Genomic DNA, 72,089 nt, shown 5'->3' on the forward strand with positions numbered 1-72,089 from the left:
TTTCCCCCCCGACTAAATGTGGTCAGATACCACTGAGATTTTCACACCTTGAAATCAGTTTGAACATTTCAAAGCAGCCGTGTTGAATATCAATGAACTGGGAGAAAACATTTATAACAGAAAAACAAGGACAAATTTGGGGAAAAAAAAAAAGGAAAAAATGAAAAAACAACACAACCAACTTAAATCAACAATTTTATGAGCTGCAAAATGACCTCGGACTTTAAGGCTCTCAGACACCAGAGTATTCCCGGACACTGGGGCTCCCGGCTCCAAAGCTGCTGTTCCGAGCTCCTTCCTGCGAACCCCGATGGAAAGGGGACATCTGCTGGCAGCAAAAGATATTCTCCCAAAGACACAGCTAACATTGAATCGGCACAATTACAGCAGTACCTTAGTAATGTTTACAGAAGGGAGGCATTTTACTTATTCTCAACTTTATATTATCAGCAAGCACACAGAAAGCCACAAAAATTAGCTATTTAAAAAACTCCAAAAGCATGTATTTAAAACTATTTAATATAAAAACATGTATTTAAAACTATTTAATACAAAAACATGTATTTAAAACATCTTTTAAAACTATTATAATAACATTGCAATAAAAGAAATTGCAATTAGCAAGAGTAAATTAACATGCTGTCATCTTTATTTGAAGATTTGCATTTCAGCTGCATATCCAGCTAAATAACACAGTAGCCCTCATCTATTCCTTTTCAAAAGATTTATAACAAGTAGATATAAAAAGGCAAAATTTACTACGGGCAAACCTTGGCACATCAGGAATTTTCTGTTTCAGAATATTTCAAGTTTTCCTTAGATGCAATCAGCTTTTAGGAGACACTTCTAGCAATAGACTCAAAACATATTATAACAGATTTTCAAAACATATTATAACAGATTATAACAGATTTATAACAGTTCTATGTAAGACAGGACCCAGGAGGTTGAACTGCCAGCCTTCACCAGCAGTTCATTTTAACTGGCTGAAATAGAACAAATACTATTTCAGAAATGAAGGTGCTGAAAAGCCTTTATTCTTTAAAAAAATTTTAGGAATTGAATTTCACTAATAAAATATTTGTTGAAAATATCTCAGTTCAAATAAACAAACAAAACTTTTAGGCCTGTCTTGGGCAAGCCTGCTCTGCAAATGAGGAAATCCCAAGGAGAAACACCTGATCTGGATGCACAGCTGTAACTATTGAAACAGACAACATTTCAAACTCTTCAGTCTCACCTCCAACAAGTATAATAAGAATAAGCTATCTTCTCTCTGAGCTGGGCAGGAACATCCCATGGGATAGGCCAAGACAGAAATCATCTCCAGGTAAAATTGTCAGTCTCAAGAGAGTGGGAGCAGAAATGACTAATGAATCGTCTCCAAACCAGCACTGTCAGTACTGTGAAATCAGGAGAAGAAATACAACCAGTGGTAATTCTGTTGAGCAGTTACTCAACATGGCAACACACATGCAGGTGAAGGATTTTGTGATTGCAAGCACAGAAAAAGCTTCTTTTTGAGAATCCAGTTTTGTGGCTGAGTGTGAGGACCCTTTCTTTAACAACAGTAAAAGTCAAATCAGAGTTCTTTACCAAACTTCACTACTTCTTAAAGCTTAACACTTTTTTAATTTTTCTATTAAGTTACATGCACTTAAAGACAGGGATTCCTCTGATAAAGCTTTGCAGCACAGCATAGTCTAAAACTTCAATCACAAAGAGTAAATGAATTTATCAAAGAACACAAAACACTTCGGCCTTACCCCAAGCTCCCAGCGTTCACCAGTGACGGAAGCCATCATCCAAACACGTGTCATGCAAGTATTTATCTTCCATTTGGGAAGGAGAGCTCTTGGAATTGAAGCCAGCTCATCAACTCTAAAGCAAAATTCCAGGTGAGCAGCGCCCAAGGGACGCAGCAGCAGCAGAGGTGAAGCTGAGGGCTCAGCGCAGCTCCACGGCCACGAGCTCTGCCTCACCTGAGGGGCCGGGGCACAAAGCCTGCGGGCCGGAAAGCTTCAAAGGCCGGGTGCGAGCCCAGCCCAGCGCGGCCCCTCTGGCCCTGCAGCCAAACTCGGGAGGACCGGCCCGCTCGGGCTCGGCCGTCCCGGTTTTACCGAGCCAGAGGGCAGCGCAAGGGGCGGCTGGCGGAGCTCGGTGCCGCGGGGCCCGGCCCGGCCTGGCCTGGCCCCTCACAGGCTCAGCCCCGGGCAGAGCGCAGTGGCCGCAGCGCCGGGGCCGCGGGTTCGATCCCCGTGTGGGCCATTCACGGTACGGCTGGATTGGGTGGGTCCTTCCTTACTCGGAATATCCTGTGAATATGATGGATCCCTGCCCCAGCCACCGCCCGATGTCAGCAGCACTTTGATTTTCAACATTCCCCCCTTATCTTTTTGTCTTTTATTCTTTTTTTTAGACAAGACCACAGTTTTCAAAATGAGCAAGAAAGTCAAAGTTCACAGAAGAGCATCCTCAGGCCTGGTCTCTTGTCAGCCCCACCTGGAAGGCTCTGGGCTACCCAAAATGCTGCCACTCCCCTTGCAGTCATTTTACACCAGTAACTGCTAAAAATTATACTCTGGTCCCATGTTCCACATGTTTGGTTTCACACAGAAAACCACACAGCCTGGAACATCCCCAAGTTCACTTTCTAGAACTGCTTTCCACCATCTCATGCTACACAGGGAATGAAGCAGCAGTGGGTGATAGGTACAGATTTCACACATGGCAGAGCCTGTTTGCAGTTTGTGATGGGCATGGGGCTGATCCCCAAGCAGAACTGTGATCGTTTCCAAGTCACAATGGTGTTAAACGAGTAGGGAGAGTGTTTGCATCTAAATCACGACTGATATGGCTGAGGTTCTCCATTCCAGCCCTGCCTCACCTTGCCAAGGAAGCAGAAACCCACAAGTTCTATTTGGGTTTTATAAGAGGAAAAATGAGAAGGTTTCAATAGCCTGCAAAGCTGTCACCAGCTGGACTGTGGCAGGCTGTAAGTGTGTGATAAATGGACTACACAGCTACCAAATTTTCCTCCAAGGCACAATGAGAAAGGGTAATTATCCTTCATACTGTTCAAATTACTTTAAAAGTAAGATTTTTGGTAGACTTCACCAAGATGAATATTGGAAATAGGTTAGTGTAAACACTCCCATTAAAAATAAAATTAAAAAACCTTCCCTCCAGTTCCACCTGATTGTGCTGAAACTTAATTTGGGAGATTTTGATGATGAAATGGTATCTGGTATGAGATATGCCTGACTAGAGAGAAACACACCTTCTTATCTTGATGTAATTGCCTCCCCCTGTTTAATTTTCAGTACAAAAAGGCAGACTGGCTGCATCTTGACTTAAATGTAGCATTTTGGGTTGCACAGATAAGTGAGTGACCCGTTAGGTCAATTAAATGCAAACACAAATGCAATTTCAAGTTCAATACTTTGTTTCCTCTGGCAACAGAAAGAGAACACTAAGCATGTAAACAGTTACATCATGTTGCCTAAAATGCGTTGCACTAGGAGAGAAGCAGGCATCATACAGATTTCTGGCTTACTAGAACATGCAAAAAGACAAAATGAAAAAAAAAAAAAACAACCCACAAAACCAAAACCACAAAAAAACCACCACAACCCCCCAAAAAACAGAGATGTCACAAAGTACAAATGCTCATCTAAATCTAGGAGAAAAGTGTGTAAAGCTATTTATCAAAGCCTGATGCTCTGTGAAAATACATTAAAGCAAAGCATAAATTACTTTCAAAAGGCAATGCACATTGTAAGCATCTCTTTTATTGTGATATAAAGAAGCATACATCATTCAGTTCTTTAAAGTACAACTCAAATTGTACACTAACAAAAAAAGATCAATTCAGACATCCATGAACATGTCAACAACAGAATTCATTACATTTTGCTCTGCTGGTATTGCACTTGGAATGATTTAGAAGTAAGGCACAGTAAAAACAAAGTCATTTAGTGCTTCTACAGCAGATGTCTTTTTTTAAACACATGCTACATGACGTAAAAGTACTTCTAGCTTATGTATATACACATAAGGGAAAAAGAAAAAAGCATGCACTAGAGAATTCAGATTTCAACATATCTTGCTGTTTCATAATATACAAATAAAGTAGTTTAAAGATGTAAACAAATTGCATGCACATAAACTAGAGCAAAATCTTTAATACAGTATCTGAAAGCTATTATGCTTAAATAAAAAAATATAACTTATTAGTACTCAGGTTTATGTGCCATTTTTGGTCCTGTAGAGATTAAGAATATGGGGTTAGGGGCAGGATGGGAAGAGTGGATTTTTCTGGTTTTGCTGTTGGTTTTATTTTTTTGCTTTACACATTGCAGCAGTACACTGGTAAGGTCAAATATGGCTTTTGCAAAACAATGTCTAATGAAAACATGAAAAAGCACAATTGGTTCAGGATCCAGCATCCTGATATTTTCCAGTCAAGAACAAAACAAAACAAAAATCAATATGATCTACGCTTTGAACTGGGTAAGACATGCATTCCAAAAGATCTTTCTAAAGACATTTAAACTCTACAAGAATGAGACACTTTGTCAAGTGTAAACTCTTAAAAACTAAACACAGAAGGATCTGAATGACTCAAGCATCGTTTTCCACTTCAAATGCTACTGATTTTTGCCCGTGGCCCAGGTAGCTGAAGTGATACTGGACTGTCTTCAGAATTAACTGCATGCCAGGAGCAGCTTTGCTTCTTTTTACACAGGTACATTAGAAATTAAGTAAATTAACTGCACAATTTTTGGCTTCACTTTATCTTTGGCATGGGAGACGCCATTTTTCAAATTAAAAAGGACATGCACCATGCTGCATTCCAACAGGTTATGCTGAAAAGGCACATTTGTTGCTGCCTGGGTGGCAAGGGAAGACTTCTTGTTTTGCAGAGGGCAGGGTGTTGAGTGCAGCATCCTCTCCTCATCCTCCAGAGTGTTCAGTTAGACCAGGTGCAGTTGCACACTGCGGCTGCCCAGGAGCTGTCCATTTCTCTCAGCCACTGCTTGCTTAGCTAGATCCAGGCTTGGAAAAGTCACCAACGCCTCGCCACTGGGCTGCCCACTAAAGTTGTAAAGCATGAGGATGGAATCTGCTTGGAGCTGCAATGGTACAAGAAGAAAAAATTAAAAAAGAAACTATTAAGACCAGCAACAGCACCTGGACACCTGGAAAGGTAGTTTTTAATGCTGGTGCATTTTTTAGTGCTTCTGGCTCACTCCACTCCTGTGTCCATGGTGAAAACATTCTGGAAGTTAAGAATGGGAAGGAGAAGGAATCAAAGATTAAAAGAAATTTTAGCTTGGCAAACTGCAGCAGCTCTGACTCTGCTGGAGTGCTGAATATAGTGATGTAGACATAATTCTGTGCAAAAGTTTTTCTAGAGAAGCAATTGAGATTAAAGGAGAGAGTTAGATGTTAATAGGAGATAAATGGAGCAAGAAATCCAGGCACTAATAATTCTTGTACTATAGGGACTACTGGCCAAGTGACAAAGGCTTTTAAGGCATGTCAATACTCACACACAAAGTTTAAAAAAAACCACCAACACACATGCCAAAAATAAAAGCGCTGTGTGAGTTCTGTGTTGGGAGAATGAACTGAACTCAACACAGGTATACAGCACAAGGAAGATTTTCCAGAACAATTAAGTAAAATTTGGTGTAAAATTGAATTAAATAAATATTTATTGTAATTTTAACAAGGCTAAGGAAAAGCAGGTTAGCAGACATGATTATTTAGTCATTGCAGTTGATTTACTTTTGAGCGCATTTGCCCTCATAAAGTCTTAAAAGGCAGGTCCAAATTGCTAAGTTCAAAGCAGACATTACAGTCAGCCCTATTTTACCCCATCCATTTTCCATAAGATGCAGGAAATTCTTCCAAGCTAAGTTTGAACTCCTGGTTGCTGGACAGAAATGAATCTCAGTGAAGTTTCACAATGAGAGACTGAAGGACCAAAAGCTCAGCATACAAAGTTAGTTTTTTTGAAAAACAGTGTCAGACAAAGCAATGCTGGAAAACCAACCAGTTTTATGAATATTAATTCAAGTTACGTTCATGTGACATATGTTCTCTTGAGTTTATAAAAGATTAAAATGTTTAAGTGTTTCATTTCTGTAGAACTTGTGTGTGTCTGGTAGACTACAAGAAGCAGCAGACTTCTCAGTTATTACCAATAGCATTTCATTCATGTATCATACCATATATCAGCTTTACATTCAAACATATGAAAATAAATCAAGAGCATGCTAGAGCTTCACTCACCCAAACACTGAGCAGGCAGTAAAAATATTCTTAAAATATAAGCAACAGCACACTTTAAAAACCAAAACCATGCATAAGGCAGTTAGTACAAACTTTCTATCATTTCTTCTCAGAAAACTAAAGTTAGTTAAGAAATAACATGCAAAAGAAATAAAAAAAGATAAAATACATAACCTCTAAAGCCCACTTTTAGTTTGGAATAAAACAATCTTGTTTTATTTCAGAGTAACCCCCTCTCAAAGAGAAAGCTGTACAGAATTTGGATTGAGCTGCAAATCTGACTTAAAAGATCCTCTGCTCTAAACCAGCTCTTTGCTGTTAATCCATATGGGATCAACTCATTTACTATCAGTCCAGAACAGAATTTTAATATTTCAGCCCAGAGTCAGCTGAAAACCATATGGAACACAGTTAGACCTCTGAGCACAGAGGAGAGCTCTAAGAACATAGTTTAAATGGCAGTATTGGTGTAATACCAATGTAGGGGTCTAGAAATTCATGTTATGAGAGCTGCACAAAAAGTTAGCAAAGAAGTCTACACATTCTGCAAGCAACATAATTAAAAGGACTAAATGAACCTCTTCAGTTTAATTTTAAGGTACATTTGATTTAAGTACTTATTTATTATTATTATTATACAAATAATTCTAGAGAAATAGATTTTCTGTATGTACACATGTGTTTTAAAATTAGCTTCAGATTCATGCAAATATTTCTCCTGGATTTTTTTTAAACTCTCTAACAGTGGTACCTATATAATACTACCTTGTACCACTTACAATTCAGACTGAGCTACTCCATGAATTGGCCAAAGACTGTTTCCATGTCATACTTAGTAGAAAACAAGTGCTGATCTGGTTTTCCAGGTATCACCAGACCATGCAGTCCATCTGCTCCTTACAGATCAAGAAAGCAACACAAGAAAACAACTAATTTGAAAACAACTGACTTGGTGGTTGTTAGTGAAAGTACATTTGTCTATGAAAGTAATTCTCTCAAGGCACAGTATGTGACTGCCATTTTTAAACTGAGAGGTTGTTCTGGTTTTTTCTTAAGGAAAAAGAAAATGTGCTAACTAATCAGTAGACTTTTGAATGGAATACAGTAGTACTGTGGCATCATGTAGTTCACATAGGCCATAATAAAATTTCTCTGAGAACTGTGTGTAAGTGCCAAAAAATGCAGGCAAATTTACTGTTAGCAAACCTAGATAGTTGCATTAGAAAGTCACTATAACCAAAAAGCCTCCTCTGGAAAAACTAATGCAATAGTTCATGTTGCATTAGGGAGAACAAGAAGGAGACATTAATCTCTAGCCAGTTATATGGTACAGAAATACACAGCCAGAGGTCTGGGGGTTTTCACACACATATTTCTGTGTTCTTCCTAGCATTACCAAGGAGAAAAAAAATCATCTTCTATGACTTTACTAAGAGAGAAATATTGGACTGAAAGGTTCACATGAGATACAAGCATCAACAAACCATTCTGGAGGTTGAACATACCATCTGAGCAGAACCAGGCAATCACTACCTCCACCACTGCTGCCCCAGCAGCCACAGATCACAGCCAGCCCATTTCCTTGGGTTAGTTGATTTTTGAAGCAGGAAGACTAAAACCAGGATCCCAATGCAAGCTACTAAGGGGGAGAGCCACAAGCAAAGGTCTCTGTAGCACCAAGCCCTTCTTTCCCTTCCCATTCACCTCTGGAGAGCCAGGCTCTGGCAGTCACAGCTTACCTTCTTCAGAAGTTACAAAGTTACAAACAGACCCACTCTTTCGGTGCTTGTAACACACTCCTGGCTTGATCGCTCAGCTGAATTAGGCCATTGTAGTCATCAGGTGCATACTACAGTACAAGTGTGACATGGGACAATCAGCAAGAGAAGGAACAGTCTGGCACAGCAAGCCACACAGACCATCATTTGCAACCACAATTAAGAGCATCAGCTATAACAACTGGCAGGAGACACTGAACTGGACAGAAACAACTTTTATGTAAGATAAAACATACATTAATTGCATTACTGGTTGTAGAAATAAAGTAAGTGCTTGTGGGGAATGCTCTAAACTGTGTATTTGAACTGCTCCTTATCAAGGAAGGGAAATAGCTCAGACCATGAAGTGCTCCTTTCTTCCTTCTACTCATGAGATGGCAGCACCAGGTAACCAAACCCTTACATTTTCATAAGCACAATCACAAACCCAGTGATGGCTCTCACTGGGACAGATGAGCATCTTCCATTCTGCACACTGAGGCGGGGGATCAGAATAATTGTATGGATCTCACTCAGATCTTTTATGCACTCATGGAAATGAAGTGTAGTTTCTCCAAGGAAGAGTGAAAAACACTCCATAGGCTACACCAATGTAATGAAAGAAAATCAATGCCCCAGCATGAATGCACTCACAAGGTAAAATAGCATTTATGCTAGTGTAGTGTATTTCTACATTAGAAAATGAAACAAACTATACAGTGTAACTGCATCATGACAGATTTGAAGAAGTCATATATTAAAATAAAAATAATGACTGCACAGAACAGTCACACTATCAAATTAGAACAAAATCCTCATATGTGAATCAGATCTAAGAATTCTTTGAGATGCTGAATATGAACAGTAATCACTCATACTACTGGTCTGGTACAAATATATATAGTCAGGAAATACATCAATATGAAATATTGTTTTTAGCACATAATCTTTCCAAATCACATATCCTGGGAAGGGACTGAGCATTCTTACACATGCTGCAGAGATTACTTGAGTGGTTCCTGTAATCCAGAAGACAATAGTTTTTAGCATAACCTGAGTTGTAGAATATCTTTTCAGTGGCAAGAAGAGTTTCCTGTCTCCCCCCCCCAGACAGACTAATGCTTTAGATGATTGCCAAATGCACACAATGTAGGTGCACTGTGCTGCCTTTCCTTTAATATTTCTATCATGCAAAAAGTCTCCTGCCAGCTTAGGGAGAAAAGGAGTATATTTGGGCATACAGAACACATATCCATCCAAAGGGAAGCTGAAAAGAAAAACACCAACCATCTTGTACACACCTTTCACAGAAAACAATAACCAAGAGCCCAGAGAACACAAAAGAAAAGAACCCCCCAAAATTTTACTACTGAATTCTAGCCACATCTAAACCCATGCCATTAAGTAAAAGACAAATATAAGAAGTATTTTCTAGATAGTCTCTGCCAGGGCAACCAGACCGTGCAAATATTAGATTTATGATTCCCAGACCTGCCCTTGAAACAAATCTACAAAATGTAAGTTTACTCTTTGGAAGGAATGTCTCAAGATAGTACATACTTTAGATTATCAGTAGATGTACAGTAGGCAAAGTTCTACAGTTTTACTCTTGTAAGGGACAGTATTTCATAAGTTACACTTGAAATGGAATAAACAATGTAGAAAATATGAAAGTTGTAAAGATAGCCTGTACAGAGTTGTCAGAGCTTAGGCAAAAACCTAAAGAAAGTGAGAAAGAAAGAAGAAAAATAAATTCATCAAAAGACCTAGAAATAGAAGTAGCATCTAATCACAAGGATAGGTGAGAGACTGCAGTCAATTAAAACAGAAGCTGTAGAACAGTAAATTCTTCAAATAAAATGAAAACTACCCTAACTTGCCTAAGTAAGCACATGATTGTAAATCTTTCTGATTCTGTCTGCATTTCAAAACCCATAAGAACAAAACACACAGGACCAGACCAAGTGTAAACTGGTTAATAAAGATGCAATACACTAAACTTCCTCCTTGAATTTTCTTTTTCTTCAACCTATTTTATTTCTTTGTTCTTCTCTTGCTGAGAGAAATATGGGACTGTCTTCCCCTCACAGACTGTGCACAGATTTAACCAGGTCACTAACCAGTAAGTCATTGATTTCCATTTCATTTTTGCAGTTCCTACAGTGAATATTCAAACTCAGTCTAAAAACAGCACATACAAAGCAATCTAGAGAAAATAACCCACTGCTAAAAAAAAAAAAAAACAGCATTGAAACTGGAAAGTATATTTAGACACACTCCAACTGGGAAAAACAGGAGCAAATGATAGAAAAGGAAAACATCATAGACAAAATGGCCACTTCAGGAAGGCAGCTGCAATTCTTGCCCAAACTGCCTGTAAACTTTATCACAGAACAGTTCCCAAAGAGAACTCTCAGGCTCTGGAAAAAAGCCTAGCTAGACTCAGCCTGGAATACAGAATCAGGTTTGATGGTAGATAACTGCAACCTTGTGCACAAGAGTCAGGAGAAATACCCTACACTGGCTTTGCCCCTAGAAGCACATCAATTGTACCATAAGACTGCCAACACAAACACCCACAAATACCTGAATTCTGTGTGGGAAAGATACCACCTGAACCTTCTGTATATCAGAGACTGAAACAGTAATGCCTGTTCCAAAAATACAGAGGGTGCCACTTCAATCTCTTGCTTCAAGCGTGGGAGGCAACAGACAGAAACCGTAACCTCTAATTTACTGGTCCCAGTCTCACAATGCTTTCTCCACACAGGCAACATTTCCAGGTGGGAGATAAATTTAGGAATAAAGCAAAACAAGCAGTGTGCTCTATTCTGAGAGTGTGGGGGTGAGCATGGAATAGTGTCTGTGTTGCCAGATGACTTCCAACCTCAGTAAGTGGGAATTAATTCTTCCTCTGCCACTTCCCCCTTCCCTTCACTAGTCAGAGGGTGCCATGCCGAGGACTGGCACACAGATGATGGGGTATCCACCTCTCAGACTGCAGAGAATCAGATTCCAAAAAGATCTTAAAGGAAATAGAGAATACTTTGTTTAAGCACACATTTCAGAGAAAGAAACTCCTAATCCCTAAAAAGTCAGCAACAATGAAGTCTGTTGTCCTGACAGAGCAGAGAAATGTCATTAGTACCTTTGGAATTTAGCCATCCATCCACTTCCCTTGACTTCCTTAGTACTGTTTTAACCACAACTCATCCTCCTCCCCTCTACCAGCAAGCCTTAAATTCTGTGTCTCTGAAGCCTTGGAGAATTAATATACTGCAAAAACTCTTTATAGCTGCAGACAAAAGACACTTAAGCCCAGTAGGGCTTTCAAGAACACTATTTATTTTACACTTTTCTTATGTAGAAACATGTACACAAAGAAATCCTTACATTTCCAATCCAGCCTTTTTCAGCAAATTCAGGGGACTTTTAAAAAGTTCAGGTGGTAACCCTGGCCCCTAAATCTTAGTAATCTTCTAGTTTCTTTGTTGGGGTTTTTTAACAGCTATTCTTACACACAACTTACCTAAACAGCAAGTCTGCTTTCTAAGAACTAATCCACAGGGTCTTTTCCAGGTAGGCATGAGTTCACATTCATGCCAACCTCCAAGAAACTGGGCAAGTACTACCAAAAGGAGGCTGAATCCTGGCCAATACAACAGCTGAGAACTGGTTTTTGGTCAGCTAAGACCACAGGCACAGCTGAACTACCTCTGCTTTTACATTAACCTAACAGTTCTTGTTATGATACCAACTCTGCCGCTATTTGCATTCTCAGAAAAAAATTATTGAGAAACTGCACACCAACAAAAACCCACACAAACACACACAAAACCCAAACCAAACAAACAACAAAACCAAGCCAAATAACAACAACAAAAAACAAAAACTGAATGAGAACCCCTACCCCAAAAGAGTCTCCAATATTTGGAGACTAAAATATTTTGCATTGATTCCTTTAGTGGCTAAATAGTAAAACCTATTAAGTATTTAGACATTAAATAAATAAAGAAAAATAAAAATTCTTCAGCAAAAAATTTTGTCTTGCTATGTGTCAACTTCACATATATTCATCACAATTACTACCCCTGTTCAATAATTATTTACTGGAGTTCTCTCACTGCTTCTGCAGCTGTACAGAGTGATGGCCTGAAGTAACACTGAGGAGTTTTGCTGTATGTTATTACTACATTTGCACCACCTCTTCCACAGACTTCAGCCCATGATATGAAATATGAGTTACTTTTCTGAATTCCTGAAGAGTTTCCTCACAATCCCATCCATGGGTCACTCACTTCAACATAAAGCCCAGAGACCAGGATATGCTGAGCAGCTGGTGAATGGCATGGTGAGGGTTTTGTTGTTGTTTTGGTTATTTTGGGGTTTGTTGCTTTCTCAATGTGGTTTTAGTTGGCTTGGATTATGTGGCTGCTTTTAGTTATCCTTTAGCTATGTATCCAGCACATAATTGGACTCAAATCAATGGCCCTATTGCTTTACACTACAACTAAAAACAATTTAATGTGAATTACTGAATCAGAGAGTACTAATATTAGTTCTTTTGAGGATTATAGTATACTACAATATTATACAGAAAGGTGATGGGGAAAAATGCCATCTCCCTGATTTACTATTAAAATTCTTCCCAAGTTTTTCAATTGCTTAATCCAAGTTACAAGAAATACATGGGACCTGGAAGGAATTTCCACTAAAAAAAACCCCAAGAAGACAGAACTACAGGAAGAAATTGAGCTGCTGAAACACTAAACAAGAGGCTAATACTAATAAAATTAAAAGAAAATTAAAATGCTGATCTGCAGACTTTTAAATTATTTCTTTTTAGAAGCATGTACTGATGTTGAGACCAGCTTGTTGAAGCCCATGATATCTCTTAAGAGGCAGGTCTGGTATGAAAAGTGCCTTCACTTAAGTAGCAACATGTGCACACATGCAATATACAGAGCCCATGAAGCCTGAAGGAAAAATTCAGAGGAGAATAAAGCAAGAACTAAAACTTAAACCCTGTTCCTTCCAGACAAGAACACACAAAGACAAAAATCACCCTTCCATTTCAGCATCTCTGATCCGTTCCCAGAATACCAACACAGAAGACCATTGAATACCAACATCAATTAGCTGTACACAGATTAAAACCATGCCCAAACCACTGATGATTATTAAGGGCTCACTTTATGAACGAGCAGAAGCATCATGCAATAAATCCTTGGGCAGCAGCAGCAGAAAATGAGAAAACAATGTGAAGAAAGGGGAGGAAAAAAGAAAAAAAAAATTAGTTGTTGCTCCAGAGATGTAATATTGTCCCATTAGAGTAAGTCACCATCTCTTTTTGCCCTGAAGGAAGGAATGACTATAAAATTAGCATTACCACATGCAGGATTCCAAGAACAATTCAAAAGAATTCCTGGTTCCCTTATAAGACCTTGAGCCTGATCTCATTTGGACAACATCTTCTAAAGAAGTCAAAGAGGTGACCAATTTAATAACAGTAACTGATGATCACAGGAGGTTGCAGCAACAGAATATAGGTTTCACCTTGTGGCAAAATTTCTGTTCCTATAACCATTTAATTGTGCAATACAAGCACCAGGAATTGCTCTCCAAATGCAGAAATGAGGAGAAGGGCAAACTGAGCATGAGACACAAAGTCCAGGTTCACTAAACTGAAGATTTAACAAAAGGCAGAGGTGCTAGAGGTGGTCACTGATCTGTTCCATGCATGGACAGGTTCAGGCCACATTTTTCAAAGGTACTGTTACACTTCTAGCTGAATTTCAATTTAGCAAATAAGCTTCCATACTTAAGGTTTTAATACATCCACCATCTATCCACTAAAACCCCCAGGCAGTAGAAAAGAACTAAAAGGCAAAATATCGATGGCTAAACAATGGGATGAATGTTTATTACTTCTCTGGGTATCATGAAAGCCACAAATAACTGAACTCGGTTTGAACTCTGGAAATATCTGTGGAACAAAAAGCCCTAAAATACAATATGCAGCTTCTTTTTACTGTTAGTCAAAATTCACCATACTTTTTATGTGATAATCTTTTTCCACTGAAAAATTGAGTATGCAGAACTGCTTTCAAAACAAAAATGTAATGTTAAAAGAGAAGACACAACAGGTAGAGCACTGCATCTTCCAAATACTCAAAACTTGGAACATACACATTTAAGCATCTGTTCTCAGTCTACAATTATTTGCATACCAGATATCTGGCTCAACAAATTAAAGTTCATTGTCTTCTAAGAATCTAAAGGTTAAAAAAAAAAAGAAGAAAGAAAACATACCATGCCTGAATGTTTCCTATTACCTCTTGCAATATCACTGTTGTCCCAAAATGTTGAAGGACAAACATGCAAATATTATTGCCTTTTGTCACAAATCACTTGTTTACTTGCAGTGGTTTGAGAGCCACAAAGAGGATTTTAGGTCAGAGCTTCCAAGTAGTACCCAAAAGGGCAGAGTTGGAACTGTGTAAGTGCTGTTACCCACAGGGGTTAAATACTCACCAGAACATATTCAATTACCTTTCCTTTTAGCAAATATGTCATGACAAACCATGGATATAGATACAGTATCCTCTGAGACAAAAGGCAGAAGACATCAAATAAGGGCTGCTGGAAAACAGTGTTTGTAGCTGGTGCCTTTTTTTTAAGACTTACCAAGAAGATAAATTTCTGTTTGTTCACCTGAGAGCATTCCATCAGTCCATACAGACTGATATTACATGTAGTATATTTGCTGTCAAAATGGACAGCACAGATAATACAGATTTTCTTTGGTTTGCAATGTAATATAGCTTTAATGAAATGCTCCTGCCTGTAACCAAAATTATTAGGAACTGAAACAATGTTTGACCAAGACATCTGTCTCTTTTTGCAAGTCACCACACCCAGCTCACAGCTCTCTGTATTAGAAATCAGCAAACTTTCAGTGTTGATGGTCAAACACTGACCCTACCAAAAGGATCCCACCACCAAGTGGCCAGGACAGAAAACTTCTGGCAGCCCCTACTTTCCTGTGGCAGCCCCTTTGCAGCCCCACTCCCACTGGGGCTCTGAACTCTTCAAACTCAAACCCAGACACCAAATCACTGCTTCCAGATCAGGATTTGTTTATTTAATGGGAAGGAAGGCAAATCGTGTGTTACTCTTCAGTCTGCCAGTTAAATATACAACAAGCATCTTGCAGTTTCCAAAAGTTCTTGCTTGGTCAGTTTGGCCTCCACTGATCAATACTCAGAGGTCCAAAGAGGTCTCAAGGAGAGGGCTACATACTAACCTGGTACCCCTGGAAGAAACTGAGTATCTCCTTCATTCCTGTGTTATATGGCAAGCCCTGCATCCGGACCAAGGCTCCAGGCTGGGGCAGGATGGGAGTGTGGGTGGCAGTGGCAGCAGCTGCCACAGCTCCTGGAGGAGCCGCAATGTACCCCACCGTGGTAGGAGATACTGGAGGGCTGAAAGAGAGAGAGGGAGCAAAATTGTTACAAAACCCAGTAACTGTTTCTACTAAGAAACCAAAAACTTAGATTTGAAAAATAATCCAAATACTACAGAAAAACAGAGATGTGGATTGTTTTGAGGACTTTCTTAATTTCTCTTCAGCGTCTCATGATCTATTTTTAGAGAAGGGAGGCAAGGGAAAATGGCTAACATTTGTAGTTAAAGACAAAAGGTGTGGCATTTGTTATTTCACAGGGGAGTAGGAAAAGTAGCTGCAGATGACTTGTAAGATCGTTAATGAAAACACAAAGAAATAAAGGGGAGGGGTGTTGCCATAGTATGAAAAGGAGGAAAACACCCTAATCTGGCATTTCAGAGCCACAAAATAGTGAGTAATTAGCATCTCCATCACTGGTCAGGGCTCATTAGGAAATTCCTGGATACTCAAGCTAGCAAGTGTCACACAAGCCTAGGAGCTATCAGTGAACAAGCTATTTCCCCACAACCCCTGTACCAGACTTCAGTGACTCATGCTGATACCATCTGTGGAAGGGAAAAGGTGGAGATTTGCTTTGCTTTCACATGTAAAAATGTTCTTTGGTCTCACTGATGTACAAAATCAAACTGAGTACAGCGAGTACACGCCTATGAGGAGTCTTTCAGCATGAAAACAGTTTTGTAAGTAAAAGAACAAACTAAGAGGTGAGGGTAGAGGTGTGGATTGACACAGTTTCTCTTCTGGCCAAGAAATAGAACTGCCTTGATGACATTGCCTCAGTACCAAAAATACCCTTTTTGGCTAACATTACCATGAGATTGAAGCAGAACCTACAGAGATGAATCCCCTTACAAGGTCACAGAGAAACAGTTAAAATGGTTTCTGCCTCTGTTGCTGAACATTAAGTTCCCAGGACTACCTACACGAGAAGTGCAAATTTAAGAGCTGTCCACAGGTGATCACAGAGTCACCTACTGCACTGGGATGAAAGGTTAAGAGGAGCAGTGAAATCTCGGGGTTACCTGGGATAGTAAGCTGTGTAGTTCATGTAGAGCTGAGCAGCCTGAGCTGGGTAGTAGGTAACAGTTGGAGGAGCAGCTGCAGAGGCCTGGGGCGTCCTGGTGGATGGCAGGAGGGCTTGTGGCTGGTAAAGGGCTGCTGCCTCTGCTGGGATCACAGCTGCTGTTTGGAAAGCAGCATAAGCTGGTGGAGAAAGACCTAAAACCAAACCAGGACACAGCAACAAAAAAGCAATCAGAATGGAGAAGTCTCAGATGAGTAACTCCTCTCCTACAGCAATGTGATTGAAACCATCTGGGCATGATTGATGAACCCTTGAGCAGAGACTGCTCTCTAGCCTCTCCCCTGGAGACCTTTGCTACATTGCCACGAAAAACAACTCGGGCATTGGGAATGAGTAATTGCTAAAAGTTCACAGCTTCTAGATGTGAGCAGCCTTGTCTAAATGTAAATGGAAAGTAGGGAACTTCAGAGTTAATAAAAGAAAGCATAAAGCCATGTGCATAGAGAAAGCAGGCGTGCACACCAACACACCCTGGTGTTTTCTAACAGAAGTTGTACTCTGTGGGACAAAAGCACCATAATAGTGCTTGGGCATCCACATGGGTGCACACATGGGCATCCATAACTACTGACCATGAGACTTCATGTATAAGCTTCCTGAGACTTCAAAAAGTATTTTTAGGATACAGCAAATGGAAGGGAGAATACCCCACTAGATCACCAGTCTGATGGTTTTTGATGAATTAATACCTAATTTGTCCAGGAACAATAAGCTTGGCTTGGTGTGCAGTCAAATTGGTTTTATGTACTATATTTGGCAGCTTTTTATTATTTTGCAAATACATCAGTATCTGCTTTGTGATTTGGTAGTGAGACTAATTAGAACAATACAGTAAAATTCCATTATAGCTCCTCAGTAAGGTTCACTGTAATCTTAAAATAAAAAAATTAAAATCCATCCAACTTCACCACTCTATGGTTGGTTAGTGTATCATCCCAGTGGGTGTTTTCCTTCAAAAACAAGCCCAAAGAGTACCTTCTGAATGCTCTGAGGCAAGATAGCAAGAGCACTCATTGGCAGCTGGAATACAGAACTTCTCCCCATTTTAAAAATCCCTCTTATTCCAAGTAGGTTTCACTACAGGCAAGTCTACTGCAGAGCTCAGAAGAACAGTACACCCATAAAAAGCAAAGTGTGCAACAATTTCACTGGCAAGGCCTTGCTGCCCTCTACTCACCACCGAAAATACAATAAAAATGCCTCTGATCAGTCCCATTATTGCCCAAAGGGAACAATTCCAATCTTAGCATGTACACAGATGGATGATTATTGATCATGGCAAAACCCGAGTCAAAAGGTGAAAGGCCACAAAGCTTCAGCACCTACCACATATCAGCCTTTAGCAGCAGAGAGCAGAAGAATTGGAGACTTACATGGTAACTTACATGGCGGTGGGGATAAGCCACTACGATTTAAAGTGCCACCCATTAAAACAAAGTTCATCTCCTCTCCAGAACACTGGAATACTTCCACATAACGGTCCTTCATCATTTTTTTGTGACATTTTTGAGCCACCATAAAGGCTTTGTCAGCAGATTTCATTTGGATAAAAGCATCGCCTGACGGTCGTCCCTAGGGGAGGCGAGGAAGTAATTGTAGGTCAATCTGTTATGAAATCACCCAGATCACAAGAAATGCAGAAAGGACTAAGATCAAACATCTCCTGAAAGCCTGTATCCTTATTCCTTTTCTGGCACAAATGACTCACAACTCAACAATTCTATTTAGGAGCAGAAAAATCAAGACTCATGCAACAAGTGCCCAGTTAACACAATGCTGCTTCAGTCCTCTGCAGAAAGAAACAGAATCATGTAGCACGGAAAAAAATGTGGAGGTCTCTCATCCAAAAGCTGTTCAAAGCAGGACTAACTTTCAATTTACGTCAGGCCACTCATGGCCTTCTCCACTTGAAATCTGAGCATCTCCAGGGGTGAAGGTTCCATATCACCTCTGGGAATCTGTTCAGGTGCTTAGCTAATTTCTCATTGTGATTTTATTTTTTCCCTTTTCCATCAACTGGAATGGGGGTTTTTGGATGTAGTTTATTCACATTGTCTCTTATTCTTTTGCTGTGAAGCTCTAGGAAGAGCCTGGCTTTGCCTTCCCTACAACTGCTTTCAAGGTAATAGTACAACAGCATAAAGTTCCAGATCCTTTCGTAAAGTCCATAGCTGCATTGGAAGTTGATTTCCAGGCCTGATTTTCTGCAATCTGACAGATATACCTGTCTGTATAAAATACAAAAAACTTTCTTAACCAAAAAAATATACACACACAAAAGAAACTCCTAAACAAATATAGTAGATCAGTCATTTGTTTTCTTTAATACCTCAGTATTTCTCTCATTAAGAGCTTACTTTTAACACAAGACAGCAGGGAAAATATATCTCTATGATCACATCATTAAAATACACCCAAACCACAATTTTTAATTATCAACTCTCTTTAAAACCTGAGCAACTACTCATCAAATTAGAAAAAGCTCATTTTGACACAAAGAGCACTCAACGCAGCAGGAACCCTGAAGTTGACAGAGCAGCTATGCCATCTAAAGGAGAGATTTTTGTAATGTATCTCCAGCTTCTGGCTGAAAACAACCTCCAGGATAAGGTTATCATTCAAAGAACAAGCTTCATCTTTCCCAGGCTGATGCATATATACATACAGAGAGAGAAAAGCAAGGGTGTATGTAAAAGGGGAAGAGAAATGAGGCAAAGACAGAGGAAGAGAACATTACATTTTCCCAAGGCTGGAGAAGACTAAAGCCAAGATCAGGTAAGCTGCCCTGACTCCTAACCTGTTCAGTCAATGCAAAGTTACTCCTCCAGCAAAATGCCTTACCTGCTGATTAAGGACCATGTGAACTCCATGGGGCTTGATATCCCCCGTGGCATCTCCCATAAATTCCAAGATGTCATCAATGCCAGCAGTGTAGGGGAGGCCCCTGAGCCGCACGCAGTCGCGGACGCTGCCCGTGGCGATGGTGTACGGAGGGGGGATGACCGGGATGATGGGAGTTGGGAGGGTTGGAATAAGAGGTGTTGACATGTATCTATTGAGTACCTGTTGGCAGAAAACCCACAGCAATGCAGATTTACAATCATCTGTCTGAGCACAGGGCAGTTCTCACAATACTATTTCCAACAAACCCTTCTTATACTAAGTCACTGCAGTTACTTTTCTGTTGGGCATTTGAAAGTTTTAAACTCAGAAAAGTAGAGAGGAAGGCTAACAAATTCAATTTGCCAGACCCCAATGACAGACTTTTCTCATGTCAATATAAAAAAGTTAAAAGTCTATTACTGTTTATGGCATCTCAAAAAGGAACATCTGAAATCACATCTGTGCTAATAAACCAGTATTGCCACATACAGATCTTAGTTAAATCAGGGTAAATTAAAACCAATCATTTTAAAAGGACTGAGACCTGAAACAGCCAGTAAGTGAAAGTACTAATTTTAATTTATTTTAAAAACTGATTGGTTAAGTGAGAGTGCTTATTTGTTTAACCCCAGTGCTCATCTCCAAGTACAGATTTTCTGAGGAAAAAATAAAAGTTAAAGATAAGAATATAGGAGACTTGGATCTCAACATTTTCTATTGACTCATTTCCAAATGACAAAGGGATCATACAACACATGTAGGGGCTTACTGCTGAAAACCATTTTTACTGATGATTATCACAAATAAACACATTCTGCCAAAAGAGCTACTAAAAGCAGGTCACAAAGCTTTAGTTTTGTTAAAAGTTATTCGGCTTAGGGAGTTTGTTTCAACAATGTCCTTGTAATGCATTTCAGGACAGAAATCTCTCTCAGTTGTGTGGAGAATATTGCAATTACTTTGTACTAACACTAAATAGATGAGAGCTGGCTTTGATTCTTGTAATTACTCAAACAAGTAGCCCATAATTTCCTAAGAAATAATCTCTTGCCCAGGCAGCAAAAAAGTTTGGGTGTCAGCCTAGACAGCTGTCATAGAGGAAGAAGCAATGAATATAAGCTATATCCAGGTCTCCCTAAAAAAGTGGAAGCAGAGACTTGGTTGCTGTGACAGAGTCCTCACAGTCCGCAGATTCTTGGCTGTTGTAATATCCATATCACAGTAGTGGCAATGATCTACAAGTGTGGATATCCTTTCCCTTGCCCCATCCCTTCTACAGAAAGATTTCACCTGTCACATAAATTGCACAATAACTGTATTACACTTTTATAGCCAGTGGTTATGCAAACACCAGACCAAATCTAATACTGGTTCCCCCTGGAGCCACCAGTCTAGAAGTATTCTGTGTCAGGAAGAAAAATACTATATGTGATATTTTTCATAGGGACAAGCTGGTGACAAAATATAATGGTTTTACCAGTTTAAGAAGGTAATGATAGGAACTGGTGAAGGACAGGGGAAAAAGGAAATATATCACCTCAGGGAAAAAAAAAATCACTTCCTTTCACCAAAAAAACCAGATATATCCTCTTAATTCTTAGTTTCCAAGAAAGCAGTTGCTCATTTCATGCATCCAGATTTGGATTTAATATTAGAAATTCTGTACATGGAGACTAGCATTTAAAGACTGCAGATTTTCAAGAAGTATTACTACAACACTATCAATCTACTATATTTTTAGAATTATTTTTGTGATTTCAGTCAGCCTTTAAGGAGAAGAAAAACATGATTTTCACTTTATAGCCTGAAGGAAGGTAAAAATAAAACCACCCAAGCAGTGGCAGCTTAAAAAAAACCCCAAAACCAACACCCCCTCCCCGATCAAAGCAAAACCAATGCTGCACAATTTTCCATGCCCATTAGGAAATATGTATTGACCTTTCTTGACATTTTTCATATAATAAATGTTCATGATTCTCTACACATATTTGTGTGTAAGCATTAGAAGAAATGTTTCAACTATTCTGTTTTGAATCTCACAATCAATAGTTACAACCTGTTGGACCTCTGCCGCTGTGCTCCTGAAGAGTTCAATGTAACGTTTTCCAAGTATTTCTTTGTGCTTTTTAAGTGCATTCTGTGCATATTCTTCACAGGAAAACAACACAAATGCATCTCCTGTGGGCCTGCCATCTGGGTACTTGACAAAGAGAAGTCCCTCTTTCCCTCCTGTGACTGGGCACTCCGGCCCCAGGAAGCCCAAGACATCTTCCTGGGTAGCAGTGAATGGAAGGCCTCTCATCCTGATGATAACTTGATTCTCCTTGGACAAGAACTGGGCCACTTCATTGGAGGTGCCTGGCAGAGAGATAACAGCACGTGGTCAGCTAAGAACCTGTGGTCAGGGCTGGGCACCCAGTTCCAGGGGATTCAGCAGCAGCGGGGAAGCACTAAGGAATAATACAGTAGGTAAGCAGCCAGCAACAAAACCAGACAAGACCCAAAACACTACTAACTCTCAGCAACCTGTTTTGAGGGGAAAACCTCTTCATCTGCAAGTGCTTCAAATTTTAATAAAATTGGAGCAAAGGTAAGATTAATATGAATTAATACAAGATACATGGATGCTTCCACTGCAAAGGCTGGTCTTCCTCCAAGAAGGAGGAAAGTCTGTGAACATCACAGCTCAAATGCTCACAGCTCAGTTTCAACAACTTGACAGGGTCAAACATTCTTGGAAGACAAAACAGGAAAAGCTACTTCATTATCCATTTGCATCCTCAGTCAAGGAAAGAAAAAAGAACTTGAACAACATTCCTACGAACTGAAGTAATCACACTGAACTCCAGCATCACTTACCTCCTGCAATTTTTAAGAATTCTTCTCCAGTTGCTTTGTAAACCTTGAAAGAAAGAACAAAAAAAAAAAAAAAAAAACCACATGAAAATCACAATGTTCAGTTTTAAATGACACATATACTTTCAAGAGAATTGTGTTTTGGTACTATGAGCAAAACAGAAGTGCAGTTTGGTTTTAAATGAGAACATAGCTTAAAATATTCAGGTTTCTCTCCAAAGATTTGTTTCAAGTCACAACTTTTTACCTCAATGTATCTGCTACCCATGTGATGCTTGTGCCTTTCCAGGGCAAGGTCTCTCTGCTCAGAATTGACAAACCGAACCAAAGCCTCCCCATTTCTTCTTCCTTGGGAATTCAGGCAAAGAGCCACACCACCTCTGGAAGGTAAAGTCAACAAATATAAGTTTAGTCTGAATCTTTAATACATTTAATAAACAACTGTGTAAGAATAGTAAAGGAATCAGACTTAAACATGAAGATTACAGATGTAAAAAGAAATTGTTACTATCCAAAATTTAATTTTTGTTGTAACAGAATTATACTTTAAAATCTGTTTAATTGAGCTCGTGGATCTCATGTTGTTCATCATTTTCTCAACTCCCATAAAGTTGCAAATTTGTCCCTCCTATTATCTCAGATGTACATTTGAAATTCCTCATCACTCTAAATTAAAAAAAAAATATTTTTTCAGTGTTGGAGATCTGGAATATATATTAAGTGACAGGTATGATAAATAACCTCACTCTCTTCATATATATGTATACACATAAATCTATACATAGGTATATACATGAATCATATGAAAATTTATTCCAAACAGTACTTAGAAGTTTCTGAATGTGGCCTGTTTAAGAGGTATAGAAGAATAATAAGTTGGCACAAAATCAAAGCTTTTTTCATGTCTCGGCCTCTGCTTTGATTAATGCAGTAGGAGTTTCTCCCTTTTGATACTAGCAATAAATGAATGTATATTGGTTTTCCATTGATAAATCTCTTTTCTTCTTCACACATTTCTAAACTTTCTCTTGCACACTCTAAGGCTGATAAACCTGTTCAGCTGTCATGGCCACAGCATGGGAAGGGGTCAAGTGGGGAAAGACTGAAGGACTCCAGTGGGGAGAGTGGGGGATGTATGTAAAAGAAATATTAAAGGGACTTGCTTTTAAAGGCAAAGTGATAAAGTGATAAAGCAAGGCAAATTTTCCTTATCTTACTTGGCAATGTTGAGTCCTTTGAAAAATCGAGCGATGTCCTGGTCTGAAGACTGCCATGGCAAACCTCTGGCACGTATTACTGTCTCACTGTCCACAGTTTCAGACTTACTGCTGCACAGAAAGAAAAAAGATGACAAACTAAGCTTTCATCCAGGTTTTCCAATATTTTACCAAACTTCAGATTGCAACTAACTGAATTGTAAATTGGGAGCTTATTTTCTGTTGAGACTCTCCTATCTCCATTATTCCTTTCAATAAAGAAATGGAAGATAACTTGGATAATTCCTTTATATCTACAACACTGTAGATGCACAATGTTGTCACCACATTGCAGTTCCTTAAACAAAAAAATAGGAAAACTGCCTCAATGCAAAGTAATGAGGAACTGAATTGATTTTATTTGAAAGATCTAGCAATCCAAGCAACACAAATGACTTATGCCTAAAATATTTCAATCTGGTCACTGAAATGCATTTGTAAAGAATGAGCCATCCTGTCCCTTCATGCCTGAACCCAACACCCAATTCAGCATGTATTGAAAAAAGCACTTTGGGAAGCACCACACAGCTCAGCTCATGCAGGGTGCACTGGCCATCAGCCCTGTTGACTTAGGGAAAGTTCACAAATATTTCTTCACCCTGGGTAAGATAAAACAGCCTCGCTGCCATGCAAAACAGAGGCAAGAGAACAAAGAGCATTTAACTTGCAGTGACTTTAAAGAGGTGGACTAAAGTGCAGCATTCAGCATGCCAGCCACAGTCTGGCTGCACTGCAGTGACTACACTGGGCTGTTCTCAGGAGCCAGCCTGCTTTCACATGACCATGGGGAAATATTCACAAGCTTTCCTTGCCGTACACAAGACTCATCTTTGTTTGTAAACAACCGTGACAAGGGCACTTACCAAGGACCTGTTTCATACTTGTGTTTCACAGTTTCAGGCTCAGTAAATATGTGATCTGTGACAAAACAAGAAGTTTAAATATAACCAGAGTCAGAGATTACTTAAGAATGACAGCATCACTGCCAATTCTTTCAGAAAAGAAGGATTTCAGCATTCAGTATAAATAGTTAACTTACTACAACCTTCTGAAAGCATGCTGAAAATGATAGCCACCATGGTCTTCACTTGCCACACGCCAAAGTCCTCCTCTGCTTCATCTGTCCCTAAGCCTAGATCTAAACAGGTGATTATAGAAAATAACAGACTTGCACAATCCTTTGTAAACAAGTCATAAGGCTTTCCTGAAATTAGCACAGAACTAATAATCAAATGTACTGGTCTTAGCAGGGACATGTGGCTATTAGACATATTACTCTGCTCATAAACTGGTTTATATTCACTGCAACAGACAACAGTTTGAAAACTATTGAGAGCTTACATAATCTCAGTGTTAATAGTCCAAAAAAGGAAAAGCTGACTAAGTTCCTATCACTTTAAACATAACTGAACTTCAATCCCATTCAGATGGGCCCCAACAATCTCTCTAATTTGAACTGAGATATAGAGTATTGTTTGGGTCTTGTTTTTGCTTTATTTTCAACTCATTTTAGTCAGGATCGTGCAAGATAACTATTATCTGCAAACAGTGGAAACCAGCAGGCCAGCAGGTGCTGAAAAAGCCCAGTGACAGCTCAGCTTTTCCTTTAAGATCAAGCACCAATGCAAGTGATGCTTTTCTTTGGCAGATTTACTAAATATGGTTTAGAAATCAATTAGATTCAATTTGGGGGGGGGAATGCAAGCAGAGCCACTCCCCTGACACACACTTAAGTAGACACTCCTTTCACTTTCCCTGTGAGTTTACAAAACCTACATTTAGTTTTATTCTTCTAAACTTTGTAATAATCACAGAGATAAAACTCAAGGAACTGAACTGCTTGTGGGATATAAGCTGCAGCAAAAGGATACATTCTGCCATGGTCTTGATAGTCTGGTCTTTCACGGCGGCTGAACTAGGGTAGCAAGTGTGGAATTCTTTGCGCAGATCATAAAAGGAATAGAAGCAGTCTGACAACAAGAAGTTCTACAAGGAAGGCAAAAATATTTGGTTTATACATGCTAATCCTTTAAATTTCAAGTAATACTTTTGAACTGAATGAGGCACTCTCAGAAATTACGTAGTTCCACATCACCAGCTTGTAGGTGATGGAGCAGTTTGGTTCCTTTGTAACACAGTTCAAATTCCATAACTCTACAGAACTGGATGTCTACATGAACAAAGTCAAATAACCTCTGGGAGTCAGACCCATGGAAAACAGCTGGAGAGGATGGCTGGGAAAAAAATATTTTAATATGTCTACGTTTTACTGTTAATTCCTATTTTTGACACTATTTTATCTTTTGTGGCTACACTGAAAAGCAGATTTGTACCAAACCACAATGACAAATTTTAAATAAATATTGTCACGGAATACAAAATCTCTTTCAGCAGCTTTCAGAAAACGACCCAATAACTGGCCAGCTCCTTCTATGTCAGCAGGTCTCATTCTTGTGGGGCTCCTGCAGACCCTGCTAAGCCAAACTCAAGAGTCACCACCTTGCACAAAGGCAAGGTTCTCCTCCCTGTGCATGACAGGGTGCTCTAAACCCTCCAGGAACTTGGAGCAGAAACTGCTGCTTTATGTGGGAGTAGCAAACAAGATGCAGCTCTGCTTCCCACTGAATAAATGCAGATGGGGAACCACTGCCAGGCCACACCACCACCTGTATGCTTACCCTCCACAGGACACTGGTTTAATACAAGCCTAAGCAAAGCAATAGTTCCCCATCACTTCTGCTGAGGTTTGATCTGTACCTTTGTTTATACCCCACACACAGAATTCAAAGTACTTGTATTGCTTCTGTGTCTACCCTGTTTTTCCTAATTTTCCTTTTCCTTGTGCTCATCTGGGAGTCCAAGCAGTGTGTCTGACTTTCAAGAGCAAGTACTTAAAATAACTACTCATGGCTCAGGCAGGGAAGGGATCATCTTCAATAGTCTTGGGACACTCCAGCTCCCAGGTGGAATTGTATTACTCCCCTCCCAGTGCTGCCTCTCTGCACCAGTTCTGATCTTGTACCTTCTTGGATGTTTCTGGGTGGAGAACTTGTCGGATGAGTAACTGGCCATCACTGCAGAGTGTGTAAGAGCTCCTTCCAAGTACTTTCAAATCACTGGATACCAGCTGACTAAACTGGAAAATGAAGAGAAATTTTTATTGTAGTGACTGATAATTTCATGCACCAGCCATTACTTCAGCACTTTTTAAAAAGGAGATAAAGTAATTCAACATTTTGTAAAAGTTTTTTAAAAAACATGATGGAGAACAGACATGGGCTCCTGATTAAAGAAGGCAAATAAACTGCATGCATTTGTGGAATAGCAAACAAGAACACCCAGAATATAGTAAAAAAAAAAAGGACTAATTAGGAAGATACAACAGAATTATGAGTTTATATGAAAAGTGATAATACTATACTGGTAATGTACAGAATCTGGACTAACTATAATTTAAGTTATTAAATATTTGAAAAAACTTTGAAGATAAATCACAACATTGATTTTGCAATACCCTTTCTTCACCTACAGAACCTCTGATTATATCCTTAATAATTTTTTTTTAGTTCAAAAACAAAAAACCTACTCATTAGGTTTTAATTATGTTTCAAAAGTCATATATTAAGAAAAGCCAAACATTTAGTGATCTAATTCCTTCAAAAGTAAAATGATAATCAAGTCACGTCCAAGCTAAAAAAGTTCTTGGTATAGATAAAATGTTATGAATACTAGATTTAAAAAAAATTATTCCCAGCTCTAGGGTGGCTAACCCCCAGCAGATTAATTCTCAAGAGGAAAGAGCTTCAGCTGTCTTATTCTACTTTATTTTCCATCCTTAAGATAACAGTTTCCAGCCTTTTATTACTCTATACCAGTGTTAAATTCCTAGCTCCTAATAAGTCAGCTAGCATATTATAGTACCTACATGTATCAGTAAGCAGTAGCTTGTTAACTAATTTTCAAGGGGACAAATGTAATTATTCTAAGCTTCCCTCTTGATGCTACTCCCTCCCAGGAAAGCATCACCTCACAAACAAGCAATAATTACAATCACAATGCAATAGCCACCCACTGCTCTCAGCAACAGACTATAACTCCAAAACAACCACCCCCAAAAGCAAATTAAAAGTTGACTTGAGACTTAGACAATATCTTTGTGCTGTCTTTTAACCTGTGTATGAGAAAAGAGAGTTGGTTTGTTTTATCACAACACATGTGACACTACATCATTACAGTCTCTGCTCAGGAAAGGTGATGTCCTAATGACCTGATCCCACAGCTACACAGAACCCAAGTGTGAACAAGAGCTGCAGCACCTGCAGCCCAAAGGTAAGGCTCCACAAGGGAAAACACGTGAATTGAACATGATTTAGAAGGAGCAGAGACATGATCATCCAAGCTTTATTTCAAAATAGCTGCTCAAACCAATCCAGGGGCTTGGGCAGCTGACCAGAGTTCCACTACCATTCTGAGTTCAGAGTTCTGTAGTAGTGGGTACTACACATCAAAACAGGGAACTGGGTGCCAGAGCTGGGTAAGGGGGGCACTCAGCTCAGCACCTTGTGTTAAGTTGCTTCATTTGCAGATATATTTACAGATATAGACAGGAACATATCTATAAAGTGAAGTTACTTAATAGCAGAGAACATATTTGAAACTATAAGAAGGGTGAATATCCCCACAAAACAAAAACTTTTATACTGCAATTGTCCGCACACTAGCAAAACACACAAAAAGAACAAATACACCACCAACAGATGGTGTATAACTAACTAAAACAACTAACTAAAAATCAACCATCCCAAACTTGCAGATTCCCAAAGCCTGTTTCCTCCCAATTGCTAGTACAGGTTGTGGTCCTACCACAAGCCAAAGTCTTGAAGAACCTGAGGCTTTAAAGCCAGTTATTGTTCAAAGATGATTTAAAGTCAGAAAATTGAGATCTGAGAGTGCTCAAAATACCTCAGATGATGCGTAAACATCAGAAAAAGAAGAAAATTCCAGTGGACTCCAGAGGAACCACTTCAGAAAAGTAGTTCTGTGGATGGCCACAGTCACAGACCAACAACAAATATTCTCACCACAATAACACACATGAGAATTGCTTTCTTACTAAATGCAGCAACTTATTAGGTTTTTTTTGTTTAACTAATGCACACAGTAAAGAGCAAATATTTGTAAAAAGGGGTTGGAAATGGTGATAGGAATCAGCCTCCAGAGGGGGTGCACAGGGATTCTTGCTGAAAGGAAGCAGAGTCTTACTGATGAACAGCAATAAAACACTCCCCAAACCTTCAACTTTGTACCCTGTGCTACTGGAGATGCTCAAGAGCCAATACAGGCAGTGCAGTTAGGGAGATATTTTGATCAGGTACAAGAAGAAATCTAACCCACACAATCTGAAGAAAGCAACAAATGTAAGCAGCCTCCTGCTGTACACATAAAATGTAAGAACTGTAGATCAAAAAGACGTCATCAAGTTAGAAAACAAAAGGAGAAAAATGTTTGCACAAGGAAGGAAATGCTCAGGTCAAATGGTGTAAGTCAAGTTAGTAAAAATCAAGACTGTTGCACTGGACTATTCACATTTTTTCCAGGTGGTATTTCCCACACAACCTACAGCTGAAAAGAAAACACAGATATTTTCAGAAGCCTGTACTGAGAAGATGCCAGAGTAGTAAAATATTGCATAAGGACACTGATAAGCCCAGAATTCCAACTGCACTAAGGTTTAAAGAACTCCCAAGGATCAGGATTTGTTTTTATTTGTACCAAGCGTTAGTATTTGCACTGCATATTTATTAAATGTCAGTGATAACATTCAACATTGCAAACTCCTTTCCAGTGGAACAATCAACATGTCAAAACAATACTCTACTTTTCTTGCCTGCAGCTTAAAGTGCCTTAGATAAACTGCCACAAGGTTGGCAGGACTTGCTGGGAGCTTATTTAGAAACTCCTATTTTAAAACCAGCCTGTTTCAAACTTTGGGGTATACTGCTCTGGAAGAGGGCAAGAAGACTGTGGGAAGAATAGTCAGGAGATATAAGCAACCTTTGTTATCCAAATCAGCTCAACTATGGCATGGGTTAACTGAGGAGAGGAGGGGGTAGCAGAGTGAATGGGAAGATTCACTCAGAATCAGAGCATGGGGCAAAACAGCCCCAGAGGAATGGCAGATATTTGAGACTAGCCTGAAGTAGCTTCTTTCACCCACAGGAGATGTCTCCTAATTCTGCAGAGGTTGAGTATCAGAGGCATAGCTGTGGACCAGCTCTTGCTGCTATAGATGACACTGGACCCTCAAGTTTTTCAGGCAATAGACCCACTTGACCCACCCATGTGTCAAACTTGTTAAAGCAGCTAGGGCAGATGTGCTTGTAAAGCCACATTGTTCAGCACAACAAGCCACACCAGTTAAGCAATTCAGCACTGCCCAGGAAAAGCCATCTTCAGCCTCCTTTCTTGCACCACAGATTTCAGGCAGCATTTCAAAAGCCAGCCTTGAACCAGCATCCACCCAAATGGAGCAAGCACAGGACAAGTTAAGACCAGCACCAGATTTACATTACGTTTTTCTGTCTCACATGTTGAACAACCTGTCCACAACTCTGTCATTTCATAAATTCCGTCTCCATCTCCTTCACTCCACTAATAAAATCCATCTCAGCTATTTACCTGCTGTCATTCACCTTCATGCTGCCGTCCAAGCACGCCCCCACTGCAGCAGGCAAAGCTGCCCCACCTCAGCACTGCCCCCACCAAGCTCACACACCCTGTCTGCCCTGCTCCTCTGCTCCTTCCACAGCACTCACACACTGCTAATTACCTCTTTGCATCTTGCAACCAGCCCTCATTCTGACTGCAAGAACCAGTCTATTAGCATCATCCTCCACCTCTCTTGCATATTCCACCAGATCAGTCTCTCCAGCAAAGCTCTGATGAGTCATTCCTTATTTAAAGGAATTTGTTCAATAATTCCACACCAAGATTAAAAACTGAACAGAGGGAAGAGGAAGAATCAAACAAACTGCTCTGTATACTTGCCTCCTCGAAACCTAAAACAGTTCTTAGAGAAAAGGTGGTGAGAGGGAAGGACAGACTTTGAACAGCAGTTTGAAAAACTGGCTAAACAGGATTTTGGTCATGTAGCTGAGAGTACAAAGAGATTGAAGAGACATGTTTTGCCAGCAGCAAATCTGGATGAAAGCCAGCACAAGCTGCTGTGTTTTTTACTGATGAATCCCAAGGGACTAAAATAACAGCCCACTTCGTGTTGCCTTAAATATAGCTGAGCTAAGATGTAGATCTTGGAGAAACAAGAAGATTCTTCATTAAGCTTTTTCTACAGTTATGATGCACAAAAAACTAAAACAAACATCTGTCTATTTGGATAGTCTCATTTTCCTTACTAAAAATAGCTGTCATCCTTGAGAAAGGCCACAGCATCTGTGCTGTATCTGTGCCTGGCATGGTAATTATACACTGAGATAATTCAGGCACAGAATGCATCCATGCTGTCAAATAGAACCATTTCTAAAACACCATGGTACTCTGGGGGGTTCTTTCTTCAAATCACCTCTGAGAAGTAACAGAAAATTCAGCTGTCCCTTATGCATCAGATTTCCAGCAGCTCCTAGTGAGTCTTTAAGGCAGCATCCTTTCCTTTAGTCATGCACAGAATTTCTCTGTTTTGCTTCTTTTGGCCCTACTGACCCATCACAGCTAAGACAAAATCATCCACAAAGCTTTAGAATTAAAGGCATCCTTGCAGTTTAAGCAGGTCTGGAATTCCATGCAAGTATAACATAAAAATAAAAAAAAACCAGCTTAGATTGTAGTTCACACTGAAGCTAGATTTGAATCTGTTTTCAAGTAGAAAGATGAGTTATATTTATCAACATTCTTTGCACAAAGAGTGGTCCTCACAGTGTAGGAATCTGGTTTCAAATCAGTAGTATCAACAGGATGTTACTAAACTGCCCAGAGTTTACAATTTGGTGATTGCAGATGAATACATGGTCAACTTCCTGCCAGATCAGCATATCAAAAAGTGCTCATTTTTTCATCCATGCCATCTTTAAACTTGGGAGGGTGAACAGATCATATCTGGTCCAGTCAAAATTGGAGACATGAGACAGAGAGATGATAATTGATTTAGCTTAAAGCCTGTCGAAAGACTTTAAACAGGTTCAGCGTACTAGATTAGTGCTTTACAAAAAAAAAAAAAAAAACAAACAAGCAAACAAAACAAAAACCACCAAAACAAACAAAACCCCTGACAATAAAACTTTTTCAGGAATGACAGTTTTTTGTCATTATTAAGAAGAAAACTTTCAGGAATAACTTAGAAGAAAAATTATTTTGGTTAACTTAGGACTTACATTCTGATATATTCCCTTGAGCTTAAAAATCCCTCATATTACTACAATGAAACTGTTCTAGAGAAAGTGAAAATAAGATTCCACAGATCTGTAAAGTACCCTGAGAAGAAAAAGGTTTTATCTGAGGCACATAAATGTGCACTGCTTACACCTCCTTTGTGCAAACCTATGACTAAAGCCATACTGTTTATAACCATGGATGTTTTCCAGTCTAACTTGTATTTTAAAAAAAAATCATCATCACTTATTTGACATTACTGCAATTCACAACATTAGAGCTTTAGACTCTCAGGCTTTTGGTGTGAGTCATTCTTTGCTTGTAGCATTGAGCATATAACAATGATCAGTCTTCTTGGAAAACAAAGGATAATCTTCAAAAAGGTTTCACTTAAGATTTTCTATTCCCAGTTCTGTTTCAACAGGCAAAAGGCACTGCAGTTGTTGCCTCAAAGCCTGATTTTATGCTAAGTCCTCTACAATTTATTCCAGAGAACACCCAAACCCAATTATACAGTTGCAGGTGTGGTTCCTGAAAGAAGATCTCCAGCAGATGAACAATGAAAGAGGCTGCTGAGAGAAGTTGCAGATTCTTCATCATTGAAGATACTAAAGATCCAAGAGGTCATTGTCTTTGGCAGCCTGCTCAAGTGTCCCTGCTTTCAGTGCTTGGGCTGGACAACATCTACAGGTGCCTTCCAGCCTCAGCTGTTGTGACTCCCCGCACTTTGGATTCTATTTTGCCCACTCTGCAGCTCCACCAAAGATCAGGACACCAATGGCACCACAGTGTGTACCTGAGGGGCTGGGGGTTTTTGGGAAGGGACATGTTTTCCAGGATGGGGGGAAGTGAAGGAGATCAAGAGTTGAGATGCAGCCAAATCTCATTAACAGAACCTGTCTGCCACTAAAACATAAGGAAGATTGGAGCACCACTGAATTCTGAAGTTTGTCCAAAGACTTAAAGGGTCTAACACAGCATGAGAAAAGTCAGGAGTAACAAGCCATGGCTTTGTTATACAAGGCTTGCATACACACAACACACCATGACATGACAGCCTAGGGAAATATTTTCACTTGGTCATTGAGCCTCAGTTCCTACACTCATGAGGGTTTCACATTTATTTACAATACTCTCCATGAGCAGTCTTCTGCTCCTTCACTCTTCCACTCCTGGTGATAATACCAGCCTTATCCATGCAATGGAGGAATTTAAAGCATGTCAATACTACTGGGAGGTGCACAGACTGCATTTCAGCACTATTTACAAGTATGATAACCCTTTATTGTGCTGGGTAACTTTTTAAACAGAGAATCCTATAGTAAGCCCTTGCCTTTGTTCATCTGTTAACTGATATTCCACATGGCTGATAATGGATACATGGTGACCTTGTACTGAAATTGCTGTATGGAAAGAAAAGAAAAAGCATAACCCCCAGTGTAGCCAAAAGCTACAAATCACTTCTTTTCCCCTTCTAGCTAAATAGGGGTAAAAATACAATATTTAGATACCAATCAGACATAAACATGAAAAAGAAATTGCCCCTTAGTGTGAATTCATTGCTGGGCAAACAAGGTAGCCCAGGTTCACTCACTAGAAATGTTCAAAAATAATATTGCCAGTTGATTTCTCCTATTAGGAGGAAGGCAATTATTTGCTCTACTGAACACTAATGCCTGAGATTATTTAGTGACTGCAGACTAGCTTGGACAAAAGCATGGGGCCCATTTCCAGCTTGCCAGAGAATCTAATTTTGCCCAGTATGACCAGTCAAGTTACATATCACCTTATACCTCTGGATGGCCTAGAAACTACATTAAATAACAGAAGGATCAATCAGTCACAAAGGCCATCATAAATGTACTCAAGAGAGACATTACATATCCAAAACCAGTTAGAGTACAGATCCACCCTGGAATTTGCAAGTGTAAGAGCAAATTTACCCTACTAAGCCTCGAGGAGAGGCAGGATGTGGCACTGAGCTTCAAGCACTAGAGACTGCCTTCTCCTCGAGTACATTTTGCTGCTTCTTACACCTGATAATCTGCTGTCACTTTGTCTTCTTTCCTGAACAGAGGTCCAGAGCAGGTGCTGCACACCCTGCTGCTTCTCTAGCTGTTCCAAAGCAGTTTCCTCCACAGCAGCTGCTTATTTAGACAAACTCCTGTTGTTGCCTCTCACAGAAAGAAATTAATTCTTTTCCACTCATGCTGTGAGCAAAAGGTGGCAAGAGGGTCTCAGCTATCCTAGGCTTGGGGCTCTGCCATGAAATTCCAATCACAAATCTTCAAAAGAAGCAGTAGTTGAAAAACACAGAATTATGCTTTTAAGTGTATTTATGATAGTCACTTTTATTTTTTACTTTGTTGGGAAGCTGAAGTTACAGGAAATAATACCACCTTGTCCTCCTTGTTGTCACCTCACAGGTCTCTCAAGAAAAAAAGGTCTACAGACACCTCTTATAATTACTGCAAGACTTCAAGGGGGAAAATGGAAAGTATTCTTCAAATTTATTGCATCCTTTCACTCCATAAAACAGAGAAAATTCCTTTAAAATTCATTATACTCCTTCAGAATTAATAGAGGGACTGGCTACTTTAAACTTAGCTAGTGAGAGTAGCCTACAGCTAATTTCCTGCACAAAAATAAGTTTGTTCAGCATTGTTCAGCAACAGGTGGAACATGAAATACAGAAACAGAGCAACAATTGTCATGGTTTGTCTATCCAGTGATACTCTGTGGAGCATAGAAAACAGCCCATCATTACTCAGGGCTGTGGTAAACTGTTTTAAAAATGAAACTTCCACACTATTTCTTTCTGTGGTTCATTTTAATTGGACCTGGGTCTTTGTGCAGCAAAGTAAACAATAGCTAACTAAATGCTTTAATTCTTCCTAGGAAAGAATGCAAACATCTAACCTTCTGCTATGACAAAGATCTGTCCAAACCATGCCACTTGAGCACTTTATGACCATTTTTGATTAATTATTTCTTAGATGGAAGTTTGAAACACCAGACTATTTGCATGCTTTCCAGCTATGGTATCTACAGCATCTAATTCGGGTAATGCATTAAGCATAAAAGGCAAGACCATGGCTCAGGCCATCTGAATGTCACAGCAATCAGGTCACAGGCTTTTATCTTCAAAAGCACAACCTGTTTTAATAAGAGAGTGTTGAAATATGCAGAGTACTCCACAAATAAGCTACTTGAAGTTAGCCTTGTGTAAGATAAAGCACCCCAGTCCAGCAACATAAGAATTTCAGAGTTTGTGGATTTACTTTACTACTACATTATGTGTCAGGAAACTGCTAAATAAAGAAACACTTACTGAGATAAACTGTTTTCACTTTAAATTAATCTGTGTGAAAGAGGCTACAGCTATCAAAACCAACAAAATAACACAAAAATATGCATATCTTCTAAAATACATAACCATTTGTTAGCAGAGATTATTCATAAGTCTGATTTTAAGCAAAAAGAAAATTTTGAATACTACTTATACAAAAAAATCCCTACTCTGTCAACCTTTTACCTACATTTCAAGCAGGTTTACAATGGTGCCTCACAGTCCTCACAGGCTGCTTGCTATCAGCTCAACTCACAGAGCAAGTCATTACAGCCTGAAAGACAAGGTTGAACATACTTTCCAAATTCTAGGTTTTAATTAATGCCATGACTGCAACATTTCCCAAAGTCTTGATAGAAGCACAAGCTCTCTCTCAGTGTTCTATACCTCCCCCACTCACCTCTGTTTCAAGGACAAACTTTTATTAGCAATGTGATCTTTAGCACTGGCTCTATTGACTGTAATGCTTGGTACTGCTCTATTTACTCAACACTACCTCATTGTTTGTAGTGCAAGCTTAACCAGTTGTAGGAGAAGAGCCAATGCCTGCAAAATTAAAACTTTTTTTTCTAGTAGGTTGTTTCTCAAGTTGGTTTTTTTTTTTTGTTGTAGTAGTAGTACTCAGGGAAAGTAAGAAGATGAGGCAACACCAAAAGAATGAAGAGACACTTATCATCCACAACCCAGTTTCCTGCATGATTTTCTCATGCTCCTGCCTCTCCATTAAACTTGTACTGTAATATAATAATCATGGACTTTTCTCAATAACAGTCTTGAAATTTATGAAGTATCTTTGCTTATGTAAGAATCCAAGTGATTCTTGATCAAACCCTTACAAATATCAGCAAAAGAAAGTCAAACTTTCTTGAATGACTCTGCTTAGCTTTGTAAATGGGGAAGTGTTCCCTTTCTTGTACAAACATGTTTTCACAAATACATAAAGGACAAGTGGAATTAGATCCCTAAATCGGTTTGCCTTCAATCTCTCAAACTTTCAAATCACAGATTAGAGCAAGCATCAAAAATTGGTAATGACTCATAAGGAAAAATGAGAGTGAGAAACTATTAGATATGATTTCAGCAGTTCACAACTGAGTAATATCAAAATTTACACTTGGTCTTCCAAAGGATTCAAACCTGGCCAACACAGAAGGACATTAATGGTTATATTACTTGGATGTTGCTTCCTCTTACAGAACTACATCCTCCCTTTCAGGTAACTTTCTGCTTCCAAAGCAAGTTCCTTATGACTGGGAAGGCTTGACATGAGTTTGTCTGGATGTGAAGCAAATCACAGCTTCTTGTGATCAAATCTTAGTATCTGACACTTATAGAGAAAGGATGTTGATTTCTATTTTCTTTTGTTTCTTTAAGCATAACCACCAGAACAGCAGTTTTATTCTGCACTTCATATTTACAAGGTGCAATCTCGCATGCTTTACAATAATCTGAAGTCCTGTATAACTTTAATTCTGTTGCAAAAAATAACACTGAGACACTCAGGTTACCAATCAAACAAACTGCAGAACTCTGTCACAGTCATATTCTTGTGACAATTATGTATTTCCAACTCTGTATCTCTCATAATCCCACTCCCATCCAATGGTATTTGATTTAAGAGGATTGGTGTGTTATACACTGTTAATAAAATATCCATTTCTCAATCTTTTTTTGCCACACTCTGCCCACTGCAGCTCTACAAAGAAAGGCAGCAGAAGGAAAGAGAAACCAAAATATTTTGAAATAGAAGTTTGGGGGAAGTGAGAGAGTTGGTTTTAATTGTTTGGTTTTGTCTCTCATCAAAAGGGGTGATCATTTGAATTTCAATTCCCAATACCTTTTGCTTAATATTTATCCCCTTACTCACATCTACCTTCACAGCATGTGGATTTAAGGAATGAGGGACAAATAAGCAAAGCAGCTGTTTGTGAACAAAGCAAGAACAGAGGCTATTATATAGAAGTACACTGGAGCAAGTTGTGAACAGTTTAAAGAACATCACAACAGTTTACCACTGAAACAAGATTTGTAGAACAAACATGACTTCTGACTCAAGACACTCCTAGAACACGTGTCAAGGTGTCTTTCAGAGCATCAGCATTTCTTCCTTTTTATTGGAATAAGGTTGTAGCTAACAGAAAACAGCATGAGATCTCTACAGGAAAGAAAAAACACTTCTCGAGAGCAGAGGAGATGGCAAAGACATGAACATGAGGGAGAATTACTGGTTTTGTTTCTAATTAAGAGATATAAAATTTCCTCTCTAAATGACAGAAATTATAAAATGAGAGAGGGTTGACATTATGTTGCTAAAAATTAATCTTTAATCAGCATTTTTAGTTCTGGCCACAGCACTGCTTTGCTAGCAGTATCAATTCCAGTAACTGTGCATCAGTCTGAAACCCAACTGCTCTGCAAAGAAGTGCTGCAAGAGATTGACAGAGACATTGCCCTCATTTGGCAGTACTCAGCTACCCAAGAACTTCATATATAACTGAAGAGTGTTGGTTTATTAAAAGAGGGGAAAAATCAAGTAACCAACATACAGATTGACAAAGTGCGCAACCTTTTCCAAAAATTACCAGAGGAAGAGAGAAAGAGCACAGACTTTCAGACAAATCCACACAGTTTTCTAAGCTGCTTCCATGTTAACAGCAAGAACAGATAGAAGCACTGCACACATAATTACTGCCAAAATAATAGAATGCAAATGACAGAATCATTTAGGTTGGACAAGAGCTTCAAGATCACTGAGTCTTACCATTAACCTGACAGCACCAAGTTGACCACTAAACCATGTCGCTAAATGCCCCATCTACATGTTAAAATCCTTTATGCTTCATTTATTCCTCAGCCACTTTTGAAACCCCTGACAATAATTCATTAACACACTTCCAGTGACTTTTTCAGTAGCTATTTAGAGCAAGTTAGAGGAAAGAAGTTCAAAGTCCCTGAAGAATATGCAATCCAGCAATCTTTGTATTAAAATGGTTCTACCCTCTATTTTGCTGTCTTTCAATGATGTAAAAAAAATTCCATAAGAACAATTTCAAGAGAAATTCAAGTGTTTAGACGTATTATAGGTGTGGAAACATCCAAATGTATTAGTAACACAGTTTACAAACATGGCACAACATCACTCCCCGTGAAGACAGGCACCTCAAGCTGTTCTGCAAGCTCATAGTAAAGTTTATTTGTCCATATATGCTAATCTCAGACTTGGTAATTAATTGTTACTGTTCCACTTCACCAGAAAATGTAGCAACATCTGCTATCACAAAAAAGTCTACTCATATCTTCAAATCACTGGGCCAAATTATTCACTTCTCATGAATATTGTCACTTCTAGTTTTAAGAGAAGATAGCCCAGCTTGCCAAGGCTCCCACACTTTTATGCCAATAAGGAAAAGAATTCGCAGCTTTAGACAAATTCTTTTACTAAATAATTCTTTGCTCATTCAGAAGTGAAACACCTAAATACAGGAACAAAGCAAGGAAACCTTCCTATTTCCTACAGGGAATACTTGAGGAATTCAGATAAAAGTATTGCAGCATTTGGAGAAGGTAAGGTCACTGATTTTCCACACAACATAACAGAACATAAGTGCTACCAATAACAAATGGATTCCCATGGTCTACATATGCATATTTCTGTATACACACATATATATTTAATATACATAACAGAAGAACTGTTTATGCTATCAAGTCTTTTCTGGGCTTTTTGAGGGACCAGATTTGAGTGTTTCAAGAACAATGTAATGGGCTTCAGAGCTGGGGAGCACTGAGAATTTGTAAAGACAAAAATAGTTTATCTAGGCCATTATCAATAGAATTGCAACTAAGGTTCTGAAAAAAAAAGTTAGCCATAGCTAAAAGAACAATAAAAATCCGCACTGCAACATCCTACAGCTACAGGAAGCATTAGCACATAAGACATATGCAACATAATTTAACCAATCCTCATCTACATTTATCCATGAAAATAGGGAGCTATTGGATGTTAATAAATGTGAAAACTCTACATAAGGCTACCTGCATACAGGACACTCAGCCCTCCTGTAAGAACAGGAATCTATCACTTACCTACCCTGGGAACCTGAAGGCCCTTGTGTCTGTCAGGAAATCCTCATCACTCACTGCTGATGCCAAACCAAGGCCACAGTTTCACATCAATTGCTCAGCGCCCTACCTGTATTAAAATGTTACCCTCCTTTCACCCACACCTTAGTGCTCTGGCTGCCCTTGGGAAAACTTCCTAATCTGCCACATGAGCATCAGACAAAACCACTCCAAACCACTTCAGCTCAGAACAGTGCCCTGCTCCAGCTCCATCTGCAGCCCCAAAGGCTTTTGTACAGGCAGAATGCAGGAGGGAGGGCCGTGTAGCAGCACCTGCCTAAGTGAAAGTTGCCACTGAAGTGCTCAGGAGCAGAAACAGCTTAAGCTGGTATCGCCATCAAACGTGTTGGATCATGAAAACACAACCAAAGGGTGTAGTTTCACAGGATGTGAGCTTGGATAGCAAAGCAGTTTTAAGTTCCCACCCCATCTGCTCATTTCAGTGATCCTGTTTACAGCACAGCTTCACAAAGGGTTTTACTGACACAACAAAAAGATGGCAAAGTCTGGTGCAGGGCCAGGGGAGAAGCTGGCTTCACTGCTGAAGCCAAATCTTGTGAAACGACACCCTAAGTGTTTGTTGTGGAAAGAACAGCCTGTCTGGTAACACTTGCCAAAGATTCACCAAACACCTGCTCCAAACCATCAGAACCCAGACCCAGCAAATACTCCAAACTCTGTTCGAAGATTTATTGAGGTGATGCAGCCAACAAATAATCTGAAGTTGGAATATCAACTGTAAGACTCAAAAGAAAAAAAAAGTCACCCTGCATTTTCAGATTTTTCTGCAATTTGAAGACTGAGAGGTGTATTAAAATAGATTTTATAAATCATTTAACCAAAATGAAGATGCGACAGCTGGCAAGGGAGCCAAGAAAACTTTCTGCTAGCACTTTGTGAAGAAGAAGCTGCAGAACAAGTTTCTCTTAAAAAAAGGGTTGTAACCGGTTTATCAGGTTAGAGGAATTCGTGAGTTCTTCCACCTCTCCCCCCATCCCATTTGTTTCCAAAAGCTCATTTAACCAGCTTGTTTCTTGCTGAATTTGCTGAAAATAAATTGTACCTGCAGCTCAGCTAGGTGATCAATAGGCATCCAAACATGCTTGAGGGAACTGGCAATTTGCTATCACCTGATAAAGTGGCAACCACTCCGTATTTTCAATTTGAGCATTATTTTGGGGAGTAGTGGGGGGCAAAGGCCCAGCTTTGTCTCTCTCTCCATAAGAATATGAATCAAAATATTCACTGGTGTATTTGATTCAGTATATTCAATCAGCAAGACAAGGAGAGTCTTTAAAACAAATTTTTAATATTTTAATATCAATCCATAGATTAAAAATGAATGTTTTTAGTAGGTCCAAAAGCAAAGCCAGGTCTCACATGAGAATGTCTCCCTTTTTATGTATATTTTTCAAAGAAAGATGGTAATTACAGCTGAATACTGCAGACAGTTCTCCAGCATTATTAGCTCTTCTTAGACATCTTTTTTTCAGGAAGACATGCAAATATTGCCTTGCAAAAGGAAAGTAACATGTCTTAAGGCAAGTCATGCTGATTCAGCCAGGTTTTCTATATGGGAGGGATTAAGAAATTCACAACACTTTCAACTTCGTATGGGATCTTTAACTTAGAGCCCCTGTGGCTACAAACTGAGAAACACATGAGGATGGCAGCTTTTTGATGACAGAGTAATGGGGCTGAGAGAAAGGCAAAGTTCATTTTGGTTTTGCTCTTTAAAAGCAAGGTTCCATTCCTACAAGGTTTCAGAGAGCAGCCTGAGAATAACCGCTCTCCCTTAAAAGCTTGCAAAGTGGGGAACTATAAAGCTACAGCAATTAACTAGAAAAATATAAATAACATGCTAAATAAGCCAGTCCTGTGATTTGGGGATCTGAACAATGAAACTGGCAAGAATGTCCCAGTCATGCAGGAAGAGAACTATTCCCTTTGGTAAGTAGTGTAGTTGATACATGTTTAGAAGCTTAGATCACAGACTCAAGAGAGTTCCAAATACACACTTGAACAAGAGATCTCCCACTTTGTTAAATAAAAATCCTCAGTTTTCTACTCAGTAGCATTTTACAACGTCTCAGCAGCTGTGAGTTCACCATTACGGGTCTCACATTAGAGGTAAGTTATTAATGCCATTTTGAACCAAATACATCAAGCAAGGGGCTCCCAAAGGGCAAACATTTTATAATTTCAGGTAACTATTTCCCTGACATTTGTACATACTCCACTCCTATAAAGGAAAGCTATCACAACCCTGCACATCACCTATGAGAAAATACAGATGGATCCCATAGCTGCAGTAGTACCTCTGGAATCAAATGCTTGTTACCCTGGACAAGTACAGTATTAAACACCTTGCAACAAAACATACAGAGCATATGCTTCAGCAAGCAGCTTGGTTATTTGGGGGCAGTGTGCCTCAGGACTTTACCTTGTACAATTGCAACAGCCAAAATTTATTGAGAAGGAACCCTACTTCAGAAAATTTCAAGACAAACTCAAGTAGTAAGTGTACAAAAATATGAAGTAAAATTAAAAAGATGCATTATTTGATGAAGTGCCTGGCTAAAAGCAAGACCTGACCACAGGCTACAGGCCTTTGGTAGACCCATCATTGCTGGAAAGTGAACTATACAGCAATAGAAGGAGACTTTCTGTGGTCAGGGGAATGACTCCAGACCCACAAAAGCTGATCTGCTGTTTGCCAGCTACAAATCACTGATTCAGAACTACAGAATGTTTGAAGTTGAAAGAGGCCTCTGAAGCATGGATAAAAGTTACAATGGATTTGTGCTCAGTGGTTCTCACTTCCCTCTACGTGTGGAGATTGGGAACCCAAGGCAAAAAACCAGAAGCAGACACAAAACTTTCATTTACATGATTGAGATATGTGCTAAGGTGAGCAATTTTCAGCTGCATCATCAATTTTCTACCACAGTCCAGGCAGGGTGTGGAAAGCTAATTTCACATACTCTATAACATTATCTCAAATCAAGGTACAAGTTCCTTTTCCTCCTCCATTTCAAATAACCACTTCAACTACCTGTTGCTTTTGCTAATCAAAATGCTTAACTATGAAAAAAATGTGTTGTCACCTGATTCATCCTTAAAATACATGATGCAATTAAAATATCCCGTGGACTTGTCTTCAAAAATGCAGGAAAGGATTTACTAATAAAGAATATGGGGTTTTGCTTTTTGCCACCACTGTAAGTGGGAAGTTGAATTAATTCTCTCCTAATTCCCACAGGAGTCAGGACACAGAGGGGAAGGGAGAAGAGTCTAGGTAAGGTGATGGAACTGGCCACATCACAACTGGCATCCAACAATTAACAGCAAAATCATTATTTAGTTGCATAGATATGCAAACAAAAAGGAAAAAAATTGTTGTTTTTCAAGAGTCTCTACCCACCTACACACAAAGGTAGTATTTCCTTTTATTTGCTAAAGCAGACCCACCTACAGTGCAATTTACAGCAATAAGATACAATCTCTCATAAAGTATTGGGTATAATTAAAGTGTGTCTGTTATAAAGGTAAACAGAGTGTACTAGGCTAAGCTGTTCCAGATGTCTTTAGTGCAAGATCTGGGACAAGATCAAACCTGCAGCTGCACATTTTCTCAGGGGTTATTATGGAGCTTTAAAAAAAAAAAAAAAAAATCACCTCTTGGTCCTGGACTCTAACAAAACAAATGCAAGCAGAACAAATGCCAGTGCAGCCAATGCTGACAGATGTTAGGCCACATAGAAGTTACGTGTTCAGAGACACTCCAGAGTGTAGTGTTAACCATGCAGTATCAAAGAGGGTTAGGACCAAGTCTGCCAAGTTATCTGTGTCACCAGAAATTACAGCAACATGAACCTGTTCTACTGCCTAAGCAAGTTTCTGCTGAAACACACCTACGAATGATTCAGACAAGGTGTGGAAAGGCAGGTTTATATGTTACACAAAAATGTGCTATTGTATTTTTCCATTCAAGCACATTTCATGCATAGAAAAGATAGTCAAAGTAAGCAAACTTTTGGGAACTGCATTATGTGTACACTATTTGTGCTAAGTTTTTTCAAGTAGCTTAAGTCTTCTTGAGCTGTAAGTATCATACAAATTTTAGATTTACTGTCTCAATGTGATATTAAATGAGACAAAGAGCAAAACTACAGACATCAGAAAATAATCAAACCAAATCACTTTATAATCCACTCATTAATCTCATCTGTAAAAGAATGATACACAACAAGCATATCTGATGTTACATGAAAGATTTTGAAGATTTCAGCTGATTTTAAGAATAACAAATGAGAAAAAGGTTTTCAATATACATTAGAGCAGTGAACCTGTAGATTAGAATGTACCATGTGAAGTTTGAAATTTTGATTAGCGCTGCTTTATTAAGCAGTACTCTTACTGGCCTACTCTTTCAAAGCTTAAAAGAAACTTGAAATAAAAGTAGACCTATCAAAAAAAAAAAAAAAAAACAACAGAAGTCAGATCTTTCAAGGACTCACAGCATCAACTCAAATAATCTGGTATCATACACAACTGTTTCAGAATTATGGAGTTCCCATTTCAAATGGTTCAGGTCTCTTTTGGTTTAGCTTAAAAACAAGCATGAAAACTTGGCTAGTGATTTCAAAGTGAAAGACAAAACTAAAATCCGTTTCCTTTTTCAAATCCTTTAAGTCTCATTCACAGGCTTCACTCTGAAGAGCCCCTGCTCCCAAAAGCAGCAGCTCACCTGCTGAAGAACCCGGTCCAGTGGTTCAGCTTTGCCCAGTCCCTCTGGTGTTAAGCCGCTGACTTCGCGACACTGGTCACTTAAGTCCAAGTTGTCTGCTTTCACCAGGGATTTGTGTAGTGTCCCTACCTAAAAACATTCAAGAAATTATGGACAAAAGTGAGGAACAATCGAAATAGTTCTTTCTAACATTGTGTTGACACTGCAGAAAAATCAGAAAGGTGCAGTATCACCTCCCGATAAACGCCAGGAGAAAACGCATTTGTCTATTTCACAAATCGAAACCTTTGGCCGCGGTTTCTCTCCCTCCCACCCCGGAGAGCCACGCTCTCTGCTTCGCAGTATCCAAGCCCATTTCGTGGGAGGCCTTTTGCAGTTAGCACCGACTTTTGCGGGAGTTGTTAAATACAAAGGGAAGATCACTAAATATTAAGGCAGTTTCGTGAATCCACTAATGAAATTGATAGTGCTGTTTGTTTTATCAGAGCCCTTCATCTCTAGGGGGTTATTTATGATAGGGCTTTTGGGGAGAAAAAAAATACTAGAGATGACTTTTAGGTTGGCCTAAGAATTAAAAGAAGTCAATATTCTCTTAAAGGTTATCCAAACATTGGTTAAACAAACAAAAAGCAGGCCCAAAGGGTCCAACGGTAACCGTGAGCCGGCTCCCAGGGAAGCGAGCACGCTCGGAGCCACCGGGGGGAACTTTTTGTTTTAAAGCTTCAAAAGTCCGTAGACATCCTCGAAGCTGCACATGATTTAAGGCGGACGAGGCAGTGGGGTGTGGAAGCGGCCAAACTTTCTTGAAAAGTTACTCCTTCCCTGAAGACGGAACAAAAAGGAGCTCCCCGAGCGAGCGGCCCGGGCAGGGAATGAGCCCCGGGCTCGGGCCCCGCGCCCTCCCCTCCCCTCGGTGCATTTGTGAAATGAACAAACGGCTCCGGGCAGGCGGCGATGCCCGGCACAGCCCGCTCGCCCCGCGCCGGGGAACGCGCCCTCGCCCCGGATATCGAAGCCATACCTTCTTGTTCTGTAGATCCACAACTTGCCACACCAAGAGAATTAGTTCCCTCTCATCCGAACCCAGTTTAGCCCCATATGCACCAGCTGTTGCCCCAAACAACACCACCAAAGAGTCACTGTGCGAAGCCGTCATGACCACAGGGGGAAACAACTACAATCAAAAGCAGAGGTCAAAAAAAAAAAAAAAAAGAGGAAAAAAAAGAAAAAGCAAAAGAAAGACACACTAACAAACAAGGAAAAAAAAATTAAACCAAAAATTTCCCACAAGGCTCACCCCCTACCTCCAAGTAATCAAAGGGAAAAGAAGCGAACGAGAAGTCACGATATAAAGAGGAGAGAAGGAGCTATTTAGGATGTTGGGTATTTGAGGAAAAAAAAACATGGAGAAAGAAAGCGCTCATCTCTACCTGTTCCCGGTGATCTCCTTCCCGGGGCCGATTGGGAGATGAAATTAGCAAGCTGTGGGTTTCTCTACCTCTGACATCATGGCAGCTCAGTCTGGGCTTGGGCTTTTTTTTTTTTTTCTCTCTCTCTTTTTTTTTTTCCTTCCCTCTTCCCCTTCCCCTCTCCTGAGTTACCTGCCCTTGGTGCAGCTCATGTGACTCTAGTCAATCTCCCAAAGGGACAAGGCCATTGGGCCTCTGGAAAAGGTGTAGGAGGGACGGAGGGAGAATCAACGCCTGGCAGATCCGGCCTGATTGGTTTTTGAAGGAGATCAGAGGCAAACTCCCTTTCTCTGTTGAATTCTGCCTGCAGGAAGTGCCTCTACCTGCTTTCAGCGCGGCGGGTGCCGCCCGGCGCTGGGTGCGGGCTGTGCGCGGCACTGGGGGCTCGGTGCGATCCGACCCGCGCCCCGTTCGGGGCAAATCTGAACAATTTACGTGGCTAAAACACAATTTATGACTTAGCACTGAATTCCACGAAAGCAAAGTCTTTACCTGCTTCTAAGTAATTGCCCTTTGTGCACGTTGCTGTGTGTGTATCCAGCCACCGACACCAACGCTAATGTGTAATGAAAGTGTAACATTCCACACGGATTTTTAATAGATATTCCAGGCAGAGAGTACTTTGCAATTTGGGCCCTGTCTTTAATATAATTTGTGAAGATGGGTCTCAATAGAACAATTCTTTTTGTTTTGAGAAAGGATGTGTCTAGGAAGTTTTGCAAAAACACAGTGTAAAACCTGCATTTTCTCCCCTACAAGTGCTGGATAAGGAGCTGTCTCCCGGGCATTAACTGCAGTCCAAGGTGGGCAGCTTTTCTCCACTCCTCTCTCCTCTCTCACTGGTGAGACTACAACGGGATACACCACCAAGTTTAGCTGCTATGAAAACACTCCTGCTTAACAGCAGCGGCAATATTTGTAACATTGGGGACTGAGAAAAATTTCAGGGATATTTTCAATTTGAAATTTTAAAGCAGAAAAAAAAAAGATCAAAAGGCTTCTAAACTCTTTTGAAAGTTATTTTTTTTCTACTGCCACCACTGATGAGTTACTAATGTTTTTTAAAGGCCAAATGCTTCAAGTTAGACTAGTCATAATTTTTCTTTTGTTTCATTAAGTCTTCAGTTTATATTTCAATATTAGTGTTGTGTTGAAACAGAGTTTTTACTGAACAAAAATTGGTTCTGCTATTTAGCTACTGATGTCTATCCTGGGAAAATGAAGATCTGGGCATTTAACTATGAATATCTGATGGCTTAAATTATTAAATCACATTTTCTCGTCTTCTTTCAACATTCCAATTTTATAATTGATTAATTATAGCAGTTATTATGGACCTCCTTCTAGCAAGCACTGATTCCTCATGCTAACACCACCAGCAAGACTAATTCCATTTATTTTAATGAAAACAAATTACAGTTCAATGATGCTGTTCAATGTGAGGTACCTTAGAATTCATGTTTTACAAGTATTTACCTAACAGAGGCCATGCAGGAAACCTTGCACAGGTGCATCTCACTGGACATCACAAGACAGTTAAACACCTCTCAGCTGTTGTCTCTGCAACTCACGCAGCTGCCTGAGAAGCAATCCTGGAAATACTTTGTTACAGAAAGGACAAATTCTTGAACAAAGTTGAAAACTTTAAGCTCCAACATGTATATATTTATATATTCAAAATATTTTCAGCATTGTATTTTCTAGCATTGCTGAATTCATGCCACAGCTATATTTTCCTCTGTCAATGCATTTCCAGAAGTACTTGGTAGAATAAAACCCCATTCATTTTCCTTCTGTTATATCCTTTGGATACAGTGGCAATGAAACAGTGTAACAGACTGTTATTGAGTGTGGGATGATTCTTATCCCTGAGGTCTGTAATAAGGACCATAAAAATGATTGCAAGTGTGAGAACTGTTCCTCTTCCCAACCTGTTCCCTGCCTCCCAAACTCACACATATATATGGAGGTGTTTGGAGAGAGGCAGTGTTTGTACAAATAAGTGCATATACAGATTAAGTGTAAATACAGATTTTAACTGTAGCTATGTTCACAGAAAAAAAAATTCCAAGCTGTGGCAATTTAGCTGTCTTCATGAGGATGTCATTTTGTAGCCCTAATATGTAAGTACTTCCTACATAATGGGATTTTAATTAGCAGATTTCTATAGAAGATCAAACACATGATAAACTCTTGGCCAGGTTGACACATATGCTCACAGGCTCCAGTGAACTGGCTCAGAGAATGCCAATACATATGTAGTTGTCTTTAGGATCTAATGTGAAAGAAAAATGGTTGTAGTTCACTCAGAGCAATATCTCAGATTAAAGAAATCCTCCTCAAATAAATGACAAACACCCTTGAAAATTGATTTGAAATCTACACATGGTATTGAAGGCTGGTGAGCCCAAAAGCTTCCAGGCTTCTTACAATTATATTAGTTCATCTCATAAAACGTAGCCTCTCTTCATAGAAAGCCCATCTGGTTTCTACTTTTAGACTGTCTTGACTCATATAATTCTACTGTTACTAATTTATCTGAACTATTCTAGCTAAATGAACTTAAAACATATTCTAAAGTGTTTAAAAACAACCCTTAAATAAATGCTGGCCTTCCTGCAATATTAGACATTTCAAAGTATCAGATTATGTAATCAGCTTTTCATTCATCTTCTATCCACAATCCTTCCATTCTCTGCTCTGAACTACACTAGCAATTTATTGACCTAAATAATGTAAAGGAATGACATCGTATGTCTCAACAGAACAGCAACAGGATCCAGTTCCTGAAAAACATATGGGACAAGCCCCTGTACACTGAGCATAGAAAAGTTAATTTGTAACCAAGATCTTGCTGAAATAGTTATTGCTCACCTTTAGCTTTAATCCTGGCAGGCATATTTAGAGAGGTCCATACAAGGATTATGTCTCATAACTGAAACTGGGTGGAGAAGAAAAGTTTTAAAGATGGACACTCATTGTTATGCAAGCTCAGTACTGAGATTATTTTCTTATTAATCAAGCAGTTAAAACTGTAAAATAGATCAGTTTTACAGTTAGATCACATGAGACCATTGAAGACACTCATTAAAAGCATTGTGCTTGAATGGATAAATTTGTAGTGGCATTTTCATTCAGGGAAGGGAAGGGAAGGGAAGGGAAGGGAAGGGAAGGGAAGGGAAGGGAAGGGAAGGGAAGGGAAGGGAAGGGAAGGGAAGGGAAGGGAAGGGAAGGGAAGGGAAGGGAAGGGAAGGGAAGGGAAGGGAAGGGAAGGGAAGGGAAGGGAAGGGAAGGGAAGGGAAGGGAAGGGAAGGGAAGGGAAGGGAAGGGAAGGGAAGGGAAGGGAAGGGAAGGGAAGGGAAGGGAAGGGAAGGGAAGGGAAGGGAAGGGAAGGGATCTCTTTTACTACATTATTAAAAATTCCTGTGAACTGAATGTCCTGATGACTGAAGTCCTTTTGTAAAAGCCTGGTAAAAGGAGTATGAAACTTTGAGACATGAGATCTGGAGTAATATCCTGGCTGCATTTAGATCTAGAGAAATACCTCAATAACCTTTCAGAGAATATGGAAGTCAATCATTTGTTCCAAACTAGTATGATATTGATAAGTTATTTGTCCTCATGAATATTTTACTCATCAGTTAAGAGGAGGAAAATAATGATGATATTTATCCCTGCAAAATAGTTTGAAATACCCTGAAAAAAGTGAATTAACTTTGAAGTTGGGTCTAATTTCAAAATTGGCTATGGTGGCAAGGCAAGGATGTGCACCAAAAGATGTCCAGAGGTCTCTTCTAGCTAATTTTTTCCTATGATTTTGAGAAACAGAGATATTAAATTGAATAAGTATGGAGCCATAGAGATAGTAGTAAATTCTCTGCATGCCTCAGCTTCTCCAAACTGAACTGGCACTGGAAGTAAAAGATCTGTAAGTGATGTGTAAGCAAATGTGAGAAGACATTTAAATTTCATACCCATTCAGTCCTTAACTCCTGGATTGGATTGTAATACACTGCAGCAATATTTGCTGAAGGAGGAGCTTACAGTAACTCCTGAAACATAAACCCATAGGTAAAGAATTTTCTGGCATCCTTTCTTTAACAGAAAATGAGTGGGAAAAGGCATGGGAACGAGTGCTTAGTAGTGTTCTTTGATTGCTGTCCAGATGTTTGGAGAGATCTGATCTTTTGGTCTGCCAGGTAGTTGTGCCATGATTACAATGCACTGTAGAAGCCTCGAAATAATTTCCATTGAGATAGCCACAAATGCTCAGCAGTGTGCAGAAGAGCTTCAGAACTGTGGTTCTGATGGATTTTACCCTGCAGATACCAGCACCACCAGGCCACACTGGAAGCATTCACTTAGAATCCTGTGTCAGTTGGAATTTATTTCTATTGACTTAAAGGTAAGTTAAAACATAAAATTGGTGACTAGACAAGATAAATAAAAATGAAATTACTTCCCCTATTATTTTACATGGCTTCTCTTCTTCATGGGATGACAATCAATGCAGTGGTTTAATCTGACAAAGATTTTATATGTGCTCAGTTGCCACTGGAATATGCTGTGAGTTGTTTAGCCAAGTTTCTCCAAATTACACTTACCAGGCTTTTGAAAGCATTTAGTTTTCCGCCAAACTTGTGGACAGATCAAACATGCTTGCATAGTAGCGTCCTTCATAAATATTATCATAGATTTACATTAAACTTAACAGTTTATAACAAATAAACTGAATTTCCTTTCTTTTTAAAATTGGAAATAATGCCATCTGTCAAATAATTTACTGAACAACTTTCTGGATTTAGAATCACTGAAATGATTGCTGACCCTCTGCAAGCCCCCTTGTCCAACACTGGCTTACTGCCAGCACTGCCAGCACATTGAACCAGCCAGTATTTTGTCCAGCTGTGACTTGGAAACCTCCAGGGATGACCCATTCCAGTGCATTGCTGCACTGCTTTGCTGATGAGAAACTTTCTCCTGGTTTCCAATCTGATCTCATTGCTAAGTTTTTAAATAACTCACTGCAGCTAGTTGAGACAGGATCTTTATGCTATGGTAAATTCTACAAGCCATGTGCTACAATTCCTGTTACCTAATGAGATGAATATGCAAGTACTTCCTGACCCTCTCAATCCGCCTTACCTGGGATTCAAAATTGACTTCGTGTGAAGCTTTATTGCCTTTACAACCTGCCTAAATATATTTCATTGCAATTGCTTCTTTTTTTTACTAGTCACAGGTATAGTATAATATGAGAAAGAAAATTCAAAGGAAAATATCCTTTTTGTGGCAGGTTTTTAAGCAAGACTGACATTCAGTCTTAGATCAGAACACTTCTATATACTAACCCATTCTCTCTTTGCCCCCTGAAAGGATATAGCATTTTACAAGTCTGTCAGTGTAAATATCCAACAGTAAAGAATTTCCTTTTTAATGATGAAGTTAATCTAGTGAGGTATTTGTTACATAAGCTATAAAGGAAAGAAATTCCATTACCAACATTCTTGCTACCATCACTATTGCCCTAGTGAAAGGAGTAAAACATAAATTGATAACACTATCCACTGCAATAGCTAAAAGCCAAAATGCTCTCTGTTATTCCCTAGTATTTACATGCAATTAAACAGAATAATCTTCTGAATTAATAAATAATAAAATTTAAAATTACACATTTATGGTTCAACAGGATAGAGTTATACCCTCTTGGGAAAAGATCAAGAGTTTAACTCCTCATAATAGTAAATGAGAATGACGTAATATCTACATAAAGCATTTAATTTGGGCCATTTTGTACTTTATATTTTAACAGACCAACTCAGAGACTTCCAGTCACAGGAGTAGCAAGACAGAAAATTCAGTAGTGCTTTACTCTTACAGAAACCTTCTGTAACACTCCTTCAATGAATCAATGATATTCAGCTTGTCATATTCCCACACAGTGTACATTCACACAGTACTGCTAGAAAGTTCTCAGAAGTTCACTGAACCACAAAATCACTGATGTTTCAGGGTGAGAAGTGGCCACAGGCATCTGGAACATTGGATTCCAGTCACCCATTTCCAGTCACCTCTGCATGCAAACACAAAAACCAAATAGGAAACATAAGACCTGTAAAGGTTGTTATCTACATCCAAAGATCTGCATGCTCCACACTGCTCTCACTTACTGAGAGCTGATAATCAGTGCTGCAATGCTGCAGTGGTGAAAGAACTGATCATCAAATACAAAGGACTGTACACTGGAACTCCAAGCTATTCAATGAAAAACAACTGTAAGGATTACATGATTAATGATGAATTGATGCAGGTTACATCTCCTCAAGCTTTACTGAAAACTGACTGATACTGGTTTCTCTCATGAGATTATCTTGGCAGAAATTACTAATCTCTGTTCATTCAGATTGTACCACAAGCTCTCAGCTGACATAAAAACCTTCATAAAAAGGAAGGTGTGTTCCAATAATATTTAACTGCTCCGATATTTAACCTGTTTCTTCATTAGAATTTAATTAAACTTGCTCCACATACAGATATGCTAATGCACTTCTTTTTCTCACCACAGTATAAACAGAAGTAAAATATAAATGCAAAACATAAGCAAAACATAACCACCGGTTGAAGTACTTGGGCTTTGAGAATACTTCATTGAAGCATTTTGTAAAATAAATTGATGAATGCAATTATGTGCAACCAAAATAGACATGATAGGACCTATCATTCAAAGATTTCCTGATCTTTCACCTTGATTATGTTTATTTTGCTTCACTTCACTTCTACCAGCAATTGTTACATACCTAAGATCTGACAAGGGGATTTCAAACACACCCTGTGTCCTATTCTATCCAATCCAAGGGTGGCATAATTTCCCCAAACAAGCAAACCTCTTGATAATTTTTTTTTGTACTTCTGTTTTCATCACCCTGTCTTGAAAGTACAAGGTCTTTAAAAAGTCTTGTCTGACTCATGACTACCAGCCTCTAGCAGAACTAATGCCAATTTCTAGGAAGATTAGATGAATTTATTTTCTGCTCTACCATTTGCAGCTTGATAAGACAACTACAGCTTTTGCAAAATAATCTGATTTTTTTTCTATAGCACCTCTAAATTCATGGAAGACTCTACTTCTCATTGAACTGTATTATATAGTTACAGTCATATCAGTAGAGTCATCAGATCCTCACTCAAATAAATTTCCTTGTTCTATTCAACAAATGCCCTTTCACTTTAACCTCTGAGCATGATTAAACAAGTACCTCTTGCTTTGGCCTGATGCTGGATCCTACACACTGTGGAAGTGAGACAGAAGTAATGTCCTCATAGATACATCTGGGTGATGCAGGAGAGTGATATGGTTTCCTGAGAAGAAATATTCTCAGAGAAACATAATGCACAGTCAGTAAATGTACTCAGACAGAGAGAAAACAGGTATACCTAGATTATTCCTTTTGGCACACTGTAGAAATTTTAAATTGAAGACGCCATATGATGCAATTCAGTGCATTTTATCACTTAACAGCTATAGAATTGCTTTATAAGCACAGATAATAACTAAGCACATGCAAGCAGGTGAAATTCCCTTCCCAGCAAGTTGGAGTTGTGATAATATACCCTGACAGAGCTGTTTCATAAGTGCCAGTACTACCTCACCTCCTTTTCACAACCCTCTGCTAACGTGGCACACCCTTGTTTGACAGGAAATGTCACCTTGTGTTCGGTCATTCCTTGTTTTCCTCAAACAATTATTTCAGCCATGGTGTCACACGGTTAACATACATTAAGATTTTGCCTTTTCTACACTGAAATTCCTGGTGGTGAGGAAAAAGAGAGCCCGGGGGCACAGGAGAGAAGGTTACCTGGCACATTCTGGGAGCGGCTCTGCACTGACTTGGGTGAATGCAGCCATGATAGCGATGATAACGCTCTGGCTCTGGGTGAGGGAGATGTCTAGGACATAACTAACTTTTAACCACTCTTTTCCAGACTAAAGTGCTCTGCTTTGTGTGAGAAGGGAGTTTTAGGAGTCCATCCTCTATTCTCTAAAGTGGAGTCATTCCCTCATTCAGTTCAGTTATCCTGGAAAAAACAGGACTGGTGGGAATGGGCACCCAAGGGGGCACTTCTGCCTGCTGGGTCATGAATCCATGGCTTTAGGGCACGAATCCATGGCTTTAGGGCACATCCAGCTTTCCTCGGGCCAGGTACTCTGAACACCTGCAGCCTCACTGAGGGCAGTCAGGCCAGCTGTCACTGTCACACTGAGTCACCATGGGCAGCATTTCACACCTACTTTATATAGACATAAGATGCAAGATTGTGAAATTAGGTCTTCCTGTCTCTTCAAAACTCTGGATTACATTTTATCTATGCAGGAATCTCTATCGGAGGATGTATAAAACATCAAATTTTTGATAAATTAATGTGTAAACTTCTCCTTTTCTCACAACACATCTAGCAAAATTGACTTTAAAACACATTTTATATTTTTCACTGTTATCAAAGCCCAGGATCTATCTATCCAAATCTTGTGAATCTGTTTGGTTTAGGGGAACAAGGTGGAGCCCACCACCTTCAATCAAGGATTGGCTGCTTTAATCAAAGAGATGTGAATAGCTTGCATTCTCAACTTTTGATTTCCACAATGCCTGTTTGTTTTACTTAAGGCTAGCAGTCCCTGTTGCCAAGGAATTGCTAGGGAGCTAAGCCACACCTTTATGAATATACTTAGCACTTCCTGCTCTCTGCAGCCTTAAAAGCAGTCTCCTCTACTCCACAGAGATAATTGGAGGTTAAAAAAACATAAACATCTACATCTTAGGATCTTGCCTGGCTGGCAAAGCCACCTGTCTTTGTGCTCTTGTTAAATAGTTCACACAAGGTCTTGGGGAAGTGTTTACTATAAGTTGTATTTTTCAGAAGAATTCCATGTTTGGGATGGTGATAATATGTTTCTTACCCTTTCATCTGTTTGAATCCAGAGCTTCCATTGGTGGCTGCTTTGTGACAGAAGGAAATGAATTGGTGTGTTCCTCTGAAATCCCTCTGGGCTGGTGCAGATGCTGTAGGCTGACTGGTAGCTCCAGCACTCAGGGTAAGGGTTCATTATTTGTAATACATGTAAACAACCCTCTCAGTGCTCTGAGGCATCTCCATGGTGTAATTGCTAGATCACTTGCATCCTCCTTTTTCTGCTTCATCTGTAATTCAAATTATTATATAGAAGGATTTGTCAGTCCTGTTGATGCTCAGTAATTACATCAATCTCAGGAAGCTGTTTGCTGTTTGTTTGGGGTTTTTAACATAGTTTACTTAAAGAAACAACTTTTAAACACACATATATTTAGTGCTATAAAACAAATCTAAGCATAGAGCTCATTGCTGAAACTTATGCTATCTAAAAATGCCTAAAGCAGGCAGAACATTCATATTAGGAACATTCTTACTGAAGAATCAGTCCCACAGTTTCATAGATTTCTCTCTTTACCCTTTCCTCTGATGCAAAGTATAAAACTATCTTTTGTTTTATTGTCACTGCTTACTGCAAATGGGAACTGTGGGAGACTTCAGATTCCCACTAAAGATTTCTTACAGTTTTCATGACAAGTTATAAATGATAGCAGCTTCTAAGGCTTGGGTGGGTAGTAGGGATGATTAATAAGATATGGTTACTGGCACAGCAGTGAGGTGGAGTAGGTGTGAGTAATTCTATTCTGTGGGAACTTAATCAGAATCCTCTGGTTCATGGGCATGAAAGAATTTTATATTCCCAGCATTTCTAAGAAAGGACAGAAAACCAACAGCACCTTAGTGCAAGTTTCCTTAGGATTTCTATACAGAGGAAGATACAGGCGACAACAGAAAACAAACAAAAAAATTGGAATCAGTTACTTTATTGTTACTTTTTTATTGGAATGAAATCTGTAGTGCACATTAGAATTATGTAGACTCAAAAGCAGTGGGAAAGGATTCTCACTTGAGGACCTAGAACTTGTTATACAGGCCTAAAAGCACTACAGGGAACAGACAATGTATTTGAGGATGGAGCTTCATTGCTTCAAAGGAATAGCAGTCTCCACAATAGTCTCAACATATTGTTGGGGGGCAGAGAAGGAGGTTGTGTGCATACACATAATGAAACTAAACTAGTGGGTGTAAAGTAACAGCCAGTTCCATTTATTTGCACAGTTTATCTATAGTAGCAACCAAAGCCCCAGTAGGCAAACAGCCTGGACAGCTGCTGTGGAAGAATGGATTCCACAGCTCTGCAAGGATTTCATGTGAAGCAACACCCTCTTACTGGGATTAGCTGCCTTACTCAAGGCCAGCCTCAAAGGGATTTACAAATGCACTATATGCCCTTATTCAGAGTCATAGTAATGTCTTCATTGTTTGTGGACAATATGCTGCATCAGAGACATTTGGTTTTTTCTCCTAATGTAGAAGAGAAAACACCCCTTCCTTAGAAAAATCATAAGGGATTGGTAATATGGGGATTAAGCAGGCAGGATTATACAGTCTCAGCTGAAAGAAATAGTGTATGACAACTGACAAAAACTGTTAAGTGCCTTTCAGGAAAAGGGATTATTAAGCCAACAGTTCTGCAAGCTAGGCCCACAGTTCCTGGCTCTTGGGCAACAAGTATTCATTATCAAATACTGCTATTTAATATAAAATGTGCTCTCTTCAGTCTTCATGTGCACAACACAATCAAGGCCAGAGGACAAAACCACATTTGTCACATTTCAACAGGGAACTTGGTTTGACATTGGGCATGATGGGTTGTACAGTGGGTTAGGGATACTGAGGGAAAGGATGGGCACTGCAATGCTCTTAAATTCATAAAACCACAGTTCCTACCTTTATTTTTAATACGAAACAAGCAAATGTATGCATCAAGCTGTTGTAATGTATAAAGAAAAATTAGTATGGGCATGAAGCACTGAGGAGTTTATTTGATCTACTCTCCTTGACTGAGACAAAAGACAGTAATTTCAAGAGCATTGTTTATACATGAAGGAAAATCAGAGTTCAGGGATCTATTTGTTTCTTTAGCCCTTTAGAAATAAATATATAGACTGCTTGAACTGCTTCAATATCAAATTTCAAAGAATCAAAATATTAAAGTTCAGTTTCCTAATCTATTTCCTGAATTAAAATACATCTTTCAAACAAGGCAACATTAACATTTGGATAGCAAACTCCTCAAAACACATGATCCCACATTACAGACAAATATATATCTATATGCACATATACATAGCCCCTTTGTTACATATTCATTTTCATTCCTCACCTTTCTGTTCCCTCAGAGTTCTCAAGTTTGGGCCAAAGGCATATACTTGATCTGTTCTCATTTAGCATTTCTGACTTCTTTAATCTTCTTTTAATTCATATTTTTCTATCCTTTCTCTCAAGTATCTGAAAATACAGAACATTAGATGAGTACATACCAATGCAGAATAATCAAATGTCTGTAGAGATCACAGCTTTCCCACAACAGCATTACAAGTATAAATTGAATACATATTTCACACATCATTCACAAATTGCTGCCTCCCCCTGCTCCCCAGTGAAAGGAAGCAACACTTCAAAGAAAAACTGCCTTAGTAGTGTGACATTTACATCTGCTATAAGGCCATTTATGCTTAATTTCACATTTGATTTTGAGTGTGACTCGATAATTTTCCTACCAGCAGTAGATATGACCTTTCCAAGGAATGACTGCATAGGAGAAACATGCTCCTTTCACATAAGTGATTCTTTATGATACCTTTCCTCCACCCCTCCCAGCAGTGCCTTCATGTTTAAGCAGCTTCACCCTGAAGTTACTATAGCTATGCAACTCTTGCTCATTGTAGCCCTTAATAATTGCTTTCAATCTGGATAATGCTGTTGCCATATACTCTGTGTAAGGCTACACCTTAAACAGCTAATAAAATGAAGTTCATGTCAGAACAGCAAGGATTACTTCTGAACTGCTTGACTCAACACAATTTTTTCATGGGTGGTTATGAATAACAAGTGTTCACAGGAGGGTGGTAGAAGCCCTTCTCTTTTTCTCCTCATTACTCTTCCTCTGTGTAACACACACCAACACATGGCCACAGCTGCAGTCCATGTGCCTCACTGTTATTCTTGAGATAACAAAAGGCATGACTGGCAGAAGACTCTCTGAGGTTTCAGGACTCAGGGTATCTGCTCCCACTTTACAATAGCATGAAATTATATTTTAGCCATAATTCTGAAGACATCCTCTCAGCATGGCTTTTGGAAAGGGATGAGGATATACTCCCATTGATAAAGAACACACAAACCAGTTCTGGGTACATCAAACCAACTCCAGCATCAGGCTTTAGTCCAAAGTTGGATCATGACTGAATTTTTGCAAAAAATCCAAACATGATGTAAACTACATTTCTGCAAAAGATTTGGTATTTCTTAGCATTTGCACAGTTTCTCAAGAAGTTTCACTGGGACGTGACAGGTACCAGCAGTGAAGGCAGAATTCAGCACAGAGCTAACTTTTTGCATTCAAGTTCAACAATGCTTCCTGTTAACCAGAGTCAATAGAAATCAGCAAATAAAAGACTCCCCTGGGCCTTGTAAAAATTCATTTACTAGTCATGAGTAGATGATGGGTGAATTCCTGTTGAAAGTTAAAGCCAAAGCTTTATTGTAATTAATTTTTATATAAATTAGCCATATTATACTTCCTGGACTCTGGATCCATTCTGAATAAAGAATGCATTGCTAGTGTCATGTTCAATGTAACCTATTCCTTTGCAATATTTAGATGTATTTTATTTCACCACAGAAAGCTATGCAGTGATGGCAGGTTTTAAGGACATTTGTGATATTTGTCATTTTCATTTTGAACTTTCCAAAACTGTGTCCTTTGCCCACTGTTAAAGGGTGGAATTATATTAATGGAACATGACTGTCATTTAGTCTCTGCAAGGCCACACACTACTTAGGTATGCAGTCAAATATGCTCTAGAGAGCTGCATTTCTGTTCAGCTGTGTAACTATGAACCTCTTCCATGAGATGCTCTAGGAGAGGGGAGTGAGACTGCCCCTGAGCAGTGCTCTGCAGTTACTGCCTTACCTTCAAATCTAATGGTGTTAGCAACTGAATCAACACCTCATACTGAATTTTCTCCTCTGTACTCATTCAAAAAATAATCCTAATTTGTATGTTGATCAAGAAATAGTAGAAGTAACATTAAGCTGTACTTTGACTGCTTTGATGATTGGACCACTGAGTTGATCTAACACTATTCAGACTTGCAAATCTTATATGATGAATTTTGTGTGAAGAGATTCTAGCTTTTGTTTGTTTTACAAAGTATTAGAAAATAAATCTCTGCTCAGAGTTGTGCAACCTCTGCCTCCTCTTTCTCTTTGCTTCCTTCAACTTAATTCTCATAATTCTGCTTAATGTCTTGAGAAGACTTGACAGTCAAATTTTACCCAATGATTAGACTTTTCCCTTTCCCTCCAGATTTGTGTGTTCTCTGGTCCAATTTGAATTTTTTGCCCTGGAGAGGAATATCAAAACAAGTAGATGTATCTGAAACTCACAGTAGGCATGTTCAAACAGTAATAAGTCTCACACTTTTGCACTACAAAGAAAACCACAGGATAATAAACTCATCCAATTTTAAGTATAAAATATGTATGTTTATATACATATAATAATGACATGTGGGAATCTGATACATGACTTTCATAATCTAGAGGTGATAGACAAAAGCCTCAAAGAGCCCTTGGATATTCTTCCCCTTTCCCTTTCCCTTTCCCTTCTTAAATGGGCATTTTTCTTTATAGCCCACCCAGAACTAGGTCACCTTTGAAAATGTTCTTGGGCAGTAACTGCACAATAAACCCAAGGCAAGAAGACAAACATACTCCTGCACCACTGTACAGTTTGTCTCAGTGAGGCAGGTGGAACAAAAGAATATTTTGATTTGCTAGAAAAGAAAAAAAACCTGAGTATTTTACAGGAACTACAGCTCAAAAAAGACAAAAATAGAGGAAGATTTACAGTCCATAAGAACATTCAGCAGCAGCAGTATCTATGTCCTGTATGTTAAATGGTAAATGTCCATTTATTTGTTCAGTGTAGCTTACATCTTTACTTTTAACCCTCACAGCTGAGTAGTAGAGCATTCTCTGCTGAGGATGAACATTAGAGCTTGAACATTTTCTAGTATGCAGATCATGTAGTCAGGCTATGATCCAGAAGGAAAACACAATTCAGCTCTCATGTGGCCTAAAGCTAACAATTTTTCATATTTTGTGTCACTTGTAGCTTGCTAACACAGAATCATGTTTGAATAGCTGGCCTGGCAAAGACCTATTCAGCCTCAGAGTACGGTAAACATTTCCAGACTGGTGTAGAACAAGAGCCACGTGTGACAACAGCCATGTGTGACAACTGCCATGTGTGACAACAGCCATGTGTGAAAGTATTCAATACTGTCACATTGCTGAGAGAATGCTGGACTAGCACTTATGAAACTGCTAAATTCATGGTGGACTGATGCACTGCTCTATCACTTTTCCTCTTAGTGGGCAGGATTACTGCAAAACTGGTTGAGGGTGTTTCAGTCTCTTTGTGTTTTGTTTCATTGCATCATAGAACAAAGGGAACTTTCTAAAACTTTCATATTGAGATAATACCTAAGTCTAAAACTTTATTGGTTTGAATAGTTAACAGACAACAGGCTCACATGACCACCTGCAAATTTGAGTTGCATTCTGAACTTAAACTCTGTTCAGAAAAATCTGAAATTTGACACATGTCTTTTCAAGTAAAGCTCCTGAACACAACTTTTGAAGTTAAATACTGCAGCTAAGCTGGTTTAACAGCTTGGCACTGCCAGAAGTGGGAAGCCCTTGTTGTTTCCCCACTTCTTTTTCCCAGCCTCATGTATCCCATCTCTTTGTACCTGCTGTAGTTGTGGTCAGACTCTGGCTGAGCCAAAACCACTTGTTAATTCACCAGTAAAACCCCTTTTGATCACCAACCAGACTGACTGAGTTCTGCTACTGCCAGAGCACACGTAAACAGAGGGGCCACAGTCAGGAGGCAGAAAAAAGAGTCTCCTTTTAGCAAACCATAAGACTGGCCAAAGCCTCCCTTTCATTACTAACAGAATGTAAAAAGCTGATTTTGTCTTTTTAACCAGGGTTTAGGACTTGTTTTGGCAAGTAAATTTTTGGGGCAATTTTTCGAAGCCTTGACTCTCTAACTACTCTTTAGTTGAACTAAGTCACAGTTTCACAATTTTTTTTTTTGACAGTTGGCTGGGGCCAAAAATGCCATTTTAACTCTAAGCTGCTTTCACAAGTAGTGCTGTGAAGAGGAATCACCATGATATCATGCCCTTACAGGGTCCTTCAAACAAATACTTTAGTGTGACAATAATGTAATCACAGACTTCCTTAAGGAAATTCCTTGGCTGAAGTGCTGTGGCATTCAGTTTAGTCAGTTTAGTACAGACCATATTGATCTAAAGACAAAAAAAATAATGTACTTCAGATGTAGGTACAGAAGAAGACAAAGCAATAAAGTGACAGTAAGCACCAAATTCTTCATCAGTTAATGGGTCATAGTTACTCATAGCTACTTAGCATATTTTGAAATACTCACAGCAACTACTTCAGCCTCTGGGTCGTTGGAATTTTACATTTTCAAATACTTTGAGAGTGACAGCTAGAGTACAGAAGAAGGAAAATGCTGAGGAAAAAAGAACTGTACAGCACTGTACTTAAACTTTTATACCATCAGTGCCTGAGACAGAAATTGATCTTGAATAAAAATGTCAGTGTTTGTTTACCAGAATATTACAAAAACCTGGTGGTGTGAAGGGCAGATCTTTTCAATGCATTAGCTGCACAACCATATGGATTTTGAGTATTCCTTTCAGATAGTTCTGCACACACATCTACAGTAGTATGCACTCTTTAAACAGTTCCTTTTAAAAGTACAACTTTAGTCAGCTACGAAGTGGTTCAGGTTTTCAAGAAAAGACTCCAACTTGATGGCTGGAATAGTAATTTTATAAACACCCTGTCCCCATTTGTTAACCAGCTCTTTGCTCATGAATAAATACCATGCTGCATTTTTCCTCCCCATCCCCACCTTTTAAGAACAAAAGCAGCCTCAGGCCATCGACTCTTCCCCATCACCCTTTTAATCTCTGAGAAACAGCTTCTTTCTCAATTGTTCTTGCTTAACGAATGCAACATTTAACACCCCAGATGAATCAGCACTGAGCTACAAGTAACCTTCTGACTACTGATCCTTCAGCTCCGCAGCACTAAATTTACTGATGAAAGAGCCTGGACTGTGAGCTCCATTTTGGGAGGTCATTTTAGAGCCCACATTTGCCTGCGATACTTTCTCACCTCTCGTTCCTTTGAATCTGTCTCTAGAATTCCAGTACATGCGATTCATTTCTGTGATGTGGTGATTTCTGATTGTCAGAACTCATGTAATCTGTGTAGTTTTTGTTCTTATCTGGGCAGATCGTAGATGATGTTTGAAGTTTAGGGGTTCAGGGTTTAATACAATACTTACAGAAATTCCCTGCATAACCTCACCAAAGATCACAAGGAAGCATTTGAAAAGCTATTGAAAAGACAGCAGCTCCAGTCAGCAGAAAGCTTCTTGTTCTCATAGGAACTAAACAAGAAACTCAAACAGATGATGGAAACAAGAGAACAGGTTTGTTACAAAATCTTTCCTCAACAACATGAATATGTATTTATTGGTACATACATACATATTTAAAATGTAAATTATGGAAATGTATACACACACACACACACACCTTTTTTCCCCAGCAATTATTCCTTAGAGTGGACAAGGATGAAAGCCTTTCATATTTTTGCTGGAGTTCTAACTTGTTCCTGTGTGCAAATTTTCTTTTTTTTCCACTCCTAAGTTTCATCAAACAGAATGGTCTCTGTGTAATAGAAATAGCGTCTGTCAGCAAGATTGTCTTCAAGCACTAACAATTTCAACCAGCAAATAAAATGACCCAGAAATCAGAAAATTATATATATATATATATAATTTTTGTTATTGTGTCTCCCCACTATCCCACCCAGGAAGAACATGCTGTCTTTAGGTAAGTGCTCTGTGAATGTTTTCCTTCAGTCGAACACATGATCCCATCCACCCTCAAGAGGCAAAGGTGGGGCTGTGTTTGTTGTTTGTTGAGCAGCCTCTAGTGGTTCCCCAAGGAGCCACCCAAGGCTGTAACTGCTGCAGAGGCAGCAGGTACCTGCTCACACCTTGCACTCAGAGAAATGCTCTGAAATTGTCATCTGGCTAGAACACTGAGAAAACTGTTGGGCCTTTCTTTAGCCACCTCCATTTAACAGAGAAATTCTCCTAGCAATGAAAAATCTTTATTAGGCACCAATAATTTGAATAAAACTTCCTATTACTGAGACATTCCTGCTTAGGCTGATAAAATCTTCATTCCTAAAACAGGTGGTCCCTGGGCAGCAACAGTGTGAGCCGTTAATATAATAAAAAAACGTCCAGCATATGAAAGACTGAATATATATTAATAATGAAAAAATTAATTATAAAATGAATTATAAATTATTTTAAAATGTTTCCATTGTTTATAAAATTAATTGTCCATTAATTATAAAATTAATTATAATGGCTTTCTAACTGTTGCCACTGTTTATGTTTAAATACATAAACTTGGTGCTCTAATATTCTATTACCTTGAAAATGTAAAGAATTTCAAGCTTAGAAATTTTGGGCTCAGAAATTTACAAACCTATATCTAACTATTTTGTGATGATAGATTGATATTAATAAATTTTTTTCAACTTTTAGTACCAGATCTTTTCCACTAAATATCAAGAAGATTCAGCAGCATATGTGTTAGTTCACGTGTAAAAACTAGTGATCATCACAGCAAAGAACAAAAGCAATATTTGAACTATCTACTAAATAATTCCTCTGACTACCTAAAACTAAACTCCAAAGCGCTCCAACCATTTTTTTCAGCCTGGTTAGGATTCTGAGTAAAGATTTTTCAGCTGATTCTCTACATTTGCATCCTAAAACTACTGTTGAAGCTCTTCCCACCAGTAATTAATTACTCAGTGCACCAGGCATGTTTTCAGTACAGCCGAGATCCAGCAGCCCTGCCCCGAGGGGAGCACAGCTGCCCCACCTGTCAGCATGCAAATATGTTTGGTATGCTCAGTCACATTCACAGCAAAGCCTGCAGCCCACTAACAGAAAGATTAAGGTTTCCTATTACTGTGAGGCACGTTTCCAGCAGATCAAAACAATGGACTAAAGGGATACTCTGAAACTAGGAAGCCGAATTTGCAAGATTTTACACTTCTACTAAAGATACCTTGAACCCCTAAAAGAAAAAAAAAAATCTTTTTTTTTTTTTGAGTTTCTGAAACCCAGTACAGCCTGGGGTTTGATTTTTTTTTTCTTTTTTCTTTTAAAATTTTTTTCCCCAAAATGCTTTTCCAATTGCTTTTAGGTGAAAAAAGCTTCATGATTTTAGATCATTGAATAATGTTCTGAAATAATATCTCATCAATCCAGGATCACGAAATAATTTCAGAAATCTTATTTGTACTAAGTTAAAGAATATTTCTGTAGTCATTGCTTTGTACTTACTTCTTTGTATCCCAGGCTGTTAGTCCAGGATAGCCTCACAAGGTGGGAAGTGATAGGAAAGTTTGTCATCAAAGTTTCTCCGAGATCTGAGAAACAAAATGATTAAATATCTGGACTCTCATCTTTCATTTTTGCCCCCATCTCATCCTTACATTTACAGGCCTCAATGAGGTTGGTCCTCCACAGTCATTTTCACCTGTTATCCAATACTCCCAGCTAGATGCCAGTTTTTGCTGCCTGTTTATTTATGCTCAAACCTGTCTTTCACACTATCCCTTAAATCTAAAAAACCCTGCTCAAATTAATTAGTATTCAACTTACCAACCTCAAGGCATGTTTATGTCTGATGTTTACAGTAAACTGGCAGTTGCAGTGGAGAGGAAGGTTGTATGGAGGGAATTTTGATACCATAAACACTGTTACTTCCAGCTTCAGGAAGTCTACTAAGTATGCAAATAACTGGACTCATTTTGCTTTATTGTTTATTATTTCTTCCACTAAATTAGCTGCTGCAGCTATTGCAATATGGCTGAAATAAATCTCAATGCATTGTTTGGAGATAATGGGACAGAAAGATGACTATTGCTGTGTCTATTCTCTTTGATACTGTGCTTGTATTAAGTAATTTCCATGTGCCAGGAGCAAAGCTGCCTAATCAACATTTATACTCAGGTAGCACTGTGCTTAATTCACCTTTTAAAAATTTTTTTAGACACAAACTGATTTTAACTGTTTTTAGAAACAAAGATATTTTGTTAGTACTATATAGTAAAATTTTCATTTATCTGCCTTACTTTGGCAAAGGACTTGAAGGACTAAAACTTACTCTGTTACTTCAATCCTCACTCCATATCTCAAGGGGAAAATTCAGTTATCTGTAAAAAAGGGAAAGGGAAATGTAGTAAACTGATCTCCATCAGATCAAATCAGCTTCACCACAATAAACTGGTCTGATTCTATATTATATTATGCAAGAAAGAAAATAATGAATCCCTGAAGTTTATATGCAGAAACTCAGTTTATCCCTGATTTGTAATGTATTTTCTGTGCATAGACACACACACACAGAGGAAAAGGGCTGTTCCCAGCAGCAGTGAATCTTTGATACTCCTGCTCGACCCAGCAAGGGTTAAGAGATAGTGTACAAATAACAAACTTCATTATTGGAGTAGTAGCTCTCACAATGTTAAAGGACTATTCACAGATAATCACAAAATGAATTAATCATGTGTTTAGAAGGACTATTCAATTTGTGCATGATGTCATGCCTCTATGAAGACAAGTTGAGAAAATAGACATACAAAATACTGAACAGAATAATCAGATCTGTCATGGTGTGGCCTCTGTTGTCAAAGGCCAGTGAGGCTGTTCTCATTTACAAGTTCAAGTCATGACAGAAGGAAAATTCATGGGATAATTTTGCAAGACACAGTAGGTTAGCAGGACTTGTGTTAAGGCCTCACTGCCATAGTACCTCAAACACATTTTCCTGTTTCTTGAAAACTGTACAGAGTTTACTTAACCTACCACATTTTCTGTCTGTAAAATCAGAAAGAATGCTTATCTGATAGGCAATTTGGGTACAGAAAAATCTGTAAGTAATCTTCAGGCCTATCAAATTTCATGCACTAAAATGAGATTTCCACAACTGCTTCCAAAGTCACATTCCCATAGAGCCAGCCCTCCATAGCTCTGCTGGGCAGTGCCACAGCTCCCCTTTTCTCCCACCTCCCAGTCACAGCCCCAGGCTCCCTCCAGCCTCTGCTCTCAGCACTTTTCCCACAAATCTGTTCCAAGGCACCAGTGTGCCCTGTGGGCAGGAGGACACTGCTTGTTTCAGGGGTCTCCTGTTTGTGCAGCTACAGATCTAAGATGGTGCAGAACTGGAGAGAGTAAAGTCCTTTGGGTGGCAGAAGCATCTTCTGAAACAAATATTTGGCTAGATCTATAACACCAGGAAAATCAAATCTCTGATTCAGCCTATGTGACAGGAGTTAAAAATGAGTGAACAAGTTTGATGTGATAAAAAGTGTTGTCTCTTACTTTTCCTGAGGCTTTTTTCCTATTTGCTAGTGAAGTCTTGCTCCTTTGCAACCACCTGTGGTTGATTTTGTTGTGTTTTGTTTTCTGGGAAAAAAAACCCCTGAAATAGAAAAATATATGTAATTGGAAAAATACCACAAATAAAAAGTTACACAGAAGGCAAGCAATTGTAAAGAGAACTGTGTTGTCCAACAGCAAACAGCATTCACCGAAGAAAATTCAGGCAGACACAGCCAAAGCAACTACAGAAGAATGCAAACACGATTCTGTAGCTAGAGGAATACTAACAATGAAAACAAAAGATATGTTGTTAATACAAATGATGGAATGAGAAGAATTGTAAACAAAGTCATTCACTGAAAAAAAACATCAAATTGAACATTCAGTGAATAAGTTAAAAAAAAAATTAAAAGTCCCACACCTGGAAATGTAAATAAAAGGAATATTGAGAGAGAGAGATGCCACACAGAAAAGATTAACAATGAAAAAAAGTCATTGAAAGACATAGAATATTTTCCAGCTTCCTGTGAAGGTTGGATTTACATAGAATATTTTCCAGCTTCCTGTGAAGGTTGGATTTACAGTAAGGAAGATGAAGGCAGGATATTTATACCATGACAAGTTAAGCCTCTAGTTTAAGCAAACAAACTGTGAACGTATTCTCCTTATTTTCAAGTATAGTTGATAGTCGAATAAGAGCTTCCCCTAAATTGCTTCAGGAAGTACTTACTCCTCTCTAGGTTAAATAGGGAGTCCAGAGAGTGAGAAGTGGCTCAGCCAAATCAACTGTTCCTGGAGGGAGGGCACTGAGTCCTGTCCCCACCTTTCCAGCTCCTATTTCTTTTCTCCCACATCTTTCTTGTGCTGCCTCTGAAGTTTATCAGATTCTTTCCAAGGTCAGACAACAAAATTCACTAACTTGGCAAAAAATGTTTGGAAGGTGGGCAAAGGTAACTCCTGTTGTTTTATCAGGTTGAACAGCCTGCAGCCAGATGAGCTGCAGAGGTGGCTGGAGGTCAGCAGGGGGTCCCAGAGCCAAGAACAGAGTGGGGTACAGGAGAAGGGCAGAGGGAAGAGGGAAGTGATTTCTGACAACAATCAGCTTTTAGCTGAAGTCAGCCAGTTCTGTAACTTAAGCACCTTAGTTAAATACATGAAGTTATGTGGAGGGAGCTGTGCACAGAGGAGGTGCCATTACTGCTCTTGCATCTTCACACCCTTATAGTTCTTATTCATGTTAATCATCTCCCCAGCAGTCTACTAAAGCTGAATTAGGAATATTTTCCACTGCCAACCTCTCCTGTGCTATTCTGCTCCACAGCACTGCTTTTTTATTATAGTACTGAAAGTTTGACACAAGAGGAAGGTAGTGTTAGATTTACACACTTCTAGGTTTTATTGCAAATCTCATTATGCTTGTTGGGTTTTATTTTTAGACTCAAACCCTTATATTGTGCAAATAGATGACAATCCACATTTTCAAAATTTCATTTCTCAGTGGTGTTCTCTGTTTTCTTGTTTATAGAGCCTTTTGTTATATATTTAAAAATCCCTGATTCTTTAACATACCTTATATATATTTCAATATGCCTTCCTTAGTCAGGAAGGTTTTGTATAGTATTCAGATTAAATTTAGCCAATTTACAACTTTTTTTTCTATTTTTAATAGCCAGGCCGCTTGCCCCTATTCATCCAAGTTTAAGCAAAAGGTGTAACAAGGATTCTACTGCCTGTAGGAACAGATGAACAAACAAGCTGCTACAGGGCATGCCAGGGTGTGAACACAGCACATCACATGCTCTGCAGAAGCTCTGCAACCTGTTCCTTCTCCAGTTTGTTGTGACCTCTTACTGCACAAATCTGCACTTTATACCTTGTTAGCCAGCAGGAATTTGTGTACAATAAATATTTATTCAGGCTACATGACCGTGCTGGGCCCTTTGTTCTTAATATACAACATTATTTTATTCTGGGAGTTACAACTTTCCAATATTTTTAGATAGCAGATGGATCTCATATTTCAACCACACATGCACATGGCAGTAGCCTACAGGTATAAAGAAACTTGTAGGCATCAGGAATCTCATCATGAAGAGTAAATTCCTTTAGGAAACCTTTCCAAAAGGAAAAAAAATCCTTGAAACCAGCTGTCTTTTTGGGCAAATTTTTATACTTTGGTTCATTTGAAAATCTAAGCATTCAGCACATACCTAATTTTAAGCTTGGGAGTGGTCATATTAAAGTCAATGAGGGGAAATAATGTATGCAACAGTTTTGCAGAAACAAACTCCCTGCACCAGTAGGGATTGTCCTTGCTTTTATAAAAAATTACTTCATTGACTTTAGTAAATCAATCTATTTATACTGTGAAAATATGACACCGTCTGTACACCAATCTTTCCCTATGCCTCCCAGAGTCTATCCCTGTACACAGATGTGTGCACACAAACACAAACTGTTCCTGTGTGCTCACTGGCTCCTCATGTTGCTTGAGCAAAAGGTAAAATGATTATTTGTTAGCTCATCAAACCTTTTCTGAACAGATATCCTTTTACTCTGTGTTCTGGTGGATATGTAAATATTTTAGATTCTAAAAGAAACAAATGCCAGAGGCACTGAGGTAGGTGTGTCACACAAACTAAAGCTCAGAGAAAAGTTGGGTGGCATCTGCAGCACCTGCCCAGCTCAACTGGCTGAGCTGAGTGAGAGGGTGAGAAATGGAGAGCTGAGGGCACAATAACACATCAGCACCGCCAGGGGATTGAGCTTTCTAAATACACAGGTGCATAATGGGCAGCCTCAGTTGGAGACATGTTTAAATTCCTGAAGGAAGCTGTGCATGATAAATACCTGAAACTAAGACAGTACCTGGGATAAATATGTTTCAGACTGAGAAGGAAATCCATTTTGAATTAATTATAGATGTAGCCTTTACTTTGGCTTCTCTGAAGTATAATTTGCCCAAAACAAAACTAATCTGCAAAAATTCTCTCTTGTGCTACTGTGCTCATTACATCTACATGGAAAATATATAATCATTTCAAAACATAATTTTAGAGGTCTGATGTTAAAATCACTAATCATGACACAGCATACCAGAAAATACATCAGAGGTCTTAAATATATTAATAATTCTAAAAAGAAATTTTCATGCTTCTAAGATATCTTACAGTAGCTTCTGAGCTCATTTCTAAAAGAAGTGATGAACACAAACCAACTATTTGTGTAGGATCTTCCATATAAGTGTAAGATACAACCTGAGATTTCAGTCTGACCTCTGAGACATGTTGAAATCAAATGCCTAAAATGCAGGGGTACACTCTGGAAACTTATTTTTTAGTTTCTGCAAAATGATTTTTCCAGATTAAAATTGCTGTTTCAGATTGCTTTGTGGCTACACATTCCTTGCTTTTGTTTAAAACATCTTTAGAGGCCTTTGCAACCAAAATATGAAACTTTTACTTTAATTAAGTTGCAGAGAAGTTTGTCTATAAAGGCAATTATTTATACCTTTAATATATACTTCAGTCATTCCAACTGTACCCTGAGGAAATGTTAATTTTTAAACTTTAATGTATATTTTAATGTAAATTTCTCTGTTACTATTTCTGCCTTATTCTTAATTCAGGAAGCTACTTGGAAAACCCTGCTAAGATAAATTCCATACTAGTTTAGAAGTCTACCTTCATTAAGAGCTCTATTGAAGTATCTACTTAAGTAGTGTAAATTCCTTTAGAATTTATATAAATTTGATTAAAAAAATCTAAGTATTCTGATAATAAAAGTTTTTAAGTGTTTAGCCCACCTGTGTCATGTGATAATAATTTTGTTAGACTTATATTTAATTATGGTAATATATTATTACACTTATCTCACTCTTACAATGGCATTTACTGTGTAGCCTTGGGTACCTCCCTTCACCTTCTGTTTTCCTGACTGTAAAGCAGGAACAATAACAGCAGGAGTCACACACAGCCTCTCTGAGCTGTGCAAGGGGGGCTTTGATGGCAGTCAGGTCATCAAGGCACCCCCTCTAACCCATTCTTCCCTCTGGCATTCCTTTCCAGGCATAATGAAATTTCTACAGGAATGTTTTATATTAAATACAAAACTGCACTCCTTGCCCAGTATCAACAACCATCTGAAGTTGCTATGAATGTGAATTCTACTCAGAAAGAAACACAAACAAAACTCCTCTTTTGAGATGCAGGTAATGTTGGGGCATTAAAGGGAGTGCCCTCCTGACCCCTGCTCTTGTCCTGAGGCAGCAGATTGGGTTACTTGGTATCATTGCCTTGGCTTGGATAACTGCTCATAAAGTTACAGAGTTTTAAAATTCCTGCAACACCACTTATTTCCACAAACACCTGCAGCTCTGGTTTCCATAGGCCAGTTTTAAATTCAGTAGAGAAATGTTTCTTGTCTTTTACTGCCTTTCTTACTAAGGATCCCCCTAATTTCTTGTGGACTGAATGGAGTCCTACCAATTTTGTTAATCACTGCAAAAAAGCAATTTTTCATTTCCTGAACTTCCTTTTGTACTGATTAAAATCCTTCTCCCTTATATAATAAAATAAAAAGAAATTATTGCTGTATTACTTATTTGCTGTCATGTTATCATTAATTACACACCCAGAGTTAGAGTTTAAACAACAGATTTCAAAGATAATTAACTGTTTCAAATTAGTTCAGGATGTTATAGAAAAGGAGAAAAATCCTTTTTTTTTTTTTTTTTTTGGAATTGGATACTTTAGTTATTACTGTTTATTTAATATTGCTCTTTGAAGAATTGAATGCACTATAATACTGAACAAAATATAGGAAGTTGTGAGCTCAAGAGGCTTATCTTTATCTTCTGATCAGAGAAATGAAATGGGATTTCCTGTGGTTCTTTTTTGCTTGTCTGTTCACTTTACAGCAAAGTACTGAGCTAAGGCACATTTCTACATCACAGTTCCAGCCTTTACCAGTGATCAGACATACATCATCCTTCTGCTTACACAGGAATGGTGGTGAGCTACTTTTTGTGGAAAGGGGAACCAGCAGAAAGAAAAGGAAGTGGTTTTGCCTCAAGCAGCCAAGGTGAAATGTATGTTTTCACTTACCCTGAGAGCAGAAACTTCACTTCCCAGGCTTAGCAATGCCACACTGTGTGTTTATTGTTGCCTATACTCGTGAGAAATGAGAAGGGATTTCCCTGGCACGCAGACAGCTGTGGCAAGGTGGGATTTGGAGGGGTCTCTGTTCACTCCCTGTGCTACTCTGGCAGCTGAGGAGAGCTCAGTGAGCTGCCCTGCCAAGGGACTGCCCCAGGCTGGCCTGGCTGCAGCCGCCAGGGCCAGCAGCTCCTAAAGCAGGGCCCCAGCTCCTTCAGAAATGGTGGTTCCAGGCTGCCACACGCATTGGGGAACCCAGCAACTCTAGGAGCAGCTGAAGCACAAAAAGGGGTGTTATGTCCCCTGCTGCAAGGAGGAATGTGAGTGTGAGGAAAGTGTAGGACAGACCACATTGCCATAGGTCAGCCTAGAGCAGAGACCTGCTCACCTCCCACAGCTCCCTCACCCACAGGGAAAAAACACAGCAAAATATTCCCTGGGTTCTTAAACAGCTTCATTGCTTTTGGTACTCTTTAGCACTTGTGGATAAACACCACTAATTTAAAAGATTACATTTAAAAGATTAAATTACACCACT

The 72,089-nt window shown here is 39.0% G+C and overlaps 1 protein-coding gene across 1 annotated transcript; it reads right to left on the reverse strand.

Annotated features, from left to right (window-relative positions):
• Positions 1-3,773: 3,773 nt before the first annotated feature.
• ESRP2 (epithelial splicing regulatory protein 2) lies at positions 3,774-45,660 on the reverse strand. The gene is made up of 16 exons (XM_058034151.1): positions 45,638-45,660; positions 45,229-45,381; positions 44,208-44,336; positions 26,627-26,740; positions 25,476-25,590; positions 24,644-24,742; positions 24,468-24,522; positions 23,566-23,676; positions 22,596-22,728; positions 22,352-22,394; positions 21,549-21,850; positions 19,451-19,672; positions 17,983-18,181; positions 16,548-16,743; positions 15,364-15,541; positions 3,774-5,135 (listed from the first exon to the last, which is right to left on the reverse strand). The coding sequence occupies exons 2-16, from the start codon at positions 45,361-45,363 to the stop codon at positions 4,977-4,979; spliced, it is 2,190 nt and encodes a 729-aa protein (XP_057890134.1). The 5' UTR covers positions 45,364-45,381; positions 45,638-45,660; the 3' UTR covers positions 3,774-4,976.
• Positions 45,661-72,089: the final 26,429 nt, after the last annotated feature.

Source organism: Melospiza georgiana, chromosome 14, assembly GCF_028018845.1.
Source record: "Melospiza georgiana isolate bMelGeo1 chromosome 14, bMelGeo1.pri, whole genome shotgun sequence".
Classification (NCBI taxonomy): Eukaryota; Metazoa; Chordata; class Aves; order Passeriformes; family Passerellidae; genus Melospiza; species Melospiza georgiana.

Bases quoted from the DNA above. Each gene is read 5' to 3' on its own strand.
- ESRP2 (XM_058034151.1), bottom strand. From the start codon at position 45,363: ATGACGGCTTCGCACAGTGACTCTTTGGTGGTGTTGTTTGGGGCAACA. The intron at 22,729-23,565 runs GTAAGATAAGGA...TTTACCTTCCAG, and splicing joins AAAGGACTCAACATTGCCAA to AGGTGGTGTGGCTCTTTGCC. The intron at 21,851-22,351 runs GTAAGTGATGCT...TCTCTCTGCCAG, and splicing joins ATTCTTAAAAATTGCAGGAG to GCACCTCCAATGAAGTGGCC.